The sequence below is a fragment of the Mytilus californianus genome, unplaced genomic scaffold (genome assembly GCF_021869535.1).
Source record: "Mytilus californianus isolate M0D057914Y unplaced genomic scaffold, xbMytCali1.0.p SCAF_9, whole genome shotgun sequence".
NCBI lineage: Eukaryota > Metazoa > Mollusca > Bivalvia > Mytilida > Mytilidae > Mytilus > Mytilus californianus.
Window position 1 is genome coordinate 56,646,905 of NW_026262745.1, and position 52,352 is coordinate 56,699,256.

General features: G+C 33.2%; 1 protein-coding gene across 1 annotated transcript; it reads left to right on the forward strand.

Moving 5' to 3' along the window:
• The first annotated feature begins 21,421 nt into the window (after positions 1–21,421).
• Positions 21,422–32,894, forward strand: LOC127714506 (uncharacterized). Its single transcript, XM_052220584.1, has 6 exons — positions 21,422–21,553; positions 23,622–23,695; positions 24,539–24,644; positions 29,574–29,629; positions 31,588–31,626; positions 32,497–32,894. The coding sequence occupies exons 1-6, from the start codon at positions 21,459–21,461 to the stop codon at positions 32,754–32,756; spliced, it is 630 nt and encodes a 209-aa protein (XP_052076544.1). The 5' UTR covers positions 21,422–21,458; the 3' UTR covers positions 32,757–32,894.
• The last annotated feature ends 19,458 nt before the right edge of the window (positions 32,895–52,352 follow it).

A 52,352-nucleotide genomic window follows, 5' to 3' on the forward strand; every position in this document is an offset into this window, starting at 1 on the left:
CGCTATCTGCGACAGAAATCGCAGGCGAGACAACTAGACTTATCAACATTTTACAAACCAAAAACCGAGGTAGAATCAAGGTGCCCCCGAAAGGCAAAACATAAACTACTCCACACGAGACACCTGTCGTATGGCTTATGAAAGAATGCATTCCGTGATGAGTTATCCGATGGTATCACATTCGGAGGAGACGACGAAGCTGTGGTTTAAGGCAATTTGGTATTTGGAGACAGTTTTTCCTACGTGTTATCTTAAATTATGCCACTGGAAACCCTTAGTTAAGTAGTTTTCATGTAGACAGCAACCCTAAATCCTGAGTTGTGCATTCTACCATAAAAGAAAGACGGAACATACCGAAAGGAGGATTTAAAACTCTTTGGTCAAAGAAAAAGTGACAAATCCATGTCCAAATTAAACCACGAAAAAATACAAGACAAACCGCTGTTCACAAAAGGCAACATCACAAACCCATCATAATCTGTGTTATTGGTTGTGATTCGCTGTGAACCAGCTCTCAGTATTTAGTCGAGAGGAAAATTTGATTGGTTCTTTTTGTCTATGGTCTCTATTTTGAGGAGAATTTAAAATAATAATAATCTATGTTACCATACCATCATACACACTAATATAGGTTCCAGTTTGGTTAAAATAGCACATGAGTTTTCAGGGAAAATTATTTTATTGAATTATTTACCACAGAGAGCATTCATTATCTTACATGGTAATTTCAATTTCCTGAGAGTGTTTTTATGCCTGTCTGAAAGTGAATTAGCAACTTCCTCGTGAATAATAACGTCACCAATTTCCATTGTTGGTACTTCTTTCCTTGTGCAATCAAGTTTCAAATGAAAGTAAGCAGCTTGCAAGACCCTTGATACAGTGTTATTTCCATTTTTATCTTCATATCTTCTGTAACAGTAGTGTTTTAGGATTAAGTAATTAGGTTCCACCTTGTGTTTGTTCTTAAAGTCCTTTCCGCATTCATAACATTTTCTAAGATTGAATATTGTTCCACATAAAATAACATAAAAAGGTAGCGGTCTATCTGGTTATGATGGTCCAGGCATTTGCTTTTCGTTTTGTTTCTTTTTTTTTTTCGATGGAGGTCCTTCTGGTGGACGATGTTTACCCTTTGATGGCACAAACCATGGTGTATTCTTACGTGGTGGTTCTTCTTCTCTGTCCAGCTCAGCTGCATACGATTTAGTCCTTTTCTACCAGCGTTATATTCTTTAGCCTTTCGCTGGATGCTTGTCGGCCCCTTGCCACCTCTTGATAATCCCGAATCAAACAAACGCATTTCAGCTCGTCTCTAGCCGTCTCGAGCAAAGACATGAACGGTCTTCCTACCGATGCAATTTTAGCATGGCCTATTTCGGCCAGATTTGAGGCAGGTGTACCTTCTGCCTTGAAAGCACGAAGAATGTGCGATTTTCTTTGCAGCCACCACATATACCAGCTGTTAAGTTGTTGGTGGTATGCGTTATTGTCGATGAAATATTTTATCTCTGAAGAAGCGACGTTAAAGTCTGATATGCTAAGAGCATGTAGTAACCCTTCCGCAAGATTGATAAAATCGGCTGATCATTCACTGACCTTTTTTGCATGACGATGTACACTTTGTTTGTAATGAAATTCACAGGACGCACATTTTTGTACTATATGTTCTCCCAAAACCTTTTAACACTAATCCAGTTGGCACTATTTTCATCCATTATGAAGCCATATGGATCAAATGTGTACCCCGTTCATTCAACAGCTTCCAGAATATTTCAAAGTTTTCTGAACTTTCAGCCGCAGCTTCCATTTTAGCCAGACAAATTGTTTTCCTTAATACTGCATGGTAAGTCCATAACGTGACAGTTTTGAAGTTTTTACACCTATTATGCTAAGCATCTATGAATGCAAATTCCTCATTAAGGATTCCATTTTTGTTGCAGTCCATCTCAATGCACAGGTTTGCCATTGCCTTGCTTCGTCGAACACATATGATGGTTGCATATTCAGTGCTCGATTGTTCACTTTATATATGAAAAATTTGTCATTCTCGTCACATTTTTGCTTGTAAATTGCTAAAGCCTCGAAGTTTTGACCACATGGATTTATTTCCTTTTTCATGTTATCCCTTGCATTGTATACTCTTTTCATGTCAGCGAAGTTTTCTGCAACTTCCTCTACTTCCCTCCATGCAAAACTGTCTGAAGACATCAAATCAACTAGTTTATCATTAACCATTTTTGATGGTTTGGCGTTCATATTTTTCATTATTTCTTTTTGAATAATGTCAGATGATATTTTCTTTTTTTTTTACAATGCATGTATGGTAATACATGTGCATGACTGTCACCTTATTATTATCTGTTTCGTACTCCCAAACCTTAACCGCAGGACATTCTGGCCAGTCAGCCATAGTTCCGCACGTGAAACAACACAGTACGGAAGACTTCTTCTGAAACTGTGTTCTCTTTTTTACGCCGTATTTTGATCTGAAAGGGCATGTTTCTGAGTTACAAACAGGGGACCCCTTACACCTTGCTAGTCTTCTAATGCCATTGAAGCCAATCCTAGAACTTGTAAGCCATCTACCCCACGGCCTCCCATCCTTTGTACATTTCATCATGTCATTCATGTCACATGCTATTGTATATTTTACAAGGCCGTCAATATCTACTGGTAAAGCAGAGACATGATCAAAAGTACAAGTACTCCACTGCTCAGGAAGAAATTCTATATTCCGATGTTTCCCAAAACATTTTACGACTTTTTCTTCCCTATCCGCTATAACTTTCGAAGCAAGATTCAAATCATCATCTTCATCAATACTGGTGCTCATAAAACCTAAAATAGTTATGCACATTATTAGTTAAAATTCACGAGGTGTGTTAATAGATAATGACGAATGACCTATCTTCAAGTTAAGAGTACAACTAAGAGTTTAGATATCAGTTACAGTCTTGCAGTGCATGCATTCTGGAATATAGTCATATAGATGTTCGGACGAAGGTACGCTGCTTGCCACGTTTTTGGTCATTGCCCATGTCTGTAGACGTTTGAAACAAATTGCAATAACTGATACATGTATGTTGAAAATATTTCTATATAAGAAATCTGTGTTAAAATAATTATAGACAATTCAAGGAACCCTAAACACGTTCATTTTTCTCTCTCAAATTTTTGCCTTATTGACCTTTTCGTGCTGAAAATGTTTACTATTAATTTGCCTTGCTGCTAATAATGACTATAACAGTTTCTCCCTATCCATTATTGTTAAAAGAAGTACATTTGTAACTTACGATTTCGTCTTTTTTGTTTTATATTGTAAGTATCGCAGCAGAAGGTGTGTAAAGTTTGAAGCAATTCAAAGGAGGTATCAAGATACGGCACAAATGTCCCCCTTTTTAGAGGAAAGTGCTACAACTCTTGAAAAAAAAAACGATTTTCATCAAAAGTATACAGACTTTGAGATCATCATATCTAACAACTTTGTTAAGCTTGAAGCAATTCCGATGAGGTGTTTTCAAGTTATGGTGCGACATGCGAAAAAATACCCCCTTGTTTAGAGTGTTAAAGCTCAATAACTCGGAAACAAAAAATCGATTTTTTACCAAAAAGTATACAGACCTTGAGATTATTATAATTAACATCTATATAAAGTTTGAAGCAATTGGGCCAAGGTATTTTTAAGACACAGCGTGACATGTGAAAAAAAACACCCCTTTTGTTTAAAAGACAGTTCACTAACTCGATCTGGAACAAAAGAATATTCACTCAAAAGTATATAAACCTTAAGACCATCACAACAAACACTTGTGTCAAGTGTAAAGTTTGAAGCAAGTTTTTTTAAAGATAAAACGCGACATGTAGAACACCCCTTCCCCCGCCCCCAAACCTTTTCCGAGTGTTAAAATTCCATACTTCAGGAACGGAAAATGGAATTTTCAGCAAAGAGTAATTAGACCTTAAGACCATCATAATAAATAATTATGTAAAGTTTGGAGTAATTCAGATAAGAGGTTCTCAAGTTATGGTGCAACATGTTAACACGGACTGACGGACGGACAGACGGGCATTTGTACACCATAGTACTTTTGAAGAATACTCGGAAACCATATTTTTCTGTTTTCCTCATATCTTATTTTCAGTAACAGTCAGTAACAGTGAAGTCCTTTCACCAACCCAAAATTCAATATGTGTATTTTCCTTTTCTTTAACCTGCATCTGTGTAAATCTCATTCAAGTCCAACTTACCATCCGGAAACAATTTGCTTCGGAAACACGGGCAAAGAAAAGGACAAATGGATTACGATTATTTTTCGGGGAACATAACGAGAGAGCACATACTAGATATCCCATTCTGTGAGAAGTTATTTTGCCCCCTGTAAATTTCACTTTATTCATGAAAAAGAACATTTTCAATTGTAGGTAGTTAATTCTGGACTAATTTTAAACGTTTTTTTACGCTGCTGAATGCAAATTTTATGAAAAATGTCTGTCCAAGACTAAGTTTTGATTGGAAGTTTTTTTCATTTATTACACGAATATGTTAAATATATCCGACGATGTCACAGTGGTTTAATTGCCAATGAGACATTTCTACACCACAGAACAAATCTCACTGGTGTAAACAACTACAGATTACCGTACAGTCTTCAATATGGAACAAAAGAAAACCCGCATTGTTAGCTTTAAAGGGTCCCAAAATGAAAATTGTAAAACAATTCATACGAGGAAATTTTCACTTCTCATTATACTTTGATAGACGCACGAAACTTACTTAAAAAATTTGTCGGTGATTTTTAGACCTTAGTTGTGCTGTGAGTGTTTTCATCTGCTAGTTCGGCAATTGTTGTCTTATTGAGGATATTGTCAGGTCCCATTACAGGTCTTAGTTCTGGAAGGGACTCCGTATTACGACTTCTCTTCCACTTCGTCTTGGATTTTAACCAAAATTATCGGATTGTGAATCTTCATCAAAACTGCTGTCTATCCGACCTTAAATCATAATGAATATTATTATTTAGATGCACTTCGTCAGTATATGGATAATACATTACTATCAAGTTCAAAGTTGGTTTGGATCTGATCAAGTGTATTTATCGAATTTCACAACTATGAAAAGAAACAATCGCGTTATATTCTTCTTTTTTTTTTGTGTGTGTGAACAACTTGAATGAGTGATACACAGGAAAATGTATAAAAAAGGTCAACCATATATTATTTATTCTGGACAACCTTTTCCATATCAAATCTGTCAGATTGAAAATGGTCGAATACGTTTTGTTGGAAACCTTTTTACTGACTAACATTAACATAATAAGATGTGTCTGGATTATCAAGGAGGCATTTCTACGCCACAGAACAAATGTCGTTGATGTAAGCATCTAAAAGTTTCCGTGCTGTCTTCAACTTGGAGCAAAAGTCGACACGACATTGCAAGCTATAGACGGTCTAAAAATGACATATGTATAGGCGTTAAACAGTTTATATGATACAAATGCTGCTACATATTATACTTTCATTGACGCATGATATTTACCTTTAAGTTTTGTCGGTGATTTTTTTATCAGAGTTCCTTTTTCAATATTTTCACCGGCTACCTCGGCAATTGCTGCCTTATCTATTGTAATCTTAGGGGAAACGAGAGGCAGAAGTTTTACTGAAGGTACATCAAAATAGTTTTTCAAGATTTCAGCAGTAGGTCTACAAGATGCGTCAAACTTAGCGCATTTATAGAACGTACTGTTCATTTTGCAAATAACTGTACTTTTCCGATGGCTTTGGTAGAGCTTTTTCTGATACGAGCTTTTGTAAAGCCTCGATCGGTCTGGCTGTATTCTCTTTTGATTTTTTTTCTCTGCATATGGATGTACAGTGTCTGGATAAATAAGATGGAATAACACTCTTCCAAGGGACCAAATATCAATTTTCAAAAGGTCTTGAATTGTGCCTCGAGAAGAATCACATAAAAGGGCTTCTGGTGCCATGTAGGCAGGCGAGCCGCGAAACAATTGATGTGTTCTTGTCTCTGCTAGGATCTTGGTTTGGATGAGAGATGACCTTGTCTCACCAAAGTCAATTAATATAGCTACAATTGTTTTTTTCTGACCACCAATATCCAGCATCAGTAGTGGTGACGTGACTATTTGTTACTAGTACATTTTCTGGCTTTAAGTCTTTATGAGCAACTCCTTTACTATGAAGAAAATGCAACCCTTCTATTATATCTTTTGCCAAGTGTTCTGGCGTATGTCGAAACCAGAAAAGTCTGCAATTTCGTCACGGGTAATTAAATATTCGTTGATGTTAAACATCTTTTAAGTTAAACACGGTGTCTTGTTCTATTTCTATCTTCTCAAAACTAAAGGAAATATAATCCAGAAGAATGGCTGTGTCTTTGTACGAAAAGCCATAAATTTGTAGCACATTCTTGTGCCTTTGTACAGTTTTCATCATTTTTGCTTCTTTTATAAATAAAGGAAAGTTATCTGCTATTGATAATTCTTTTATTACAAATTCTTTCTTCTTTTTTACGGCTTTGTACACGTTTCCATAAGAACCTCTTTCAATAATGATTATATCTAAAAAGTCCTTTTTACTGAATGAAGGTAAACCTATGTCTTCCAAAGATTCTGTCTCAAGCGATATAGTTGGTCTTTTCTTAACAGGTAGTGGTACTTTGAAACTATAAGAAAGAAAAATCATAGTTAATATGTTTCAGGGATGGATGACTGTTTAAAGGTTAGTGGCAAGTCAAACGCACATTGAGGAAGAAAACATGACATGAGATATAAATATTGCCCCTGCCTTGTATAAAACCGACACGCTGAGCTAGATTTCATGTGCAATGATTGTCTAAATTGACTGAAAAATAGTCATTGCGGATGGAAATTGTGCTCAATTCACTATTTCGAGGTTTTTGCTGCTGCTGCTGCAGCTGCCGCCTTAGAGTCATAGAACTGTTTTAATGAAGGCTCTTCGCTGTAATCGCGCTCATTTTACTTTTTTAAGGGTTTTTGTTGCTGCTACTGGAGGGCAGCAGCAAAAACCCTCAACAGATTATACTTAGCCACTCCGAAACCAAACTTGAGAACGCGGATCTCATAGAAAGCGCTCAGTCCTGAAATGTGACTGATCTGCTCCGTAACCGGATCGGAGAACGCGGACCTCATAGAGCACCCCTTGTAATGAAGGCCTCTATTGAATGATTTTTATTGGAGTTCCGGAAACTAGAAAATTGCCTTTTTGGTCCCTTTTTGACCCCAAATTGTTACAATAGTTACTGGAGACCCCTTCTCATTTTTTAAATTAGTTTTCAAGTTGTGACCAATTGAATTAATTGAAATTGTTTTTTACAATTTCCCATAGACTTCTATAGTAAACCCCTATGTTCTATTTTAAGCCATGGCGGCCATGTTGGTTGTAGGGCAGGTCATTAGATATATTTTTCAATCAAGATACTCCAATGATAATTGTGGTTAAGTTTTATTCCATTTGGCCAAGTAGATTAAGAGGAGAATATTTTTGTAAAAGATTACAAAAATAAACGAAAAATTGTGAACAATTCACTTTAAAGGACAATAACTCCTTAAGGGGTCAATTTACAATTTTGGTTATTTGACTTATTTTTATTTGTAGATCTTACATTGCTGAACATTTTTGCTTTTTACAGTTTATCTCTATCTATTATAATATTCAAGATAATAACCAAAAACTGCAAAATTTCCTTAAAATTACCAGTTCAGAGGCAGCAACCCATCAATGGGTTGTCTGATTCGTCTCAAAATTTCAGGGCAGATAGATCTTGAAGTCATGAATATTTTTACCTCGTGTCAGATTTGCTGTAAATGCTTTAGTTTCAGAGATATATAAGCCAAAAACTGCATTTTACCCCTATGTTCTATTTTTAGCCATGGCGGCCATCTTGGTTTGTGGGCCGGGTCATCGGATACATTTTGTAAACAAGATACCCTAAGGATGATTTAGGCCAGGTTTGGTTTAATTTGGCCAAGTAGTTTCAGAGGAGAAGATTTTTGTAAAAGTTAACGTACGAAGACGACGACGGACGACGGACGCCATGTGTTGAGGAAAACTCACTTGACCCTTTTGGTCAGGTGAGCTAAAAAGCACTTGACGCCAATATGGGCCAATGGCATATAAACAAACATAGTGAAACAGTGAAAATAAACAATACATATACTTTTAATTATAATCTCTTTTTTAAATCTATTAATAAGAGATTCAAATAAAGTCAAGTATACACACACAAAACCCGTTGTTCAGTTCACTGTATGAAAAGTGCGAATCGTTAAAATATTTGCTAACATGGGTCATGCCGGATTTTGTAATTTTCACTGTATGGAAAGTGTCAATAATGTTTTTCAAGAGAATAACGGCAATTTAAGGTCATATAAATGTGTGTCTTCCATGGAAGACATATGTCGCCAAGAAACGATAAGTATCAACAGATAGTTGATGAGAAACGGCAATTAAATCACTTCACACGGTATGACACAATGGGATAAAGCTTTGAGCTAAATATCAAAGTGTGTCCCATTTAGTTGTAAAGAAAAGTGCGACGAAATGAAATTGTTACACCGACAGAAGACGACGGATAGTGACCTATATATCGCTTCTGCGAGCACAGTCGACAAAAATATAAAAAAAAGATATGGTTGAATTATACACATGGTGATGGCGATTGGTAACTTCGTAACTGTTATTAATGTCCAGAGGGTATGTATATGAAAATAAAAGAGACTGTTTTCTGGTTATAGGCTGCAACTTAATAAATGTTGATCATCAATATTATTATATGTTTTATAACCATTTCTAAGCGCTGTTCAAGCCGGAAAGAGCCAATTATGTCGTGTTCACGTGAGAGCGGGAGATTGTGTATTTGATACCTTACTGGTCTAATTCAAAGACTTGATAATTAGTATACGATACCTCTTTGCTGCATATCATATTTTTTATATTTTACATATTTGCCACTGGATTTTAATATATACCCATACATCTGACATTATCACTATTGTGTTTTGAATTTTTTGTTCTTAAAAAAAATCGGTTTATATGTTCTTGAAGCCTATATAGATAAACAGTCTAAAAAGTAGCAAGACATTATCTTTCAATCAGTTTAATTGAGACCGCAGCTGGCATGTCAGTAACTGCTAGTAGTCCTTTGTTAAAGTATATTGATCATGATCATTTTGCTTAGTTTCTTCTGTTACCTATTCGATCATCGGACTCTAGACTTCTTTTAAACTTTTATTTACCGCAGTGGTGTATTGCTGTGAGAGAAAAAGATACCAAAATTACTATATGAATATTTATCATACAATCAGTCAACATAAATCAAGAATTTAAGTCCTACAAGAAGTATGTTACATGAATCATTAGGAAAATGTACAGAATGGCGAATATTTTTTCAAAATATCAGTCTATATAAAGTCATTGTGATCTTGGACTAATACATGACTCGGGCCTATCTACATGTATGGGTCATAGGTGCGATGCATTCAATGATCTGGATACTGTGGATCATTTCACTTTTGAGTGTTGTGAAGTGTAGTTAAAATTTGGCTTTGCCTATTTAACCTGATACTTTTGTAGCATTGATCCCAGCATAAGGCTGTCTATAATAAAGATTACAGTTCAAATTTTAAACTTTCTTTGTAATATGTATAATTCAATTTGATTTTTTATATTTCTGTATTTAGCCTTTTCTTTCTCATTACTTAATTATTTGAAATATTTCGGATTTTTATATAAATTCGAAAAAATTTCTATATTTAATTTTCTATGTTATTCTCTACATTGCATATATGTTTTTCCGTTATTATCATAATTCTTCAAAAAAAGACTGTATTTTTTGCACTTATTTACCTGTACATCATTTAAATCAACTGCAAAAACAACAAATTACCTTATAACAACAGCTATTGTACTTTGTAGGAATAGAAGGAATATGTATTTTTAAAATGTAGAAATAGCAGGAAGACACCACAAATACGCAGCCACGTCAGGTTGAAATTGCAACGTTTAATCCGGTGAATAATGTAGACAGTTTATGGCATTATATCCACGTTAAAACCCCACTATCCAATGCATCATCATGTTCTACTAGCAATTAAGACTTTCGACTTTCCTCCCAATCGACCCTCTTTCAGAACTTACCTATTGCATTATTTGTTAACTTGTTGTTCTGAATTTGCATGATACATTTGCCACTGAACTAAAAGCAATCACCGATTAATCAATCGAGATAAAAATTTGGAAAGGCTTTGATGTGGAGTAAATGACAACAAGAAAACTCGGTATTATAATCGTGTGTATTCATATTATTTATGGGTGCACACTTTGAACAATTGCCAAATGATCATCAAATGCAAGCTGAATTTTATACTTTTGTTTGTTTTATCAACTTTTTATCTTTATAGGTTTGTTTTATATTTTTGTTAGCTCATCTGGCCGAAATGTTCAGAATGTTGAGGTCTATTTCTGTCTATTTACATCAAAACTGTCCGGCGACTTCCTACAAGAGATTTTGCCCTTTTGTTGGTTTTTTTTTTCTTCTTTTTTTCTTTTCATTTAGCCTATTATCTTGAAAACTCTAGTAGATAGAGAAAACCTTTAAATAGCGAATATGATCAGCAAGACAAGATCTACAAATTAGTCAACATGAACGTATTCAGACGACTCCTTATTGGAATTATTGCCATATTAAATATATGACCATTTTACCATTTTTTGGCGTTGTTGGCTTATATCTTAAAAAGATGAATACATAGATAGAAAAAATGATCAGCAAGTCAAGATCTATAAATAAGTGTAACGACCGAAATCGTTAGTCGACTCCTTGTTGGAGTTATCGCTCTTTAATGACAAATTTTACCAATTTTTAGTGTTTTTTACCTATCACATGTATCTAGAAAATGGTACATGTAAAAGATAAACATTTTACGTACAGAACAGCAAGACATGATTTATAAACAAGTCAAAGGCCTAAATCAACAGTCGACTCTTTACTGGAGTTCATGCTCTTTAACGACTTTTTATTTCTTCTCATTTTTTTGCAGTTTTGTCTATGATCTTGAAAACTATAAGGTTGGTTATAACATACATTGTAGATGGACACTTTATATAGCGAAACTCATTAGCAAGACAATAGCTACAAATATATTAAACTTAAGGCAATTTTTTCTGAAGTCGTTAGTAGACACTTTATAGGAGTAACTGCCCTTGAATGTACCACGCTGAAGTACGTCCATTATTCATTTTTCATTATTCAAAATTCAATAATGAATAATGAAATAGTTCACTATTCACTATTCAATGTTAAGTGATGAATAATGAATAATGAAATAGTTTATGTTTCATTATTCAAGTTGAAGCGGTGAATAGTGAAATAAAAATTAAAAAAATTGACTGTGACACTATACAATGTAGCTATATCCCGAATTTCTAAATTAGTCTTTTTGGTGTTATCTAACAAATATTCAAATTGATATCAGAAAAAATAAATAAAAACACTCTTTAAATTTTAATTTGATTTATTTATCTGGTTCCTAGTTTCGGATGATAAACTAGTGGGTTTTCCTAACTATTTTTAACAGAAATTCCTTGGTTCAATGTATGGACGACCTGAATACCAAAATATATACCAAAACATACTCTATCCGACTGGACGCTTGTAACGTCACGATCATCAATGCGTTTTTGAACGTTAACATTCGGTGTAATTAAACAGATATAGCATGTTCTTGAGGGGTATTTGCGAAAAATACCAGTCTTGAGAATGAATTTCCCTCGCCTTACGGCTCGCGAAATTTAACATTCTCTCGTCTGGTATTTTTCGCAAATACCCCTCCTTAACATGATATATCTGTTCAAAATACCACGGCAGAGAGGGTAAAAAAGGCATATCCTTTTTGCATATACCCCGGCGGCGTTAAAAAATGAACGATATTCATTTGATAACAGTAAATTGGTGAATAATACACTGGCTATCAACCAATCAAAACCCAGGATTCTTACATAAGGTGTAATTAAAATTAAAATGCTCCATGTGGTCTTTTTTTATTTTCACTGGACCTTTGCTATTCTTCATCCTCTAATTATAGATATAACAAGTCGATTGTTCAGCAATGACCATTAGAGGGGTTACGGAGGACCTAAATGCCAAAGTACGCGTGAAAATGAAGAAATAGCCAATTTTTAATAATGAAATGTATATTTTGAATAATGGAATGGACTGCTGCGACCCTTTAGCCCCTAATTATCGATATACCTTATACCTCATTCAAAGGCTTATTAAGAGAAAAACAAAAGGTATATAGTCAATATGTTCCGCAACGCATATTAGAGGAGAAACGAAGGACCTAAATATCGAATTACGCGTGAACATTAAGAAATAGCTTATTTTGAATAATGGAATGGACTGCTGCAACCCGTCAGCCCCTAATCAAGGAAAAATTTATACACCACATTAAAGCTTATTGATAGAGAAATACACTGAGTATAAACGATATATGCCGCAATGACCATTAGAGGGGTTACGGAGGACATAAATGCCAAAATACGCGTGAAAATTAAGAAATAGCCAATTTTGAATAATGAAAAGGATATTTTGAATAATGGAATGGACTGCTGCGACCCTTTAGCCCCTAATTAAAGATATACCTTATACCTCATTCGAAAGCTTATTAATAGAGGAACAAAAGGTATATAGTCAATATGTTCCTCAACACCTATTATAGAGGAGTTTCGGAGGACCTAAATGTCAAAATACGCGTCAACAATAAGAAATAGCTTATTTTGAATAATGGAATGGACTGCTACGACCCTTCAGCCCCTAATTACAGAGAAACCTTATACACCATTCAAAAGCTTATCTACCGAGAAACAAAGTGGTTATAATCAATACTCCGCAACGCCTATTAGAGGAGTTTCGGAGGACCTACATGTCAAAATACGCGTCATCAATAAGCAATAGCTTATTTTGAATAATGGAATAGACTGCTACGACCCTTCAGCCCCTAATTACAGAGAAACCTTATACACCATTCGAAAGCTTATTGACAGAGGAACAAAATGGTTAATCAATATGTGCCGCAATTGGAGGACCTAAATGCCAAAATAGGAGTGAACATTTGAACTAGCTGAAACTGAATAATGAAATGGACTGCTACGAACCTTCACCCCCTTGTTACAAAAAAAACCTTATACACCATTTCAAAGCTGATGGATAGAGGAACAAAAGCTATATAGTAAATTGTTTGTTTTTGTCTTCCAAAAATGGTTGTAGGATTATTGTTACTTGATTTTTGTCTTGCATGATTTGAATGAATCATTTACATATATGGGATTCCCTGGAGATATCGAATTGGGAGGAGAAGTAATATATGAATAAGGAAATGTGGTATGTTTGCCAATGAGGCAACCACCCACCAAAGTTCAAAGGAAATGGATGATAGAAATTATAGGCAACCGTACGACCTTCAACAATGAAAAAACCCATACCGTATAGTCGGCTCTAAAAGGCCCCGACATGAAAAATGAGAAACAAATCAATTGGGGAAAAAAAACGACCTAATTTATAACAAAACAATTTAGGATAAAACAAATATGACAGACATGAACAAAAGATATAACAAAACAATTTACGATAAAACAAATATGACAGCCAGGAACAAAAGATAAACAATGAATTAAAAGCCCCTGACTTGGTACTGGCACATAAGGAAGAAGTCTTGGTAAAACATGTTTGTGAGTGCTCAACCCCCTAACCCGGGACAATGGTGTTACAGAACAACATAAGAACAAACTTTAAAAATCAATTCCAATCGGCTGACCTCATGAAAGAGATCGGTACGAGGCAAAAAAAAAACCCAACTTGCATAAAAACAATAGACATTAAGCACAAGAAATAAGAGTACTCGCAGTTACTGAGAGCTAGTTCAAAGCCAATTACCAGTTATAAATATATCATGTTATCCCAGACTAAAATATCAATCATTAATCTAACAGATTTAGTGTAAAGACATCATAAACAGTCTCAGAAATGTATGTATACATTATTGTTTACGGGCCAGCTGAAATCCGCCTCCGGGTGCGGGATTTTCTCGCTTTGGTGAAGACCCATTAGTGACCTTGGACTATTTTCTGCTCTTTGGTCGGGTTGTTGTCTCTTTGACGCATTCCTCTTTTCCATTCTCAATTCTACGACCTTCTACAATGCCCAAATATAAGTTAACAGTATCGACTGGATGTAGGATCATAAACAGCAATACATATTTATCTATGTTTTAATTTTTCAAAAACAAAATCAATGTTAATACCAATAAAATCAATATTTAAACATTTTACCACTGCGGTTAATTGATAACGTTTAAGAATGAATTTATTCAACGGGTCAATTAGTTTACATGGATCGTATCTAAATTTACGGGCTGCATAAACAACATCGCCGTAAAAATTAGGAGATACTCTACAGGTACAGTCAAACTTCAAAACTAGATATTTGTATCTATAATGAAAGAATTTGGTCAAAGTTTTATTTTTTTTTTTGGTAACGAAATCCCTCACTTAATAATTTATCAGTTATACATAAATTGTGTTCATCTAAAACGCGACTACAGACACGGGCACAGCGAACAAGTTGTGACATATACATTGTACACACCGTAAAAAGGGGCTGAAAGAACACCACCGTCCTAAAGGCGAAAATAAACAACCGGAAACGAAAAATCGTCTCTTTTGTCGAAATTTTTGTATAATTTCCCGTGTGAAACTGAAATATCCAAATCTAGAAAAGGAAAAGTATTGCTGTCCGTATTGGATTTATTTAAACTAATTTCTTTTGAGTATATTCCGGCCGTAAAATTCGAAAATTTTTGATTATTTAAAGCTAAAATATCATCAATGTTGCTGTAAGGGTTTTTAAATTTATCAATTAAATGTAATTTAGACGGAGTTTGGCCTAAACCGTGATTCAAACAGTACAATAACAAGTCTGCTACTAAAAGGGCGCAATTGGTAACCATCGGAATACCTACAACCTGTCGATAAACTGTATTGCCGAAACGTATATACATAATTATATGTTGTCAAGAAGAAAAGTAAATTTTCAGCTTTAATCATCTCATCACAGTTCCAGTAAGCATATCTAATAGAAAAACACAGGCTATAGGTTATCCATCCATGACACAAAATCAGTACATGCACAGAAAAAAAAAGAAAAAAAAAAACACGCACAAAATGCAAAGGAACAGCCCTTTTATTGCTGTTCTTCATCTCAAAGTCACAGTGAGGCATTCAAAACGAAAAAAAAAAAAAAAAAAACTCACCTCAATGCAAGATTAAGACGGCCCCTATCACTGGTTTGAGCGGAATTCTTTGTAAAAATATAAACTATTTTTTGTGTAGTTTAGGATGCCAATACATAGTAGGAACTTTCAAATTTTCAGAGGAGACCTTAAGCTGACCGGTGGTAGTGACATGATTATTTTCTATTTGACTCTGTGTGGAGCGCACGGCCTTGAATGAAGTTGAATGAGTAAATTCATTCATAAGGACTTCCGTGTAGTATTTACGTCATATCACCACCACATTGTTGGCTGCTTTATAAAAATAAGGAGATGTGGTATGATTGCCAATGAGACAATTATCCACCAAAGTTCAAGTGAAGTGGATTTAAGCAATTACAGGCAACCGTACGGCCTTCAACAATGAGAAAAAACATACCGTATAGTCTGCTATAAAAGGCACCGACATAAAGCATGTAAAACAAATCAATTGAGAAAACGAGCGGCCTAATTTATAACCAAACAATTTACGAAAAACAAATATGACAGACATGAACCAACGACAACCAGTGAACTACAGACTCCTGATTTGGGACAGGCACATATAGAACGGGGTTAAACTGGTTTGTTGGCGCCAAACCACCCCTGGGACAGTGCTGTAACAATACAACATAAGAACAAACTATAAAAATTCAGTTGAAAAGGGCTTAACTCATTAGAACGATACATACCAGAAAACATCTAACGAAAACACATACCGGACGTGGCAGCGTATCTATACGTCCCACAACAAAAAAGACACTAAGTAAAGATCTGAGAGTACTCGCAGTTACTGACAGCTAGTTCAAAGCCAATTACAACTAATAATAAAAAAATGTATCTAAAATATCAATCAGTACACATCTATCATCCAATGGATTTCGTGTAAAGACGTCATTAACAGTCAGAGAAAAACATGACCTTGTGCAATGCCAATATATAGGTATCGACAGATAGTTCTCGGCCGGTACGAACACAAAACGCTAAAAGAGTACTTAAATTTTGTTTTTAGTCCTAGAAATGGGTGTATAACTTACTTTTTTTTATTTCTAAATTATTTTCGAAATGTGATATGCGGATATCAACAATATTCAGACATTTTGATATTGAAATAGGAATCAAGTGATTTTTTGTCAGATTTCTCTATTTTACACCAATTTTTACAATAGGATGAAAGAACATCTCTAATGACCTGATGACACACTTTCCAACTTATTTTCGACGGTGAACGATATATTGGTAATTTTTTTCAGAAAGTTTATAACCTCTCAGTCTTGAACGATGTTAAGGTCCCCTTTAATTACATGGCCATAGTGATGATATCTAAACTTCGATGTTTTACAGCCTCGTGTTGAAGGAGCATTATTTTCTATTCTAATGTCTTATGTAACTGCCATATAATTAGTAAATAAACTTTAACTGGTTTTTGTATACATATAAGAAATTAAAGGTGGTTCTATGTTATCAAAATATGAAGGTTTTGAACGGTAGAGTCAATAAAAATACTAGACAAATTAATGATAATGTATTTTATTTTTAGAAAATATCTTATATGATCTTCAGGTTTGTCAATTCGAGGGAACAGTCTATGGGTGACAAAAAAGCTGTAATGATACGTGTAAACTCATATTTTGGACTGAAAAACGATGTTGTACCACACTCGTTATTAACACCTAGGGGATACGATGTCTATAGTCGTTTAGTCCAAGACAGTTTGCAAATTTTATGGATTTCTTTAAATTGATAATGTGATTGTCTGGTTGCTTCCGGACGCTTTGAAGTGGTTGGAATTTTAATAATTTAATTTTGTGTTTGTGTTTTTCTAAATGTTTGTAAATTAAACTTTTGAATTTTTGGTCTGCGGAAGCGCTATAGATGTTTTTGTGTCCGTTTAAAAAAATCAATTCTAGTTTGCCACACATATTGAATATCACATTTCGGTTCTGTGCATATTACAAATATATGAGGCTTGGGTTTTTCAAGGAATATCATGTGAAAAGGAGACAGAAAAATTCTTCCGTTCACTGATGACCGAACAGTATTATTTGAAGAAAATGTGGAGTAGGTTTGTCATTTTCTGGCATTGCACGGGAATATTTGTGGATGTCTACGTGCCTTTTTTGTTGAATAATCTTGCTGTAGAGGCAATGCCTCTTTAAAACAACTATGACAATTGTGTAAGCCTGTTGACTTTGGGGTCAATAGAATAAAGTTATGGTCACCGTGTAATGTTACTCAAAGAAAAACATAATTTAATAAAATGATCTGCGGGACGCAGCTTGATACGACCGCAGAAGTCGAACCCTGAACAGTTGGGGCACTTATGGATACTAAGTAGATGTACTACATTCAAGCTTGATACAGCTCTGAATTTGGAATGTGATTGAATATTTGACACAGTATAAGTTTCTGAAACAAAGTGAATGTGGTAAAAGAACTGAATAATTTAAAATTGGACTTTTACCTATTATGGTAATATTCAAAATGTAAATACACGGTTATATTCAGCATATCCAAGTACACAAATAATTTAATTTATCTATTTATTAATTGAATATATAAGCTTAGTTTTTAAAGGGGTTCGCTTCATAAAATATTTATATAATATATAAACAAGTCTAAATTGAAAACAACGTTCAAACCTATATGATTGCGTTGGATAAAAACCGTAATTTTATACGTGTGCATGTAACAAATTTCGTTGTAGAAGGGTCTAAATACAGCACAAACAACATTTTCCAATAGACCAAAAGAGGGAAAAAATATATTTAAACAAAACGCATTTGACTAGCAGGTCGAACAACTGATGTTCTTAAACCCTGCTGACTGCCATTGACGATTGCCAAATAAATTGATCACAAGGTGTAACAAAATGGATCTCTATATTAATTTAATACCAAGTAGAAAACAATAAACTTGCAGCAAAGATGGTAAACCACAACATGAGGTGCTAAATATTTTACACCATATCCGGATTTCGACAATGAATGTCTCTTCGGTGATGTTAGGGATCGAAAAGTATTTGGAAGGCCATTTAATTTACATTTGTACCTCAATATAGGATAGACTCTTGAATTTTAAAGAGTCAAAATAGGATGAAGGATTATATAAACCGTATATATATATATATATATATAAACGCCTAAAAAGTGTACACAACAACACCAATAACAAAAAAAGGAACTATAAATGTAATTATTTATAAATATTTCGGATAACAGATATCCTTCATCAGTAAATATGATTGTGATGTTGAATGAATCATATATCAGTCTACTTAGATTAAACTATACAAATCTTGAAATTTATACAATAAAAATGTCAAACCGAACATCAGGTAAGACGCTTGCACAATTCTAAATATGTGTTAAACACGACATAGGTTATATGACTAATTACAACAGAGAGTTCAAATATATGCTTTAAATAAAAATAATAATGTGCGATATGAACTAGCACAATTCTAAAGCTTTAACGGTGACGACAGTTATGATGTTACAAGAACGATTGCGTCAATAAGAATTGTGCAAGCGTCTTACCTGATGTTCGGTTTGACATTTTTATTGTATAAATTTCAAGATTTGTATAGTTTAATCTAAGTAGACTGATATATGATTCATTCAACATCACAATCATATTTACTGATGAAGGATATCTGTTATCCGAAATATTTATAAATAATTACATTTATAGTTCCTTTTTTTGTTATTGGTGTTGTTGTGTACACTTTTTAGGCGTTTATATAATTTATTTATTGTGTACGTGTATCGTTACTCGTAACGATCCAGCGCCCTCGTGGGAAAAATCGTTGACTATTATTCAGACGTTTTATATATATATATATATATATATATATATATAAATAAATATATATATATATAAATATATATATATATATATATATATAAATATATATATATATATATATACTTTTTCACTCATTTGGTCTTTTGGAAAATGTTGTTTGTGCTGTATTTAGACCCCTCTACCAAGAAATTTGTTTTGCATGCACACGTATAAAAATTGCGGTTTTTATCCAACGCAATCATAGGTTTGAACGTTGCTTTCAATTTAGACTTGTTTATATTTTTTCGTTTGGGCTTGTATTATATTTGCCTTCGGGTTTATATGTTCCGTTCATCCTATTTTGACTCTTTCAAAATTCAAGAGTCTATCCTAAATTGAGGTAAATTATATGGCCTTCCAAATACCGTTTCGATTCCTAACATCACTGAAGAGACATTAATTGTCGAAATCCGGATATGGTGTACACATTTTTGCACCTCATGTTTGCGGTATACCATCTTTTCCGCAAGTTTATTGTTTTCTGTTTGGTAATAAATTAATAATATTAAGATCTATTTTGTTACATCTTGTGATCCGTTTATTTAGCGATCGCCAATGGCAGTCCTACCAAGAAATTTGTTTTGCATGCACACGTATAAAAATTGCGGTTTTTATCCAACGCAATCATAGGTTTGAACGTTGTTTTCAATATATATATAACATTTTCTGTTTGGTATTAATTTTAAATTAATAATTAAGATCCATTTTGTAACATCTTGTGATATGTTTATTTGGCAATCGCCAATGGCAGTCAGTAGAGTTTAAGAACATCTGTTATTCGACCTGTTAGTCAAACGCGTTTTGTTAAAATATACTTTTTCACTTTTTTGGTCTTTTGGAAAATGTTGTTTGTGCTGTATTTAGACCCCTCTATCAAGAAATTTGTTTTGCATGCACACGTATAAAAATTGCGGTTTTTATCCAACGCAATCATAGGTTTGAACGTTGTTTTCAATTTAGACTTGTTTATATTTTTTCGTTTGGGCTTGTATGATATTTTCCTTCGGGTTTATATTATCCGTTCATCCTATTTCTAATATTTCGACTCTTCAAAATTCAAGAGTCTATCCTAAGTAAAAGTCAACGGACGACATCAGACGACGGACGCAAAGTGATGACAAAAGCGTAGGACCAGTATGAGGTAATAAAAACACAACTACATATTTTCAAATTACATTTCGGGGTGTTATTTTGCTATAAAAGTTTCAAAACACCTTTCCATATCACATAGTTACATGCTCCTGATGTGTTGCTGTTGTATAAAATGCACCTTTTGATATACATGTACATGTAGCATACCGTTATTGCATCTAGCAGATCCGGCTTAGAATGTCTGCTCACATCTCACTTATTTGTAATTTCATTTGACAAGTATTTTATATCCGTTTGTCATTGTGGTTATTTGTAACAGGAGAATAATAAAAAGATGCACATCTTGCCTTTATTCAATTTAAACACTTTATCTTACAAAGACAATCCCTATAAATCTGTTTTTGTACTAGTGTTTATTGAATACAAATTTAAGTATATCATTTTATAAATGTGGTACATGTGTAACAGTAAATTTAGTCCGGTAGTAAAATTTGTCCCCCTTTTCCCAATAGGTAATAAAGTCCATGACTATGATTGTTCTAGGAATGTTAGTCCCAGGATAAATTTCCACAGGAAAATAAGTCAATAGCTAGTTAAATATGTCTGTCACTATTTTTCCTAATAGTAAAAGACATGGACGTTTTTAGTCTGGGACATAAATTTTATTCAAAAGATTAATGCACAACTGTTAAACAAATTATTAAAACATAACAAATACAATTTCCATTGTTTACATGTAAATGATTTCTGTCCTTACAAATCTTCCTAGTAAAATAAAGGATTTGGACGTTTTTACCTTAGAATTTTAATGACATGGACATGAAATCCTAGGAAAATTAGTCTGGGGACATAAATTACTGAAACGGACTAAAAATACTAGTATAAATTTTGTAACCATGGTCTTTTTGTACGAGTAATATAAATTATGTCCGCCCAGACACCTTTTACCAGCACTAATTTATCTCTTACACATGTGTAAAAAATATTACAAATGGAGTTGTCGACATACAGTTACTATGACCCGAAGTACCTGACCTTTATTGAAGTACACTTGATACTCATGATGATATATTAAACTGTTTCCTTATGTTCGTCCAATGATTCACAAGTTGTATCTTTTTTTATTTCCTTGAGTTTTGTATTCAATTTATATTTTTTTACAAAACATGCAAAAGTATGGAATGGATAGTACTTAAAAGCATTTTTATTATCATGATCACTACTGTACAAGTTAGAGGTTTTCCAGCTGGAGTTTGTTCAGAATACCAAAGGTATGTCATTGGTCTTAGTACAGGAAATTGATTTTGGGACGATGATTTTTTTTTACTTTAGTATCTTCGTAATATTATACCTTAATATCCTTTCATGAGAATTGTAAGTAAAGCAATTCGTATACACTTTTTGCTCCTCAATGTAATGTAATCGTATGCCGTAATATTTTGATTCATTTTCTTCTTAAATAAAACACAAAAAAGGTCATTTTTTCTCACTGCAACAGTTGCATGATATGCCTGGCAATAGGAAAATAAGTTGAGGCCACTTTTTATATCCTTTAAATTCGAAAATCAAGATAATTATGCTATAAATCTTTCAATTAAATCTTTCACATATTCACGACACATTAATCTTTTGGAATTTTGTCTTACACAGACATAATATTTTGATAGAAGATGTCTCGGAAATAAAAAGTGTCGCTCATATTTACTTTTGAAATGGAACATTGTTTGTTAAAACATATGTATCAAAGGTCCCGAAATGACAAATGTAAAACAATTCAAGCCAGAAAACTAACGGACTGATTTATATACAAAACAATGAATGGAAAATGAATATGGTACATAGCCACAACCGACAACCACTGAATCGTGTTACCAACAATAAATTATTCCCGAAAACAATATTAATTACATAACCATATCATGCTAACCAACTTAAATACATGTGATCATTCAGAAAAAAAATACATGTACCTTACGGGATATGAAGAAGTTTCTTCCCATTTGTATAACCCATCCAATTTCAGGGAACAAGTTCAATTATTATATTGATTGATTGCTTGCGGTCTTCGCCTTTTCGCAGCAAAAATAGTATGAATGAAAAAATAATAATAATAATGATAATAATAGTGCTTACACTCAATATCGCATCGTAATATTTGGCAGTCGGACCGTAATTTAACAGAAAAAAATCTAAAACTCATATTGTCAACTGCATGTAGTGTGGTCTTGTTAAACTGGGATTAACAGATCAGAAGGGTATGTAAGATTTCCAAAAGGTTATGAGAGTGAACTATGCCGAAAGGTACGTCTTCACAAGAGTCCGACAAAGTTGATCTAAAAGTATAAGATTCAAGAACAGTAGGGAATGAATTAAATATACAAAGATGGTAAACACCAAACTCCTGATTTAGATTTAAAAAGAGACGGCCACTAACGAAAATCCAGATTTGGGACAGTTACATTAACGTGACTAAGTTTAGCCCAGGATAGTCCACGCAGAATCGAGTCGTCGAATCCGACTTCCAGATCTACATATATGTACGATCGAGGCCGATATATTATGGGGAGTTACTAGATTTTTTATGATGCCGTTTTGCAATATTTTGTCAATTTCGGCTGCTGTTACCTCGAGGTGCCTGGTAAAATTTAGTTTATCCGACACGTTATTAATTTTAAAAAATCAGACTTGCCGGCCAATAGCTTACTAGACGAAACTGGTTATGTTGTTATTTCTATGGTGGTTGTGCTTTTTCTTATTGGAAAGAAAATAGAAAATGTCAATAACAAAATGAAAAAAATGATGTCTTATTGATAACTTACATTACCGAAAAGGTTAAGAATACGACGGTTTGAATAGTCATTTTTTATTATGCAGACATACATTTGTTTACATCATTTTACTATTTTAATTGGACTTTTGAAAATTTAGTCGTAGTGCCTACATCAGTTGATCTTTGCTTTTTGTATATTTGGTCTTATATACGTCTAAATTAGTAATTAAATAATCGACATAAGATTTGGTATAATTGTATTTCTAATTTTCGAAAAATAAAAAAAGTTTTCAATTTAGATTTTTTTTAATGTATACATAGGGTTTCATAATTCTATAAAAAGTTCAGGTTACAAACATCCTCTGACCAAAGTTCCTATGATGTAAAGTCTAATATGTTGCTTTTATCTCAGTTTGTTTGTTCAGGATTTATGATACATGTATCAATCCGTGGACTTTTTTTTTTGGCATAGGGAGGGGCTTTTTATACGTTGCAATCTTTTTCTAAAATCGTGTTACTTGTTTTATAATTAAACATAATTGAATTAATTAAGAGCATTCTTAATTCAGGACAAGACAAGGTAGGAACAGGACAGTGTTGCATTGTTGTCGTCATTATTACGAAATGGATGGAGTCTGTGTTGGTAAGTTTAATGCATTTGAGAAAAAAAAATAAATAAACGTCTGAAAAATTACAAAAAATATAACAACTAGTATGTATTATTTATACTCTCTTATGCTAATTTTGTGTATAGTTCAGATCATTGCCCTATGAGAACATAATTTTGTTTACGCTTTATGCATATTTGTTTTTCAAAATTCAAGATTTTAATGCGTTAAAAATATAAACTTGATCGATATGTTGTAATCCAGCACATTTTCTTTTTATATCTTTATGCCGATTTGAATGAATATGATTATCATGCACTAACTGAACATATATCATCTCCACATTTTTAGAAAATCACACTTATCAGAGGGGGTGCTGTAAGATTCCGTCGAAATGAAGGAAAAGAAAATAGCAAAACGCTATACTAAAAACCAAGTTTAAGAAATCGCAACCCAACAAAAAGCGGAGTATTCATTCAATATTATTTCCGTTTTGAAGGATTTTGTTCACCTCTTCATAGACTTATCCGAAAAAAGTATCCAAATCAAAACAAACTGATAACGCCAAGGCAAAAATAAAAGACCAAAAAGACAAACATGAGGTTCGTGTTGCTCAGTCTTTAGTTTTTTATCTTGTGTTTTACAAGATAAAAAACTAAAGACTGAGCAACACGAACCTCATCACAAAAACGGGAGTGATCTCAGGTGCTCCGGAAGGGTAAGCAGATCCTATCCACATATCAAAACAAATGGTTCTTACTAAATTAGGAAATGAAACGAAAAAGAAACAAATTCAATCAATAGTACCAAGTAAATATGACAGTATTTGCCACGTTAAAAAAAAGATGATGCGTTAAACATGTGAATTATTCTTTCAGAATGTCCGATTGGCTACACTTCGAAGGGCAAAACGTGTGAACAATGCGTATATGGGAAATATGGAAAAAAATGCGCAGAAACATGCAGATGTTTCAGAACGAAAAGGTAACAAAATAATAAATTGTTATATTCAAAACTGCTATAAATGACACATTATATGAAGCGAAAACTCATCTCGTCTCGTCATTTACAGTTTGTCTAGTCCCGTGGGTTACCTTAATATACAAGTTTGACTGTAAATTATAAGATGAAATTATATAAACATAAGTATATTGCAACAAATTTTAGGAATTAAATTACAGTATAAAAAAAGTTGAGATTTTGAAAATATCTGTAAATCAACAAAAACATGCAATTGTTAAGTTGTTCATCTTTGAAGAAGTTTGCCCACTCTTTCATTTGACATACAGTACCAGTAGTTGATTTATACTTCAACAAAAAATAGTTTTATTCGAATCGAAAAAATTTTGTCCGTTCATACCATTTCAATGACGATAATACCTCTGTTCTAATTTTTGATTGCTGATTTTTCAGGATCAAGGAACCTGATGTTCAGTGGTTGTCGTTTGTTGATGTGGTTCATAAGTGTTTCTCGTTTCTCGTTTTTTATATAGATAAGAGCGTTGGTTTTCCTGTTTGAATGGTTTTACATTAGTCATTTTTGGGGCCCTTTATAGCTTGCTGTTCAGTGTGAGCTAAGGCTCCGTGTTGAAGGCCGTACTTTGAACTATAATGGTTTACTTTTATAAATTGTGACTTGGATGGAGGGTTGTCTCATTGGCGCTCATACCACATAGTAGTGTAAAACCATTCAAACGGGAAAATCAATGGTTTAATCTATATAAAAAAACGAGCAACGAGAAACACTTATGAACCACATCAACAAACGACAACTACTGAACATCAGATTCCTGACTTAGGACAGGTTCAAACAATTGCGGCGGATTTAAACGTTTTAATAGTACCAAACTTTCACCCTTATCTGAAACAATAGTGTAACATCACAACATAGAAAAACACACAATAAAATATCAATTGAAATGGCTTAACTCAATCAAAAGACATATTAGCACCAGTGGACATACACTGAACAAATAAATTTGATCTATGATACAACATGTACAATGTAAATACAAAATAAATAAACTAAGGGAAGAATAATTAAAGTAACATGGTATACCGCTGTGAAATGTTAAACAATTTAAGAAAAACAATATGCTTGAACAAAAATATTAGCCATTTGCAATTACTTTAAACACAGATAAATGAAAATAATTTTGTTGTAAGGTATACGTGTACAGTTCAAATAGAGAAAAGAAATATTTTTACAAAATAAATAATTTTGATGTTCATAGTATGAAGAAGTGAAAATTTATAGTAATACCAAACACTTATCAAAGCTGGTATATACACCAGATATAACCCTGAATAACATTAAATAACAAAAAAGCATTACAATTAGTATCAACAGGTCAAATAAACAAGAAAGTACGATTTGAGAGATACTCGCAGTTACTGACAGCTAGTTAAAAGCCAAAAACAATTAATAATAAAAAATCATGCATCAGAGACTAAAATCAACTAAAACACATCCCAGGGATTTAGTCATTTAACGTCATGGACAGTCAAAGAAGACATGACTTGTGCAATGCCAAAATAAATGTATTGGCAGTAGGATAGTTGAGAGTTAACCTCTTTATAGATCAAAATGAACGTGGGTGTGTCTTTATACATCCCGTTTGAAAAGAATACAAATTTAGTTATGTTTTAATTTGCTGATGACAAAATCGATATTAGTGCCAATGTAAACTATATTCAAAGATCTAATTACAACATTGGTAAGATAACCTTTACTAATAAGTGTGTTTAAAGGTTCGATGAGTTTACACGGATCACATAGTGATTTCCGCGCTTTAGGTACAATATTACCGTAAAATTTAGGATGTGAAATACCGTTTTTAATCAGTTTTCTACAGGTACAGCCAAATTTACTAATCAAATCTGTGTATCTAAGAAAGAATTTAGTAAAAGTTTTACGTAATTTATGGTAACGAAATCCCTGACTTAATAATTTACCAGTGATGCATGGATTACGTTCATTAAAATCTATGACATCACTACACACACGGGCATAACGAACGAGTTGGGATATATAAACACCGTATGATGGAGCCAAAGGAACATCGCTGTCTAAAAAAGGAAAATTAACAATAGGGAATGAAAAGTCGTCCCTTTTGTCGTAAATTTTAGTATGGAGTTTTCCTTTAGAGATTGAAATGTCCAAATCTAGAAAAGGACTACTGCTGTTTATGTTAGATTTAGTTAAAGTAAGTTCTTTTGGGTAAATTTCGGTAGTATATTTAGAGAACTCTGGATTATTTAACGAAAAAATATCATCTAGATAACGGAAGGTGATAATGACGTGTCTTTACTGAGTTTGGTCGTACACTGAGATTCATAGCAATACAGGAATAAATCTGCTATTAAAGGGGCGCAGTTAGTGCCCATAGGAATACCTACTACTTGTCGATACACTTATCACCGAAACGTACATATATGTTGTCCAGGAGAAAATTTAAAGCGTCAATCATATCTTCACATTTCCAGTAAGTGTATCTAGCATACTTTCCTTTTTCGTTACAGAAAAAGGCTTTAAACGAGTTACATCAAATAAATTTGTAATGAGATTTTTCAAACGACCATTTAATTAAATATGAAAACTTTTTCTTGATATGTCTGATTATATTGGCCTCGGATGCCTCCATAATGTACTCTATATTTTATAGTTTTTCTAATTCACCAACTCAATTTTTAACTGGAGGGGAGGAATCAGTCACAAAGGAACAAGGCTTAGTGTAATTCGGGACACAGATAACTTATAACGGCCAATGAGTTCGTGATATCGACTATACAACTTACAACGAGATTACTTAATCACGGTGACCTCACTCGAAGGAAAACACACCCGGTTCGAGTACACAGTTCGGCCGTGTCCAAAAAGACTTCGTAATTGCTCTCTTATAACGTATAACTTGAGATATATAAACTCCATACATAGGTGCTACTGCAATATTGCTAGACAGGAACGGATGATGATTCCAAACGACTCCAATCTATTAAGGAAGTACCGCAACATTTATAAGGATACCATGGAACGGAGCATTTCATAGCAACTTAAAATAGTCGTGTGACCTTGTCGTTTAAACATACAAGGTTTCTAGTCCTTCCTATATAAATTACGTGCAGCAAGTGCGAAGAAGATTTTTTGAGAAACACAACCTCAACAGTGTCCACAAGTGTTAACAGATGCGTTACGGACGGACGGATAGTCCAGTTACAATAGCCCCACTTTGTAGCAAAGGGGAAATAAAATGTGGGCTATAAAAAGGTTTCAAACTAGACATTATAAAAATAGGGAGATGTGGTATGGTTGCCAATGAGACAACTATCCACCAAAGTTCAAATGAAGTGGATGTAAGCAATTATAGGCAACCGTACGGCCTTCAACAATGAGAAAAACCCCAACCGTCCTCCTTACTTGGCACAGTGGTGTAACAGCACAACATAAGAACAAACTATAAAGATATTGACAGGCAGCGAAGTCTATCATGAGGTTGACTCGTACATCTAAATATTTATAATCAAATAATTGTAGACAAAAAGTATATTATACTTTTTTTTACTTGGAGGTTTATAGAATAAATTTGAAATGAATTTATCAATACATGTAATACGTATAATATAAGAGACAGGGTACACCAGGAAAATCCCATAGTCATTTGCTTAATATCCGTTTCCGTTAAATAGATTTGGACCTTAATGGTTATGCTCATGATGCAATATCTGAATTTTGTTAATCTTTAGTAGACTCCTCCATTTCAAATAAAAAATTGTAGGTGTCATCATTCGGTGTCGAGAGTTATGTAAAAGGTATATTGCTACATGGTACGTATGGTCGACTTCTGTTGCACAAATATTTCATAATGGTTTGCAAAATAGTGATAGCAATCGTAAATACTTCCCAAAGACGACTGCAATATATCAAATTAAGAATCTTTCATTCAAAAATTGTTTTCATCAAAAATCCTGAAGCAAGGAAATCTCGCTTTATTTTATATCTAACTTCATTTTACGTCTACCTTCATTTATATTTCAAAACCAAAATTTAGACATCCAAAAGGTATCCGAACAAATTGCTACTGTGCGGGTGGAAACCATATGATAATTATTTCCTCGACATGAGTTTCTAAAACCACTTTATCATGAAAATGTAGGCTCATGACCAAAAAAAAAAACATCGAATGCAAAAAATATCAACATGATCAAGCATTAAACCAAAGGGATCTAAAAGAACAGCCAGCTCCTACCAAGACGATATGTGCCTGAGGGATTTTGAACCATAGTTTAAGTAACATTAGATAATATATGAACAAAGATAACGATTTTATTGCTTCCATTGCATTTGAAAGTGAGAGTGATAATTTCAACACGGACGAAATGAAGCACAAGAACAAACAAATTGTAAAATAGCTTAGGTTATGCACGTCTGTTTACATAAAACAGCTTATAAATATGTGTTAAGAAGTTTACGTTAAGAGGAGAAGCTGTTTATGGGATGAAAAAACCGCGTTTTTTGTTCCTGTACATCGATTCAAGTCTTCTGCTTGTACTAATTTATTTGTTGTTATATGATTTAACAATTTTTTGCGATTTAGAAAATCTGATAATCAAAATATTAAGTTTGATTTGTGTTTTTTTATTTGTCACTGTGTTCTTTTTTTGACAGTTAATGTGTACATGTGTGTTTATTATTTGTTTTCTCGGTTTTGTTATGTTTCCGTTATAGACTAAACTATAATTAAGACCTGTTGATATGAAACGTTTAGTTTCTTGTGTCCTTGTCTTGCTGCCTGAAATTGTTGTATAATGAACACACATGTGAGATATAACGTGTCTACGTATAATGTGTTATGTTTGCTTATAAATAATTGCAAGTAAGGGAGATTTGTTGAATTGGTATGTTTTCATACACAGGTGTGACCATGTGAATGGATGCATTCCAGGATATGCTGCAAATGGTAGTACTACACGTAAGTGTTCGTTGAAAAGCGTATTGCATGACTATAGTTTTATGAGTGTAAATAACGTATACCGTACAACCTACCTTTATCCTTTTTTTTTCGAGACATGACAAATACGATCATGCACGCTGTTGTCATATACCACATGGATGATTTTTTGCATTTACCTTTTTATTGGTTTATTTCTTGAATGAAATAGGCTGGGTTTTTTTTATATGATGAATATTATCGTTACAAATCAATATATAGTTATTGATAAAAGAAATTTACCGTTCAATACCGTTTATTTCTGGTTTTAAACGAAAAATATCTATCATAGTATTTGTTTTAGTTCCGCAATCTTCTATGAGGTATTAATATGCCAATTTAATTGATATACCGGTAAATATACCTCAGAACAATAATCAATGGATAGTTTTCATGTTTAAATAGAAGCAGTTATTTTGGCGAATAATATTTTACGACATACCCTTTGATGACATTGATACATCACGGGCTGTCTGTGAAAACCACGGTAAATAATGTATCGTAGTAAATTTCCATAGGCAATTTTATAAAATGGTAACAGTCAGATTAAAAAGAAGAAAATGTTACATTGAATCGCTATCACTTTTTATGTAGACTACAATGTAAATATAGATTCTACCACTGCATCGAGTGTGATACGATATTTATCCACTCCAGACAGTTAAATTTTCAAATTTAAAACGCAAGGCTTGCCGAGCGTTTTAAATATTTAAAATTTAACTGTCGAGAGTGGATAAATATCGTATTACACGAGATTTGGTGGTGGGATCTGTTTGTCTAATGATTTTCAAACAATATGCAGGCAAACTTCTTCCTTCTTTTTGAATGATCTGCAAAAAGATGTGTTCTTTCTATGTGACGTAATCAGGCATGGTCGCCTTTTTTCATGCCGTCACAATAGGAAATTCAGAGGAAAGCAAGAAAATTCTACGTCATAATCGGATTTTAACCAATGAAGAACTGAGATCAAACGAACCACACGTTGATTAAATTTTTTTTATACAATGGATGCAGAAAGGGATAAATTGACGAAGAATTAGAGAAAATAGAATTCAGATCAAGTCATTCATTAGGAGAAATAAAATTAAATACAACCCGACCTCCAGTAAGTAGCGGTGATCGTATTTGTCGGGTTTTGAATAAATCATACAGATCGGTTGTACGGCGTGTGAAAATGATATATAGACAGAGGCTTAATTGGAATTAGAATTTTCAAAGTAATTTTGTACACATTAGTAAATTATACTAAAAAAAACCCACAAATTAAAATTAAGTATTAGATCACATCTGACGATGTTCTATTTAGACAGCCACATGAATATGTGGCGAGCTTCAACTTATTATTGTAGAGATCTCAATCCCCTCTTTTAAACTCAATCACAGGATTGAAAAAGGTATTCGTACAATATATAACAAATCAATACAGGAGGAAAAACGAAATAGGAAAATAAAGGTACAAAAGATAGCAAAAGAAAACAAATACACACATTTTAAACCATATTATGCCATGTCAAAGAATTTCGCAGTTTCTAAAAGCAAGCTGAAAGTACACAACCTGTTAATTTTTTTAATAATTACTTAATTTGATTAAGAATTTCAAACAGGTATGTGATAGTGCATTTTGGAGAAAGACCTTGTTCAATACCCAGTACAATTTGTGCAGCATTTAAAACAAAACATTCAGTATTGCTTTAGACAATAAGTTAGCCTTAAGTTAACCTATTCTTTTCTACATAATTACTGGTATCAGAAAATTAAAAGTGACCGAAAAACTAATATGATTACATGTATAACCTGTATATATGTACATACGTCTATTAAGCAAATGCGAGATATTTGAAGTATTACTACATTAGAACTGTATGAGTTATGAGTTCATGTAATACAACATATTTAATAACATAATGCATCAAAATTAAACTACATTTATAATGATTTAGACACAGCGACGATTTCAAATGCTGGCGGTCAGACTGCAGGTAAGCTGCTACATTTGTTTAAATTTATCGCACCGCGGGTAAATAAGTGAAATTGTGATTGGTTTAACGCCGTCACGTGATTTTACTAACCCCCTTTATGGATCTGTATGGGGTAAGTAACAAATCATATAACTTATATCGTGATTTGATTCACGATTGTTTAAGCAAACGAACCTTAAATTAGTCTCATAGAAATGCACTTTCTATCGGTAAACACTTTTTGCACGCAAAAAAAAGAGATATCGTATGATATAAGGCCTACATGTATGTCTTGCTACTTACGTCGTGTTTATGAATGCAGATTTCCTCAAGTTTCAAAGAAAGATACATCGTTTATCTGTTACATGTATACAGCTAAATAGTTAGTTAAATTGTGGGTTCCTTACTTTTAGCCTTTTAAATTAAAGTCTAACAGAGAGTCATTTTCTATCGGTAAAAATTAGTCTTTTATGATAAGAAGCAGGCAGCAATGGTTCGTACTAAACTGTGCAAAAAACGAGACAAAATCACATGTCAGGGATTCAAAGTAAAAATGTCCTAAATGAAGCATAGGCCAACGGCAACGAGAAATTGTAAAACTGATTCGCAGCATTGATTGTATCAATAAAAACAGACAGACAGATACATGTACATTGTGTATATAGGCATTTTTTTATATGAACAGTCGACTATATAATAACATTACATCCGTATCGAATGCGTGTAACCTCTATGAATTTTACCAAATTATGAAATAAAAAGTACAAACAAACTGATATATAGGCAGTTGTTTTTTGTTTGTTTATTATTGTAAATTGTAATTAAATATCTATGAATTTCACAACATTATAAATAAAAAGAAAACAAAATATATATGTTTATGATTTCCAGGAAATGGTAGCAGTAATGTTGTTATCTTCATGGCCTGTGTTGCAGTTGGGGGCATTTTAATTGTCATATGTGGTACTATACTCGTGAAGAACAGAGAAGCAGTTTGTAGACGAAAACCGACCAGCATTGCCATGGAAAATGCAATTAGGAAGAGAAAGAGACAAACATTAAGCTTTGAAGAAGAAAATGTGAAAGAGAAAAAAGAAAGCATGTTTGCTGATATAAATGAGAAATACATGATTAATTTCGACGGGGAGTAATTAAGAACGTTGCCAGATATATTTTGTCAATTACAAGACACCTTCTAATGCGTCTGTGTGTAGGTTATGGGGTTAGATTTTAATTTGCTTCTAATATTTATTTTATTAATTGATTGAATGAATAAAATTTTAACATTATCCAATATAGATAATAATCTAATAAAAATCTTAACACACTATTAAATTAGAACTGTATAAAATTAGATTTCCATCGAAAGCAAGATGGTTTTCATATTTGCTTTTTTATGATGTGACACAAAATCCATACATAACCTTGGTTCAAGTTAGTTCTAATGACTACCGCGCTGTCCTTAAATCTTTTTTTCTTTAAATCATCAACAAAATCTAGCATCGATGAAAAGGGAACGTCATGTTATATATCACGCCTTTTACGAGTTAACGTATCTAATTCATGAAAAGCGTAGCTTTGAGTGGATTAAATATGTCAATAAGTACGGCGTGGCTATATATGATTTGTAACATTAATGGGCGATGAAACATGTTAGGAGTTAAACTTAACACTGTACTTTTCATGAATTAAATATGTCAATCAAATAGTGGCGCTTTCTATGACAAAATGTCTCTAATTTTCAGAAAATGAACTCATGGATTAGACTTTTTAGATTTGATTTGATTTAATGATAGATGTACATGTACATGAATTGTTGTCGTGATACTTTCATCATAGGTTGAAGACCAGAGAGCGATTTATGCGTTAATGAAGTGGCCCCCCTCCCCGGGCGAAAATTCTTGAGGGGAAAGATGCAAAATATTGTTAGATGTAAACCATGCTGCCTGCTTTCAAAACGAATAGGACGTGTAGTTTTAGAAGAGTCAAACGAAGGAGAATTTTTATAACTTATTGTGAAGATATTGTGCCTTTCCCAACACCATGAAAATGAACGATTAATAGATGGGCTGTTGACTGCGTAAGATCCAGAGATAAATATTTTAAGCATGCTCAATTCACGGAGATATACCTTTAAAAAGTGGAGGAAATGAAACGACTAAAAATCCAGTGACAATTTTTTGGAATATTCATTTTGACACGATGAAAACAAGTATCCACCAATATAGCAATATCGCCTCTTTTTATAGACCACGGTATTCCTTTTTGTAGCTTTCCACTGGCATTTATTTGTTTCAAGTATAGGAAACCATTTTTAATTAAGGGTTAGATTTACAAGTTTGCCTAGCTTTTGGTGTAACCCCCTGCCCCCCTCTTTTTTTCCATATATTGTTTTCATTTACTGTTGTGTATGCATTTTGTTTAAATTTATTAGGAAATTTTATGGTCATTGATTTCATTGTTTACTAGGCCAAAGAGGCGGAGCTAGACAGTGAAATAACAAACTTGAGATGGACGTCCAAGCACTAGTCTAAGCTCCTCCCATTCTTTGTGTTTCCTATGACAAGCGACACATGACGGGACTGGAGAGTGCAATAACAAAAAAATCATTCAGTTAACGCACTCTTCTAAAAATAACACAACTTAACTCACTCGAAGATCAAAGGAAAAATTACCATTCATACAATACTAGTGGTAAATTCTCAGATTAATCTTAAAGATTAAGATTAAAGATTAAACGATCAAAGCATAAAGCATTTATGTAACTCCATAATTAGTATATACAAGACTTCATCATTGTCTTCGGTAATCTGTTATATTTTAAAATTGTTAAAAAACGTTTTGCACGTCGTTTCAGATGCGCATTAATAAGTCAAAAGACGACCTTCAACAAACCTCCGAGCAGATAGTTGGTCATTTGATGGCAAAAAAATGTATTAACAGCGAGTTATAAAATCCGGAAAATTAAAATTTAAATGATAGAAATGTAGATAATTATACTGAATATAGCAAGGGAAATCAAAATCAATCAGACTTCAGTTAAAGTATACTATTTTGAAGCTTTTGATTAGTACATTTGATTTTTATCACAAAGAATAACAAATTTTCACTGAGAACAATACTGTGTTGAGAAAAGTGCTGAGTCATCATAATAAGTCAAATTGATGGGTGCTGATATAAAACTTTATTCTAGAATTTCAATATTAACTATATTGTATAAAATGCACCAAACTATAGTTCTTTTGTATTTGTTTTCACCTTTCGCAATGATTAATTCAATTGGAAACACAAGAATTCAAGTCGCGACAAATATTTTTAACTGAAATATTTGCCTTTTTTGCTGTGTAATTCCCTAAATGTATCACTTGGGTATTTCTGTAGACATAATCTATTAAAATGGGAAATTGTCTGGTTAAGTTTGTACTGTTTATGGAGTAAGGCATTTTCAGTGTTAAAATTGTCCATCTAAGAAAAAAAGAGGCCCACTTGAGGCTAAATTTAGATAGAATTTATACTCTCCTGTGTAAAGAATTGGTCATATTCTTGGCAATTCATGCAGCAAATATTTCAATAGTGCTTCATTTTGTAGTTTCTATCTTTTATTATATCAGGCATATTTAATTTTTCATTTTCTACTGTTTGAAAGGACTTTTGTTGGAAATTAATACTCCCAAGGGACATAATTCAGCTTTTTCATAGATTAATACAGGCAACAATGGCAACTTTACAGCTGAGTATTTTGCATATTTAATGTTTAAAGTGTATAATATCTTTGTTTTCATCATCTCAAGACAGAATAATGGATTTCATAACAAGCTCTGAAATTTTGAATCACAATATGGCATATACTAAAGCATGGAATGGAGATTGGTATGAAAAATCTTGAGTTTGTGCTTATGTTGTAAATTTTGGATGAAATGAATACAAATTGAATGGAACTGTCATTTTATCTGTTTAAACGGAACTGTTTATTATTCTTTTTTAAATAAGATAAGATATGATTGGATACAGGTTGTTTATTAAGCCTTATCTGAAAGAAGTAGAGAAAGAGGTAAACCAGCATGTAGGGGTGGGGACATTAAATTATCCATGTTTCTTTAAGTAATGGGAACATACAAGTATTTATTATAGCCAAGGTTTTCACAATAACTCAGTATTGCATTAATGGTGTCATAAGAATTCTTTATATCTTTATGTCACAGTATAGGGAAAACGGTACTATTACATTTTCCCAGCATTAGGTTGGCTTTTTGTGTACCCAAGACAGGTGAAGGAAGTCAACTTAGGAGCGCTGTGATTGGATGTTAGGGTACAATATATTTTTTTATTTATCTATGAATAACTGCAGTGTGTATATTTACAATATAAATTTTAAAACCTATTGAAATATTTTCTAGAGAATTATTCGAAAAGACTTAAAAAATTTCATAAATTTGGTGTAAAATGACGGTGGGCATGGATAACATTAACAAGCTCCGTTGGAAGTTGGTCATGATACTATTTGGCTTCAATTTTTAAAACAGAATAATGAAGTACTAACACCACACATAACTGTTTTATCCGGGATTTTATTATAAAAAGTGGTAAATTTAGAAAATGTTAGTATTGTCACATATGGCAGAATAAATAGTACCGTTTTCCCTATAGTAATAGAAAGACATACAAAGAAACACAATAGTTGCAACGCAGTACGGAACAATTCAAAATGTCGAAATTAATTGCAGTTTAGTATAACGATCATCTAGTAGATAAATTATGCTCTTGATATGTGAGGGAGAAGTCAGGTTTCAAGGGACGACTACACATAATTGGGAATAGGCTTATCATTGTTCTTTCATTCTTTTCTTCTATAAAACCATTACTGTGCATTTGCACGTAATGCACGTGACGCCTTTTTGTAGTCGTGTTTTTATACTTTCCAATACCCCGAAATAACAGTTGCATAGTCGTTTCTAGTAAAGGTAAGATAATGCCTAGTTCTGGCAACGACGACGACGAGGGGGGGGGGGGGGGGGGGGGGGGTTTAACGACCTTTGCTACCCATGAGGGTCTTACACGGTCGGTAACTAATTATGGTTGTTAAATCGCAATGTACGTACTTTTCGATTTTCTATAGACATATAGTAAAGAATTTATTATATACAAGAAACAATAATTTTTCCGTCTAAAGATTCGAGATGAATGAAAACTTGACTTTTGAGCCAAATATTGCGAACGTCGAAGTCGATTTTCAGAACCACAACAAGCATTAAATGCGTCATCTATTCAAGTTTTAATATTTATCCAGAGGTTCTCTTGACAAATGTTGCTGTATGAGCTCAACTATTTCCTTCGGGTATTCAAGAATTATTATATGAACCAAAAGAAGTATTTTCGCATTCCTATATGTACATATATCGGGGAAATCATACCATGTACCACAGCTATGACGTTATGATAATATTGAAGACAGAAACGTTTAAAATGATGAACATGAACGCAATATAGTTTTTGATCTGTAATTTGTATATTTTCCCTTTGATCTTACTGCCTCATATTTTTCTGTATCATGGACAGGATCTGATACTCGAAAATATTAGACAACGACGTCACGTTACAGTGCAGCAACGTTACGCGTTCATGTCCATCCGCACAAATTTATCAATGGAATGCACGCGACTTCATTCATACAAGCGAATAAAAAAGAGAGGCGAAAGACACCAAAGGGACATTCAAACTCATAAGTAGAAAATAAATTGACAATGCCATGCCTAAAAAAAGAAAACGATCAACAGACAAACAACAGAAAACTATTGATTGAGCAACACGAACCCCACTAATAACTATCATAACGTTTTGTACGCTTAATATTTTTTTTACTTACTACTTCCATCTTATTTCATATTCTCAAACACATAACCGCCTCGGTGGTCTCGTTGTAGCGTGTTCGCCTCGAGTGCAGGAGGTGGTGGGTTCGAACCCGGCCGGGTCAAACCAAAGACTTTAAAATTGGTATTTGCTGCTTCCCCGCTAAGCACACGGCATTAAGGAGTAAGAGCAAAGACTAGTCGGCTCGGAGTCAGAATAATGTGTCCGGGTAAGGTTACATGTCTTTCTGCGGACTATTTCCTTGTGAACTTGCACGTTAAAACTCCGGCTCAGCTTGTCGGTCTAGTACAAAGCAGGGTTAATAGTCATATTACTTTAACATGTTCTCGTCCTGAATATGAATATTAATTTGCCGCTGGAAGTAAAGTAGCCATCCATCATCCCAATCATCAAACAACAAGTTGTTAAGACAAAATTGCAGATAAAAAGAATAATGGCGTTTTATTTTTAGATACTGACTTCATCAGCTCGAATAGTTTGATATTCTTGTATCAAAATCACAAATGCCATAATCCTATATATATTGCTTCTTTTGTCATGGTATCATGTGTTTGCCAATCAAAATATCTGTTCTACAAATCGTAAAGATGCTGAATGGGTGGAGCTAGGCTGTACTTCAACTTTCATTCAATGGCGTCATATCGTACCTTAACTTCCATGTACAGTACGGGAAGTTATTAGTTCCCCAAAAGTGACTCATTGAAAGAAAAAAAAAAACAAAGAAAAAATAATCCACATGCGCAAATTCTTTCGAATTAATCTCTGCTCTGAACAACGGTCACCTGCAAAAAAATAATTTCAAAATGAACCTTTATTAATCATACATATATACGTTTGAAAACATGCATTTTTTCTAATATTTTGCACTTTACGAAAGTTAGCACCGATCGGCACATATCATTCATTGCGACTCTAACTAAGAGACTGCCGAAATACAAACCCGCATCAATCGTCATACTAAAACTTGACATCGGTCATCTATTTTATGCAATTTAAACATTTCAAAAGCAATATTTGAACGGTTCTCAATCTATTAAGAAGAAAAGGTTATTAAAGATGCTCTTTCAGCCAATTGTAAAAAATGGTGTAAACGGGAGAAATCTGACAAAAAGTCATTTGATTCCTATTTGAATAAATATCTGAATATTGTTGATATTCACATATCACATTTCAAAAATAATTAAGAAATAAATAAAGTAATTAGTAATACGCCCATTTCTAGGATTAAAAACAAAATTCATGTACTCGCAAAGCGTTTTGTGTTCCTCCAAATAGAGTCATATATTAAATTATCATGTCACAACCACAGCACAGCTTAAGGCCTCTTCTGAACAGTTGAAGGTTCCCACTATGTATTTGTTACCTAAACTACACAAAAACCCGTAAAATATCGTTTCATCTCGGCCTCTAGTAAGTGTTCTAATACTAGAATTTCGGTGCTTTTAACGAGTTCCTCAACTACTAAAGAACTGATCATTAATTTTTATAGAATAGTGGAATTAACCATTTTTGGAGAGTAAAAAATCCTTCGAATGTTTTAGATAAATTACGTGTTTTTGATGGTCTTTTTGATTCAGTTGACAGTTTTGACTTTTCCACTCTCTACACTACACTTCCTCACAATCTTATCAAACAACAGTTTTCCTGTTTAATTAAATTGTCGTTCGATAAATCTAATTGCAAATTTATTTGCTTCAACTCTTACAAAGCCTTTTTCTCAAACGAGAAAGGTAAATATGCTAGATATACTTACTTGAGGTGAGATTATTACAGCAATAAAAAGTAAAATAACGAAAATACCGAACTCCAAGGGAAATTATAATCGGAAAGTCCCTTATCAAATGGCAAAATCAAAAGCTCAAACACATCAAACGAAAGGAAAGCAACTGTCATATTCCTGAATTGGTACAGGCATTTCCTTATGTAGAAAATGTTAGACTAAATCTGGTTTTATTGCTAGCATAATCTCTCACTTGTATGGCAGTCGCATAAAATTCCATTATATTGACAACAATGTGTGAACAAAACAAACAGACATAATAGGTAAAAATGTCAAAAATAGGTGTACAGCAGTCAACATTGTGTTGGTATATTGCTACTAAGGTGGGGGAAATTGATAATTTCAAAATAAAAATCGTCTCGTTTTTCAGATTATGGTACTGAGGTGACCGCTTATGTCAAATTCGAGGTATCAGTCTAAAAATGAGGTGGAGGAAACCGTGTCTGTTGTATCTTTAATTTTTAGTTCTCGAGGATATATTAAAGGAACCCAATCAAAAAAGTTTTGATTGTGAATAGAAAAAAACATCATCAATATATCTGAATGTGAAATAAATGTTCTCCTTTACAACATCTATGTACGTTTCTGCAATAAAGTTTATCGACAGATTGTAGGTATTCCTATGGGCATCAATTGTGCCCCTTTAATAGCAGACTTGTTCCTGTACTGTTGTGAATTACAGTTAATGGCCAAACTCAGTAAAGACCCGTCTAAATTTCATTTAATTGATAAATTCAACAATACTTACCGTTATCTTGATGATATGTTTTCGTTAAATAATCAAGATTTTTTCTAAATATGCTGCCGAAATTTACCCACAGCAACTTACTTTAAATAAATCAAATATTACCAGCAATAAATGTCCTTTCCTAGATTTAGATATTTCAGTTTTACACCAGAAACTCTACAGAAAATGTACGACAAAAGGGATGATTTTTCTTTCACTATTGGTAATTTTCCTTTTATGGACGGTGATGTTCCTCTTGCACCAACTTACAGTGTTTATATATCCCAACTCGTTCGTTATGTCCGTGTCTGAAGTGTCGTGTTTGATTTCAATGAGCGTAATCTATGTATTACTGGTAAATTATTAAGTCAGGGATTTCGTTACCACAAAATACTTAAAACATTTACTAAATTCTTCAATAGATACAAAGATTTGTGTTGCAAGTTTGACTGTAGCTGTAAAAAACGTATTTCAGACGGAATAGCACATCCTAAATTTTATAGTGATGTTGTTTACCGAGCCCGGAAAATTAAAGGGGCATTAGCTGTCAAATTCATGTTCACCGATTTGACTCAAATTCTCATATTTGATTTATAACTAAAACGTATATCCAAATTACAAAAAGTCTAAAATAAACAATTAACAACGCATGGACTTGATAATATGTATCAATATTTCGTGTTAATTTTTGTCTAGATGTCATCTAATTAATCATCGAGATGACCTCAGAAGACTGCCGACGGTCATATAACCCGATATAGACATACAATCATATGAATTTAAACAGATAGTGACCATGTGCAATGGAATTTTTCTTAGTCTGTTTGATTTCATGTTGTAGGTTTAAAAGTATGTTTATCATCGTTGTTACCTGTACAACATGTATAAGAATGATTTTTTTTGTGGATCGAATCAGTCAACCAAATGGTTCATCCTTGTTTCACTTTCATTGTTGACATACTTTTCCTTTTAATAGATGAATGCATGCGTTACTCATGTCCAGCTAAGGGGTTAAATTGAAGGTCACATGAATACGGATTCAATGAGGTCAAATTATTCACTTGAAAGTGAATAATTCATCAGCGATGTTTTTAGCTTATTTTGACAAAATTGAACCAAATTGCCTGCTAAAAGCGAATTATTATTTCACCATTTCACTTTCATTAATGATTGAACAAAACAAAAAATAATATTTTGATTTTTGTCATATCTCGTAGCTAATGCCCCTTTAAATAAACTTATTCTCAAAAGTAACCAATTCAACACTGTAATTATTCTTTAAATATTGTTTTTATTGGTATAAATATTGATTTTGTTATCAGTAAATTAAAATCATACTAAATAGTTTTGTTATACACATATGCACTTTAACGGTACAACAGTATGTCGATACCTTTATTTTGGCATTGCACAAGGTCATGTTTTTCTCTGACTGTTAATGACGTCTTTACACTAAAAAATCCATTAGATGTTGGATGTGTACTGATTGAAATTTTAGTCTTAGATACATGATTTTTTTTATTAGTTGTTATTGGCTTTGAACTAGCTGTCAGTAACTGCGAGTACCCTCAGATCTGTACATCGTGTTCTTTTTGTTGTTAGGTTTAGGGATGGATAAATATCCTGCCACGTTCGGTTTGTGTTTATGTTTGACGTTTCTCTTCTATGTATCGATCTGATGAGTTAAGCCTTTTTCAACTGATTTTTATAGTTTGGTCTTATGATGTGCTGTTACACCACTGTCCCAGGTTAGGGGAGGTTTGAGCGTTTTCAAACATCTTTAACCCCGCCATATTCTGTATTTGCCTGTTCCAAGTCAGGAGCCTGTAGTTCAGTGGTTGTCGTTGGTTCATGTCTGTCATATTTGTTTTCGTTAATTGTTTCGTTATAAATTAGGCCGTTAGTTTTCTCAATTGAATTGTTTCATAATTTTCATGTCGGGGCCTTTTATAGCCGACTATACATTATGGGGTTTTCTCATTGTTGAAGGCCGTACGGTTGCCTATAATTGCTTACATCCACTTCATTTGAACTTTGGTGGATAGTTGTCTCATTGGCAATCATACCACATCTTCTTATTTTTATAATGCCTAGTTTGAAACCTTTCTAATAGCCCACATTTTATTTCCCCTTTGCTACAAAGTGGGGCTATTGTAACTGGACTATCCGTATTCAAAATATCAATCTCAAATTCTTTGGTATAAACATACCAAAACGTTAAATGAGTGTCTTAAATTCTTTGTATATAATATATAGCGGGATAGCAGGAATTACCAACACTATTCGACAGTACAGCAGACCACACGAACACCAGGATCATCCGCACAAAAGATTTACAACTAAGACAAAAACCACCAACAACATAGCATGGTTCAAATATCCTTACATGCTACAGGTACAATATGTGATTGGGTTAAACCAGTTTTCCGCCAGCATACCCTCTTTTTGACCTAACCACTAAATATACCAAATAGTCATATAAGTAAAGCCCAGACATTGTAAAACATTCTGTACATAATAATCAAGTTTATACAACTTAACGTCAAAGCCAACGTTTGGAGTGATACTTGTAAAAAGTCTATGCATTTATTATAAATGAAGCTCCACAAGGAGGGGGTGGACCCCTGCCTCCCCTAAACCTGCATTTGAAATTGTATAAATGTAAAAACCGACATGTGTACGCATTAAAATGTCATCAGCTGTTGAAAATGTGCATTATTTTTTTAATTTACAATACTCGATACCATATTCTGCTCATCCTTTTAGTAATAGTAAAAGTTAAATGATAAGTTAATATTGATATTCAAATACCGTCTGATTATTGACCGGTGATTATAAATCAACCAAAAGCACTTTGATTCCCTGAAATTGTAAATTATGGTATTTCGCTGGCTGTTTTTTCCCCGATCCTATTTTGGACCCCCTGATTCTAAGAGGGCGTGTCTAGCTAGTCATGCCCGATTAACTTTTAGTAAATTGAACCTCAACTTAAAGACCTACACTGGGTTAATAAGTTCGAGGTACAATAAGTAAACAAAAGAGATCCTTTATGAAACGAGATCGTCCAAGGTATCTTAGATAAATATTTTGCGTTGAATAACAATGAAATATGCACGAACAGGTTTGTAAGATACTTTAAATGAAACCCTTAATAGCATTTAGTTATGCATATGCCTGTACAATATATGTAGAATATGCATAGACAACGGTACTTAAATTTAGATGACAAACAAAATTTCCAAAACAAGGACAGCACTGTTGTTCGAGACTTCTCAAACAACATGAATGGAAATTATACCAAGAAACGTGTTACAACATAGAACATTTGAAATTATATACTCATTTTAAAATTTACGACACATGGTACGATTTTTCGAATCCTGCCGTTATCTTCCTTTACTGGAAGGGGATGTTATTTTGGTCCCATCTGTATATATTCCAACTCGTTCGCCATCGTGGCACGCTATGTCCGTGTCTGTGTAACATTACAGGTTTTAACGGACGTAATACATGTACAATTATCAAGGGGACGATTATTTGATTCTGATGAGGGCAGATTTTGGAAAGAAATATTCTGGTCACAATTAAGTTCGCTCACCTCATTTAAAAAGGTATACACTCGTTACAGATAATTCCAGAAAGCGCTTCGGACACATGGCATCTATAAAAGAAATTGTTGTTTTTTTTAATTTATCCAGCAAAATTTTTACGATTATGGTCAATAACACCTATATTTTCTTGGTCTCTGGATCAACACTTGAGTTTTATTATATTAAATTTTCATATATCAATAAAAACAAACTTTAAGAATTCATTTTCATCTTTTTGATTGAGTTTCTTTGTGTATCAGTGGCGGATTCAGACAGAGAGGGCGTAGAGGTTCCCTCTTTGATCGACAAAAATATCATTGTTTGGCATACAATCATCAAGAATTTATACTATTTCATGGAATAACATGTATATTTGTAAATTGTACATTTGAGATAATGTACTTTTGTAGTTTATACATTTGTGATATGTATATTTTGATATTCGGAATTTGTAATATGTTAATTGACACATTTGAAAACTGCATACTGCTGTTGAATACTTGTAAATCGATATTACGCTGACGCTAATAAACCGGTAACATTTCTAATAATGACAACAGACTGCGTCGCCGTCCGATCTTTCGCTGCTGGATAACTCGGCCTTTTACAAAGTCGGACATTAACAAACTCGGTCTACTATTATTTATATATATTGATTGATTAATTGATTGTTGGTGCTTTACGCCACTTTCCGCACTATTTGCTATCTCGTGGCGACCAGTTGTTATTTGTGGAGGAAGCTGGAGTTTCCGGAGAGAAACAACAACCTTCAGCAGGAAATATTTATATATAGAAATAAAGAGACAAACTCTGTTTATGTTTTGTAGATTTTATTTTCTATTCTGTTTTTCATTTTTTTTTTTTTTTTTTTAATTATTTTTGTTTACATTTTTAAAAATTTATATACAAATTGACGTGATAAAGATTAAAATTTGTGAGAAAATATAAAAAAAATATGGTAGCTTGAAGACATGTCAGTTTTCTAGTATAAAGTATAAAATTCCATGTCCTCCGCTGAACTTAGTTTAATTGTGGTTGAAAAGGTGTCAACAGTACGGTTCAGGACCTCTTTGACCTGGGGGTAAAAAGGGGAGCGCACCATAGAAATTTATTTTCGAAGGCTATTTTTCTTTGTAGTAATTTTTTATAAATTTTAGCTACCCTTTTTTTTTTAATCTATTTGACTTTAAGTGGTAGCACTCCTTTATTCTCTATACCTTGATGATTTGGCAATTGTAACAAGAAACATATACTTTGTCATGTAGCTATGAGTTATATTTAGGCAATCGTATAAGAAATTTTATAACGTTTCGTGTTATGAATGACATTTTTATATCATTCGTCTGTTGTGGTAGGGGCATGTTTTTTTTTTAAATGAATTTTCCTTTAAAAATTAGGCATAGTTAAAAACGACATTGAGTTTAAAACGAAAAAAAAAAATGATCATGTATGTTATTGAAAATTGCCCCGAGTACACCACCACCCAACAATCACAAAGATGAAAGGTCGATGCCTAAGTCATTCTGCAAATTCTTTTTTTAGATTTTTCCTTGTAAACATTGTTTTACTACCACCTTTGTCTCCTCATGCTTCAGTTTTAGATCATTCTTCTCTCTGAAATTACGGTGAGCGTTTTGTTATATGTAACTGCATTAGACATAATTATGTCGATTTCAACAAACAGTTGTTTTTAATTGATAAAAGCTTTTGAAAATTGACATTACACATAGTTGTCAATATTTACACACCCGTGAATAAGTTGTAATAAATTGCGTGGTCAAATTAGAAATAATGGAAAAAGTTGGAAAAAAAAATAAGTGGTAATTCTTAAACATATACGGAAATAAGTCTAACTGTTCTTCCTTTTTCTTTGTTAACGTCATCTATATTTATTTCTTTGATATCTGGCGAAAGATAAAACATATTGCTATTTCAATTGATAATGAATTTCAAATGGAGTAAATAACATCGTTTATCTTACTCATACTAGAAGATGCACGCAAAATCGCGGTACAATTGGGGAAGTCCAGTCGTTTTTTTGCTAATAAAGTCGTAAATTTTTAAATTAAATAGTTTCATCATTTAGTCAAACCACTGGGTAGAGGTGTGGGTTGGAGTTTACACATAAAAAGGGGGAGAGTCAGAATATGTCGTTCATTGTTTGTTTGTAATCGACGATCCAGTCCTTTTTTTGCGAATACATTCGTAAGTTTAAATAAGTTCATCTTTTAGTCAAAACATTGTGTAGGGGGTTTACACATAAAAAGGGGGAGGGGTCCGGACGTCGGGTGCCTGTGTTTACACATAAAAATGGGGGAATGATCCGGACGTCCCGAGCCTGTGTTTACACATAAAACGGGGGGAGGATCACTTCGACACGTTCAACGCCCTTTTCATTTTGAACAGTTCTGCACCTGAGTAAAAAGGGTGGATGTCGTTTAATTTAGCAAAATAATGCACTTACAATACAATACAGGATCGTCTTACTTTCACTTGGATTTTGCTTGCAGAACGTCGACTGAGCATGCGCGAAAGCGTATAAGACACGGATTGATAACGATCTCCGAATTTTAATATTTTCTCACAAATTTGCATTTTCTGTGGAAAAAAGGTTGTTTCAAAGACAAATTTAGGAAGCACTACATTTATACGTCATACATGTATCACAAATATTTCCGACTTTGTATGGTTTCAGAGGAGTTGCGGCTCAATGAAATCGGTCTCTTCCTTTAGTAGTATACTAGATTCTTTTAATAGTCCAAGTTTGTGTTAGTCCGTCTTTGTTATACATGTAGGCCGAGTTTGTTTAATGCCGAGTTATCCAGCAGCGAAAGTTCCGACAGCGGCGCCATCTGTTGTCATAATGAGAAATCAGAATAAAAAAATATAACATAACGATCGGTATACAAATGTTGCTGGTTTATTCACTTTAGCTAAATGTCGATCAACAAATATTGATTTAAAGAATACACATTTAAATAACATAAATGCAAGACATATTACAAATTTCGAATTACAAATATACATCTCACAAATATACATCTCACAAATATACATCTCACAAATATACATCTCACAAATATACAAACTACAAACGTACATATTACAAACAAATGATACCATATAACAATTACGGAAAAATAAAAAATAGGATTTCGAAAAACATAGTTGCTTAGATCGTGCTGCAATTACCTACGTCCAATCGTCGAGTTGCACTGTTACAAATTAAGAATTGCAAATTAAGAACTTCAAAATTACAGAGTTACATACATGTACATACAATTTAAGAATTCCAAAAATAGAATTATGACACTTTTGGCTTTCCATATATATTAAGTATGTAATGTAGAAAATATCGTTTTGTCATAAAAACAAAATATGCACATTTTGCAGAAATGTATAACTTTACATGTATTTTTAAGTGTTTCCTGAAACATATCCGATGAATCGTGTGAAAATTCTACGTTTCCTCATGTATATAGTTTAAAAAACTATCATACATCGCAAAAATATGGAATGGAATTTACTCAATATCATTTGTATATTTAGTTATTTCAATGTATTTGTCAAAGCTACTGATTTCGGTGTTTGTACTGAGTACAAAAGGTATGTTGAAATGTAGTTTCAATTGAATTATTTGTCTCAATGTGAATGAAAGATGTATTTACACCAACATGAGAGCGCACACCTTTCTCTCGCAAACGGATTGCATAATTTGTATATCAGTTGGTTAAAACTTGTATCTTGATTTCAACAACTGCGAGTATTTTCGATATAGATTAATTAAATATTATTTTACTTGTACTTGTATTTTAGCTGTTCATTTTGCCTTAGTAAAAGCTATTGGTTACTGTAGGACCTTCATTAATGAGCAAAGTCCATATCGTATAGTATGTGTATAACATGTATTAGGTCTAAGCTTGTCAAAATGTCAAACAATCCGAGAGTGCAAACCAACAGTCTGAATTATACTTAAAACTCGGAATAAAAATGGCACACATCAACCAATGTAACTACTGAACAACTGGGTCCTGATTTGTGAAAAGCTCGTACAGACTGTGGCGGGCTCAACCACGATTGTGTTTGCTCAACTATTATCTTTATATTTGGGAATAATACAACATACGAGCAAACTGTCAAATTGACTGGAAAAGGCATATTTGACTTTATATAAGGTATTGCATAATTAAGCCTCACTTTGCATATTTGTTTTAACCTTATCCACATCACCATTATAAAAATAAAGATATGTGGTATGATTGCCAATGAGACAACTATCCATCTTCTATATTTTTATATGGTTTAGTTAGATCTCTGTTTTTTATGTGTTTTCTGTTGTTATGTTTATATCTACATATTTGTTTCATAGTTACTTGTACTTTTACAAATATTACAAAAAAAAACCATCATTGTGAGCTGTAATGCATTGTTTTGTCCAATACCTCTAGTGTCCAAACAAGAACATAGAAATAAGTCTACATCATAGTTTCGTATAATGAAGTTTATCAGTATTTACCTATTCCATTCCGTATATTATAATATTTCTGAATTCAAATGCTGTTCATGCTTGTCACCTAATTAAATGAATTCCCTTAAACTTATGAAACTCCCTCCCCCTTTTCTTCCGGTAAACAGCACACTGTCCTTGCGATTTCGTTTGTTTGCCTGTCTGATATAAAGGATCAACTAATGCTTTTTATATGTTCGCCATTTATGTCTGGAATTATACCTCACACTTCACATTGTTCAAGCAAAAACAAAACAATCGATTTGACAATTAGACTTTTAAGATTTTTTTATGTTTTCTATCGCTTCCTTACATAGGAGTGTATATAAATAACACATAGAATAACACATAGCTTAGAGGGTGGTGGAGCAGATTGTTACCCCGTGAAAACATTGTCAACTGAGGCGAAGTCAAGGTTGACAATGTTTTTCCGAGGGGTAACAATCTACTCTATCAGCCTCTCAACTATGTGTTATTTAATTTATTATACTGAATGTTCTGTTATTACTGTCTATTAACATTCAAATTCAATAAACTATGACGTCTTGTACATAACAATCATCCGTAAATTTACTCTATTCCTTGGCAAATACTCTATTACCCTTCAGAGAGACGCTAGATCAATTGTGCGCTTAATTGAATACGGATGGTTGTTATGTACAAGACATTATAGTTTATTACTTTAAATTAGTAATTTATACGACATTTCATAACAGGGCTGTTCATTTACATTGAAGAAGAGGTTATTTATAAGTGCATATTTTGCAGGATAAAGCATGGCAACGTTTACAAGAATGTAATAGTGAGAAACTGTTGTAATAACTTCTTTAGGATGAATGGAACTTGTTTGGGTAAGTACAAAACGTATCGCACATTTATCAAGTTTTACATTTCAATTTGTCATTTTTAAAGCAAATAAATACATAACACCAATTGTATAATAAAAAATAAATACCAGCTTCAATTATATCCTCATACGTCATGCAACCGAATCTAACATTGACAGCTAATAAATATTTCTAAAGATGAAAATGTACATTTTATTCTACCAACGATGATAAATGAAGCCCTTATTAAGTTGTACACTTATAATTTCAGGATGTCCAATCGGTCACTATTCTAAAGGCAACAAGTGTACGAAATGCCGACATGGACAATTCGGAAGTAAATGCGCAGAAACCTGTAGTTGTAGCAGATCGGAAAGGTAACTGCTTTCATTGAAGAAAATAATTAGTAGACATTTTAAAAATATATATGATATTTTTTAATTGTCGAATTATGATTGATGAACTTAGGACTACATATTACCACTATGCATAATGTGCAGATGCCATTCAAGATATTTAACTTTTTATTTTTAACCAAACCAATAGACAAGTTTTCATGAAAGAAAGAGCCGAAAGATACCAAGGGACATTTAAACTCATAAGCCGAAAATAAACTGACAACGCCATAGCAAAAAAAAAAGAGAAAAAACGGAGAATGTGTCCATGGGACACAGATGATGCCCACGCTTGCATTTAACGTTATAAAGGGACATAACTCGAGAACGGTAAAAGTTACGCCACCCAAAATTTTATAGTAATAAACGTTGTGTGTAAGTTTCATAACATTTGGTTGAGGCAAACTAATTTTGGGACGTACGGACGGACGAACAGACGGACAAGGGTAACACTTAATGCCCCCTCCGCTGTGGCGGGCCATAAAAAAAAAACAACAAAAGACGTACAACTGTACACAAAACAACACAACATAGAATACAGATTGAGAAACACGATCTAAAACATGGGGTGATCTAAGGGGCTCCAATACGCCATTAACATATTATAAACCTTATTATTAAAAATCCTGTCAGACGGCAATGGAAACTTAAAAAATCTATCAAGATGGAAGATAGTTGTCATTATTTATGGAAATGATCGAGGGACTAAACCTATCAGAAAACGGATGGTTGATTAGTGACGGAATATAATTCATATGTCGAGTATTCGGAGACATTTGTTCCAAACAGGACAATCAATGTTAAACTAGTTCAAAGATGTATTTTCACTGCTCAGTGTACATGTATAATTGAGGTTTTTAAAGTACGTTTCAGTTGTACATGTAAGTATGCGTTGAGAAAAAGGACAAGGCCAGTATCATTTTTGGACAATTAATATTAATGTTTTTGCGATTAGGACTCTGCACATGTTTTTTTTTTTTTTTTTTTTTTTTGTGCAGAAATATTGGACATTGCTTGTTTATTTAAAATCGGTTTCAATTTCGTCAAAAGTAATACAGATAAGATTCAACCAATACCAAAACCAAAAAAAAAGGCGAATATTGAATTATGGATATTGATAAAATTGGACATTTCTCGTGCTAATGAAATCAGATCTCTTTATATATCCTGTATACAAAGATTTTAGGGATGAAGCTTATTTCGATTTAAATTGGAAAACATCAAACCCAAGTTCAAGGTTATCTGTAACTCACGTTATGGATCCCATTATAATGCAACTTGCTGAATGAATAAGGGTTAAACATATATTTACTTTGAAACCTGTTTATTCATTTACATACATATTTTATGAATAAGCTCATTATTGTTCTTTTGTGGTCTTAAATTATACCTTGCCGTAAAATTGACATAAATGCTTAATTTTCACATTGTATTGATACACGTCTAACTCTGTAAACTTCTCTTAAAAAAAATAAACACAAAATAAATAGGGGTGAACGATACCGAAATGAACATTCAACATTGACTTGTAGAGAGAAACTGACAATACCATGGCATAAAACTTAAAACGACAAATAGACAAACAATAACACGTGCTGCAACCAAAAAAAAAGTCGAGGCAAAAAGGAACAACATGTTTAACCCCGCTATATTCTTTATGTGCCTGTCCAAAGTCAGGAGCCTGTAGTTCAGTGATTGTCGTTGTTTCATGTCTGTCATATTTGTTTTTCGTTAATTGTTTTGTTATAAATTAAGCCGTTAGTTTTTTCAATTGAATTGTTTTATATTTGCAAAGTCGGGGCCATTTATAGCCGACCATACGGTATGGGTTTTTCTTATTGTTGAAGGCCATACGGTTGCCTATAATTGCTTACATCCACTTCATTTGAACTTTGGTGGATAGTTGTCGCATTACCACTTCTACTTATTTTGATAATGACTAACCCCAATAATGCAGGAGGTGACCTTGCAGAAGGGTTGCAGATCTTGCCCTATATGTGACATTCCCTGTGTTGCTCATGGCACGACCAAATTCGGTGACGAGTTTCAACCGTTTGTGTCAACCAGTTGGGGATGCGTGTAAGTTCTAAAGATTTAATCCAAAATCTTAAAACACATGCCCAATTAGACCGTAATATACGTTCTACCAAAATACGGTCAGTCAAATTATTGCCATGGAGTAAACATTTACTCAACACGTTTGGCGTTTACATATGTCAATAAATATGTTACGCGCGTACATGTTCTTATAATCATAGACACTTCGACGAATTGAAAGTCTCTTTATGAATGTTTTACTAGTCAATGTCAATTTCATCGTGTTCTCAATTTTATCAACTGAGAAAAACCATTCTGAATCGTGTAGCTTGATAGCTTTCACAAAAAATGCAAGAAAAATTTAAGACAATAGCAATTTAAATTGTTTTGAAAGGTTTATTAAAAACGACAAGTTGATTTAAGATCACACGAGTTTTTACGGTCATCATCACCAATTGGTTGTATAACCCAACTCAAGAAATACACTTTTTTGTGGGTTTAAATCAAGTAAAATGGTCTGACTGCTTATCCTGTCGAAGTATCCGTTCACGCTCCGTGCGGAGTTCATTCAATAATTCCCTATCTTTTTTTAATCGTTGGTTGGGGTTTTCCGGATTTTAACATCGATAATGTCCAAATATATGAACGACAGGATGCTAAAAGAAGGCTATCTAATAAATTTACACTTTACCACGAAAAACACGAAATAAAAGCTCATAAAACTTTTATGTTCAACATTATTATTATGATATCTGACAGATTGATTATAGAATGACTACTCTAAGGGACCAAAATTGGCTTTACATACATGTATCTTCTCCTCATCTTGAAATACTCACGGTTTGAATGGCACAAGCGCTGGCGTTATATGCTTACGTTAAATGTATAATATATATAATATGGCAAGTATGTATCTATAGGCATTAATGATAAATCTTTTATATATTTATTTCACAACGTGGTGTTTGGTAAAGTGTTAGAAGCATGAATATTCTATAAATACATTGCCTTCTTCA

Bases quoted from the DNA above. Each gene is read 5' to 3' on its own strand.
- LOC127714506 (XM_052220584.1), top strand. From the start codon at position 21,459: ATGGAATGGATAGTACTTAAAAGCATTTTTATTATCATGATCACTACT. The intron at 24,645-29,573 runs GTAACAAAATAA...TTTCATACACAG, and splicing joins AGATGTTTCAGAACGAAAAG to GTGTGACCATGTGAATGGAT. The intron at 29,630-31,587 runs GTAAGTGTTCGT...ATAATGATTTAG, and splicing joins TGCAAATGGTAGTACTACAC to ACACAGCGACGATTTCAAAT.